This window comes from Nicotiana sylvestris, chromosome 1, assembly GCF_000393655.2.
Source record: "Nicotiana sylvestris chromosome 1, ASM39365v2, whole genome shotgun sequence".
Lineage (NCBI taxonomy): Eukaryota > Viridiplantae > Streptophyta > Magnoliopsida > Solanales > Solanaceae > Nicotiana > Nicotiana sylvestris.
The window spans coordinates 182,786,297-182,856,745 of NC_091057.1; the positions used below are offsets into that span (position 1 = coordinate 182,786,297).

At 37.4% G+C, this 70,449-nt stretch overlaps 8 protein-coding genes across 8 annotated transcripts; 6 read left to right on the forward strand and 2 right to left on the reverse strand.

Moving 5' to 3' along the window:
• The first annotated feature begins 1,526 nt into the window (after positions 1-1,526).
• Positions 1,527-6,812, forward strand: LOC104216645 (secreted protein CSS1). The gene is made up of 5 exons (XM_009766754.2): positions 1,527-1,734; positions 2,783-3,212; positions 5,150-5,178; positions 5,275-6,217; positions 6,391-6,812. Exons 2-4 carry the CDS (start codon positions 2,885-2,887, stop codon positions 6,193-6,195), a joined length of 1,278 nt encoding a protein of 425 aa, XP_009765056.1. The 5' UTR covers positions 1,527-1,734; positions 2,783-2,884; the 3' UTR covers positions 6,196-6,217; positions 6,391-6,812.
• Positions 6,813-7,808: 996 nt separating this feature from the next.
• On the forward strand, positions 7,809-9,151 carry LOC104216643 (late embryogenesis abundant protein). The gene is made up of 2 exons (XM_009766750.2): positions 7,809-8,172; positions 8,621-9,151. Exons 1-2 carry the CDS (start codon positions 7,882-7,884, stop codon positions 8,870-8,872), a joined length of 543 nt encoding a protein of 180 aa, XP_009765052.1. The 5' UTR covers positions 7,809-7,881; the 3' UTR covers positions 8,873-9,151.
• A 13,670-nt stretch (positions 9,152-22,821) lies between these two features.
• Positions 22,822-23,725, forward strand: LOC104216660 (uncharacterized). The gene is made up of 2 exons (XM_070157409.1): positions 22,822-22,839; positions 22,958-23,725. Exons 1-2 carry the CDS (start codon positions 22,822-22,824, stop codon positions 23,723-23,725), a joined length of 786 nt encoding a protein of 261 aa, XP_070013510.1.
• Positions 23,726-26,602: 2,877 nt separating this feature from the next.
• On the forward strand, positions 26,603-30,885 carry LOC104216633 (bifunctional phosphatase IMPL2, chloroplastic). The gene is made up of 9 exons (XM_009766739.2): positions 26,603-27,134; positions 27,234-27,312; positions 28,326-28,420; positions 28,503-28,552; positions 29,424-29,548; positions 29,707-29,773; positions 29,968-30,057; positions 30,341-30,452; positions 30,571-30,885. Exons 1-9 carry the CDS (start codon positions 26,780-26,782, stop codon positions 30,639-30,641), a joined length of 1,044 nt encoding a protein of 347 aa, XP_009765041.1. The 5' UTR covers positions 26,603-26,779; the 3' UTR covers positions 30,642-30,885.
• A 99-nt stretch (positions 30,886-30,984) lies between these two features.
• On the reverse strand, positions 30,985-36,104 carry LOC104216627 (26S proteasome regulatory subunit S10B homolog B). Its single transcript, XM_009766725.2, has 10 exons — positions 35,847-36,104; positions 33,846-33,965; positions 33,551-33,687; positions 33,284-33,445; positions 33,110-33,196; positions 32,940-33,026; positions 32,700-32,837; positions 32,099-32,290; positions 31,918-32,016; positions 30,985-31,407 (listed from the first exon to the last, which is right to left on the reverse strand). The coding sequence occupies exons 1-10, from the start codon at positions 35,944-35,946 to the stop codon at positions 31,333-31,335; spliced, it is 1,197 nt and encodes a 398-aa protein (XP_009765027.1). The 5' UTR covers positions 35,947-36,104; the 3' UTR covers positions 30,985-31,332.
• Positions 36,105-39,158: 3,054 nt separating this feature from the next.
• On the forward strand, positions 39,159-40,268 carry LOC138877780 (uncharacterized). Its single transcript, XM_070157420.1, has 2 exons — positions 39,159-39,457; positions 39,653-40,268. The coding sequence occupies exons 1-2, from the start codon at positions 39,159-39,161 to the stop codon at positions 40,266-40,268; spliced, it is 915 nt and encodes a 304-aa protein (XP_070013521.1).
• Positions 40,269-40,931: 663 nt separating this feature from the next.
• On the forward strand, positions 40,932-44,093 carry LOC104216617 (probable receptor-like protein kinase At4g39110). Its single transcript, XM_009766716.2, has one exon. The coding sequence runs from the start codon at positions 41,097-41,099 to the stop codon at positions 43,743-43,745; it is 2,649 nt and encodes an 882-aa protein (XP_009765018.1). The 5' UTR covers positions 40,932-41,096; the 3' UTR covers positions 43,746-44,093.
• A 333-nt stretch (positions 44,094-44,426) lies between these two features.
• Positions 44,427-54,295, reverse strand: LOC104216607 (SUMO-activating enzyme subunit 2). Its single transcript, XM_009766704.2, has 11 exons — positions 54,078-54,295; positions 53,877-53,966; positions 51,651-51,734; positions 51,345-51,563; positions 49,936-50,037; positions 49,170-49,628; positions 48,833-49,062; positions 47,292-47,385; positions 47,005-47,187; positions 46,815-46,912; positions 44,427-45,060 (listed from the first exon to the last, which is right to left on the reverse strand). The coding sequence occupies exons 1-11, from the start codon at positions 54,108-54,110 to the stop codon at positions 44,697-44,699; spliced, it is 1,956 nt and encodes a 651-aa protein (XP_009765006.1). The 5' UTR covers positions 54,111-54,295; the 3' UTR covers positions 44,427-44,696.
• Positions 54,296-70,449: the final 16,154 nt, after the last annotated feature.

A 70,449-nucleotide genomic window follows, 5' to 3' on the forward strand; every position in this document is an offset into this window, starting at 1 on the left:
TATCAACTTCGCCAATTCAAGCCTAAATCTACTACGAACCTCTAAATTCATTCTGATCACGCTCATAAGTCACAAATCACCTCCCGAAACTAACCGAAACACTGGAACTCACATCCGAGCCCTCTAACACATAAGTCAACATCCGGTTTGCTTTTCCAACTTAAACTTCCTTAAAAGAGACTAAGTGTCTCAAACCTGACCAAAATCATTCTGGATTCGATTCGACCAACCCGATACGACATAACACGGATAAACAAAGCATAAAGTAGCATAAATGGGGAAAACAGAGCGGTAACTCATGAGACGATTGGCCGGGTCGTCACAGATAGGCCAAAGAAGTCTTGAGGAGAGGTGATCAGGCGGGACATGACGCAACTTGAGCTAATCGAGGATGTGACCCTTGATAGAAGAGTGTGGAGGTTAAAGATTAGGGTAGAAGATTAGTAGATAATCGTACATTTTCCTTTGTCTTCACTAGGTCGATAGTATTAGTGTTAGTATGGTCCTTTTATCCTTAGTTTGTTATTACCGCATTTCTTGTTTTGTTATTACTTGCGGTACCTCTTTTATATTCTCTATTGCTATCTTCGATTTAGTTTTTTAATTATATCGTTTTGCTATTACTTGCTATCGGGGCATCTTCCATCTTCTTTAGTCGAGGGTCTATCAGAAACAGTTTCTCTGTCCTCCAGGATAGGTGTAAAGTTGCGTATATCCTACCCTCCCCAGACCCAACTTATGGGATTACAATGGGTTGTTGTTATTGTTGTTGTTGTTCTAGTATTTTTGATTTATATATTATTTGCTTGAAACAAAATTAATTGGAGTAACATGATCAGTAAAAAATTACTATATACTAATAGACTGGAACTTACTTAATATAATAATAATTATTGTTGTTGCACACGACATTGGTACATAATATGTAGATTATTTGATGTCATTAGTTTAAAAAATATTTATGCGATAAAAACATGGAGTAAATTTTTTAAAAAACTAATGATAGTAAGCTTGTGTCCTAAAAATTCTAGATTCCATTAATTAAGGAGACAATCTTACAATTAGTTGCAATTTATTGATAAATATGCTACTCACATGACAAAGTTAAGGAATCAATCCCAAAATTAATTTTCTCAAATTTATGATACTTTCTTCTGACTCGAAAAGCATGGAATGCGTACTACGCACTCCGCGTACGACATAAGAAATCACTTTAAAGTCTTAAAGCTCTCCCTTTTCACAGTCCCTTCTGACAAATTTTCAAAACAAAGAATAACAAAACCATAATGGTACAACAACTTAAATGCGATGTACAACTACAATCAACACCACTTACCATAACATTTGTTTTACAGTTGTTTTCGCCAGTCGGAAAATTAAAGTGTTTATAAAAAAGGGTAACTTTAACAAACATAACAAACAAAAGCAGAGCCACTGAGACGTCTCAATTTAACGCCGTGAAAACAAACGTTGATTCTTCACGGCAGGAAGTGATATAATGGACGGAATTGCAAAACTAGCCATCTAAAACGACCTCACTCCTCATTTTCTCTCTCTCTCTCTCTCTCTCCTCTGCAACTCAACAGAAGAAGAATCAGAACCTTTTCTCACTCTTCACCTTTTTTTCTCTTTCTCTACATATCTCTCACACCTTGCCCTCATTCCCACCTAAAAACTCACTTCACTGTTCCTCGCTTCTCCGTGTTTGACGGCCGCCGGACGGTGAAACAGTAGGTAAAATCACGTCGTTTTTTTTTGTAAAGAGCAATTTAATATTTATGATGACGGCGTTGTATTATTTATAGATATATTCAATTATTTGTTTATTTAATTATTTAAATTGTAGAAATCGAGTCTATATGATATATGGAAATTCTGAGGGTTTTATGGATAATTTGTGTTTTTAATTTTTTTTTTTGTTATTACTGCTTTTTTTGGCTTTCATTTCGGATCTCTGTGACCTCTGTAGTCTTTGGTACTTACTTTTAGGTTTTTTGCGACTGGTTTTGATTCCAGTAATACTTTCCCCGATAAAGTAGCAAATGAAATCGACTTTAGCTTTTCTGTTAGTCTTATTTCTTAGGTTTTGTTTCCTTTTTAAATTTTTCTCTCTGGTGAAATAAATCTTCAAGGGGTTATATGGATCCTGGGAGCTGTATTTATTGCATATGGTACTTTTTTTGTGCAATTTTATTATTGATAAGTGTATCCGAGAGTACTCACAGTTTTATCAGATTTGGTAAATGTTGTAATGCAAATGTTTCAGAATTGCTGTCTGATTTTGAGCAAGAAATTGAACATCCTTATTCCAAAACTGTAAATTATTGCTACAGAACATGCAATTTTTTTTCCATAAAGCATTTTATCTCCTAAGGAGTGTACCCAGATTCACAGCATTTGCAGTGCGCGTCGGGTACTGTATAGATCACAATTATTGTGTTGGAAGGGAAACATATTTGGGTGAGTGATCTATGTAGGATTGTTGCTGACCAGAGTGATTTATCGGAGTTCGGAGGGTAAGGTCTTGAATTTTAGTCTTTAAAATGCCACCAGATAGTTATAGGATTCTTCTGTTGTGAGGGCGAAGAGTAGGAGCTTGAATTGTCTTGAAATTGTCAAGGTAATATAAAATGTATTGAAGCAGCGTGTCTGGAATCATTTTCTTTGTTCTTTGTTTCCATTGTTATGCAATGAGGACATAATGCGCAATTACAAGTTGTGCATGTCAATAATTTGTGTTGATAGTTTTTTTTTTTTGACTTCATTTTTTTAATTGTTGCAGAAAATTAATATCTCCAATTTCCATCGTCTAGTGAACGTGCTGGTATTATTATTGATGTGACTTTAGCTGCCTATGAATTTCACATTTTGTATCTAAGAAAGCATGGGTTCAGCTTGTTGTGTTGCTGCTAGAGATCGAGCGGTTATAAATGGATCAACCAGTGAAAGTTTGCAGAGGAATGTCCGATACTCGCCTTCCTGGAGCTTTCGTTGGGATAACCGGGGACGTGTTGCTGGGGAGGAGACATCAGTCAATTGGTCTTCTGATGGAGTTGTTGGAAATGATAGATCAGAGTTTAAATCTGGAACAACACTAGAAACTCTATATGCATCTGAAGAGGGTAGTCCATTGGATAGTTTCCGATCACTTGCGTTACAGAAGTCACCAGATTCTGATTGCAACACGGTGAACTCAACGCCTCCTCTATCTGGTAAACGTCAACATGGCTCTCTCTTCACTTAGCCTGATTGTAGGTGCTAATACCTGATTCTTCTAAAAAATAAAGAGAAAGGGATGTGAACGTACTGACTGTATATTGAAGAGCTTGCTTTCCGTTTTTCCTTTCTTTGTGAATTACACGCTTTCTCTCCTGAAGTGCATGAAATTGGACTTTTGATTCCATGTCTGCATTATGAGATTGGTGTTTGGGAGGAAATTTTTGTCATATGTTGTAGTGTGGAACCATAAGTATATATATTTCATCAGTCTTTTAGTTAAGCAAATAAATAAGTCAGTTGAAAGTTACAACCTTGAGTTCTCTAGTGAAAAATGATCATTTAGGGTGATATGTTCTGGTGGATCGGATGATAAGATAATCCTAGACCTGATTTTTGCATTCCATAAGGAGAGAGCTGAAGTGAATAGATGTGGTAGAGGTCTACTTTTGTGGGAAGTTTTGAAAGAAATTTTAAAATGATTTTCTTGTTTTATGTTGTTTTTGGGTTGTATGAGATGCTATTAAGGGAGGTCAGTGGTGTCTGAGATATCCAAACCTAATATTTGATGGTCATAGAGAGAGATGAGCTGGTTTTCATCATGACAAAATTGGGGATCTCATTCATCCTGCAAAAAAAGAATTATTAACTTGTCACTAGCTTAAATGATATAGATGAATGTTCCTTGGGCCTTATTTTTCTGTTAGTGCAAATATAAATAATTGGTTTTAAAAGTTTCAGTTTAGTTTTCATCAAGTTGGGGTTCAAATACTCGGTCGATAGAAGCTTTTGATCTCCCAAGCCTTCTTTTTTTAATGCAAATCGAGCCATGATACATCGTGTCACTGACTTTGATCTCCAAGCATTCTTGTATTCTATGTATGAATGAGTTTATTTGAATGTGTAATCGAGTAGGCACTAATGATATGTGATGAGTACTTTTTCTCTTCTTCCCGCCTCTTTTATCTCAAAAGCTAGATTATCCACTAAATGGTTGCGTTTGGATATACATTTTTTCTGCTCTTGTATGACCATGCTCTGCAGCTTTTAGGAAGAAATAGTGTTGAATATTTTTATTTTCCATTTTAGCTTGCAATTTTTTTTTATATGGTTAACTCCAATGTGCTCTTGCCTAGGAGTCGACAGTTTCCCTTCCCCCGTTGCTCCTTTGAACTCCAAAGCTCTTGGTTGGAGTTGAGAATTATCCAAAGCAGACGTGTAGTTTCCATTTTTGAACTTTTTTTATTTGCGAAATGATATGCCTATAATTCTTCTTAGACCTTTTTTCTATGATTAAATGATGTTCCTCCGGCCCTAGGTCATACCCAGAAATGTAGCCTGATATGTAATGATTAGGCTTCTGAATTGGCTTGCATTTTCCTAGTTAACAGTCTGTGGTCTTAATTCGTGTTCAATTGCAATAGTCAGTAATTTTGCCTGGTCAGTTAGTGAGTACCACATAAATCCATTATTCTTTATCATGTCTAGGCAGTTAGTTGAAAATACCTGGTTATAAGACATTATTGACTTATTCAAACATTATTAGCAGATTCCCTTGATTTCATTTAATCATGTTTGAAGCTAGAAGCCGATAATCATGCTCAATTCGACATAAATTTACTCAGTAATATATATTATGGCCTATTTAACATGTCTTAAGGTAGATGTCACTTTTTGTACCCCCAACATCTCTTAATCTGATTGTGACCAGAGGATGATCAATTGTTCTGATGTTTGGTGATTTTAATTTGTCAATTCTGTCGGAAATGGAACAGCATTTGCATTATTCTTCGGGACCCGTAAAATTCTAGATATTAGAATAGGATATTCTGTTTCGTGGCCTTTGGGTTCTATATGACATGAAAGAAAAACTGATGCACTGTTAATGCTGTTTGTACTTTGTAAAATAACAGTAGTTTTCTTGCCTTTGCAGATCAATCCGCTGTGAGAAATTCCACAGAGGTAAGAACAGAGCAGTTATAAGTTTTGCTGGAGTTACTTTCCAGGCATGTTTTGTTAGTTTTTGACCTTTCTGATTTCATTTCTTTTGGTAATTAGGTCAAAGAATCAATTGAGTCATCAGCAGTTCCATACCCCTCTCCTGCTCCATCAGCTCCCTCTGTTTCATCATTATCTACATCTCCTTTATCATCAAGAAGTCAGCTGCTTCCTGCGAGCTCTACTCCTTTGCCTCACTATTCTTCTGGCCACCAGCTTGGACGACAAGTTTCTGATAGTCATACACCAGGGATAAAGTCACCTACTTTCTCAATTTCTGAAGAATCATCATCCTTGGTGCTCCCTGGTTGGAGTAATGAATCAACAAGAGCCTCTAATGGTGGATCATCAGATGGATGGTCTGTTCCTGCCTTCTCTGATCTTACAAATCCTCGTAGAGAAAGGTGGTCATTTGATAGTGAATCCATGAGTTTCCATCGTGATAAGGTAAGCAGAGCTAGTGGTCGAAGTTCCAGTTCACCTTCTGTAGATCTCCAAACCTGTGGCATTTGTACGAAGCTGCTAACAGAGAGAACTTCATGGGCCTCAAATGAACTTGCTGTTGTTTCTGTTCTAATTTGCGGCCACGTTTTTCATGCTGAGTGCTTGGAGAGTATGACACCTGAAATCAACAAGTATGACCCAGCTTGTCCTGTTTGTACTTTTGGGGAGAAGCAGGCATTGAAGATGTCCGAAAAAGCAATGAAAGCTCAGATGGACTTGAAAGCTCGAAAGAGATTCAGGAATCGGATTGTTGACAGTGATTTTAGTGGCAATCTTGCACTGTTTGATCGACAGAAAAGTAGTGAACACGGCGGAAGGTGTCTCAAGATGAGCTCAAGTTCCAGCATGAAGAGCTCTTCGGGAAAGCCCTTCTTGCTGCGTCATTTTTCGTTTGGTTCCAAGGGGACAAAACCCTATACCGATAGCCTTTCCACACGGAAAAAGGGTTTTTTCTGGACAAGATCTAGCAAGGAGTAAAGCTTCTTGGTGGATGATAATGGTAACAATATAAAGTGTCTTCACAAACAAATTTATCTAGGAATATCATAATGTTCTCTTGCCTATTATATTCTCCCTTGTTCTGATAGATTTAGATCACAAATATCCTTCACTAGTAAAGTATCTAAATCTCGTTTTCTGACTAGTGAATTGCATTGTTTCCAAAATCTGCAGAAGCCGCGGGTCAGCTCTCTCACCTTGGAAGGATAGTAGAGAGCCATAAAAGCGTCAGGATCTTGCTGGCGGATATGGATTCCCAGAATTTAGGTTAGCTTTTGAAGTATACAAATGTAAGAAATTGGGAATACAATACAAGTTGATTAATGATCCATTCATTATATAGGAAAAGAAAACAAAAAAGTGCATAGTATCCGTTGGTAGTTTTTTCTTGGTGTACATTGAAGTTTGTTTTGTTCCATGTTAAGGGGGCATGAAATTATCCCGAAGACTGACTGGTCTAAATGCTTCTAATCTGCAGCAGGTATCTAGATTATATGTATGCCTGCCTAAAGATGTAATGATTTTTTAGCCCTTGTACGTGGGATATTCTGTCTGGCCATCTCTTTATCTTTAATATTGTGCTCAAGATTCAGTTACAGACTTACAGTCGCACCTTTCACAATCCTCATTTACGAAAGGGTAGTTACTGTTACCGTAAAGTTACTGCATTTGTTTCTTCATGGCATCAGCAGCATAGAACCCTGATTTTTGTAGGGTTCCACCACTACGCTAGTAAAGTCGACAATACAATAACATATCCAGTGTGCGTCGACAATACAATAACATATCCAGTATTACCTCACACTGTGCGGTCCGAGTATCGGACCGTCGAAAATAGTGAAATTTATTTGCAGTTAACTAGAAAAGGATCAAACACAAGGTACCTGAAATAATAATGGTACATAAAGCTTTCGAAAGACAAATATCATATATGCGCAACGCGAAATGTAATAGAGCCGGTTAACTCGTGTATCACGGCTACACGTACCACAACCTAAATTTAGAGAAAAAAGTGTTAGATTTAATAAATAAAACAAAAATGCAACGACTTACAGTAGTTCATCAATAAATATTTGTACAACAAAAGTTGAAGAAATTTATAGTATCATCAAAAATTACTTAAGCCTGCAACTATTTTTGTCTATAACAAAAGATGATGATTTAGAAGCGTTAGTGACCTGCAATAATAAATTAAATTACATAAAACTGCCAAAATTAACCATAGGAAGGTATGTGACCTGCAAAACTTTATTTAGATAGTTTTTATAGCATATCTCATATAACAACGTCATGTACTAATATACATTTTATGTCTAGTAGTTGTAACAGATAGAGAACCGTATTGTCCTCTAGCGGTCTAATTGAGCAGAATCAAGATGATGCTTTCGAAACGACTCAATCTAAATTCTATTGTCGTTTTACACCAAAGACGTGTCCTAAAACTCCTACGTGGCAGCACCAAGCAGCTTACGCGATGCTATTTCCTGCATACGTGTAACCATCTAGTTAAACGCACTCATGCAGAAACAGCTGCTGCTCCACCGTTTTTTACACTATGTTTTCCTTTTAAAATCAGCAGTTAGCTTTTCTAAACAAGAAAGAAGTACTGATATCCGTTTTATTCCATCTCCCTTTCAATTATCTTTGAATATATATCGTGAGAATATGGCAGACTTACGTGATGAGCATGGAAATCCAATTCAGCTGACAGACCAATATGGACACCCGGTTCAGCTGACCGATGAGCATGGTAACCCCATGCACCTTACTGGGGTTGCCACTACTGCCGGCTCTGGTGTTGCTCCGACGACTGTTGGTGGAATACTGCACCAGAAGCCAGAGTCAGAGCAACAACAGCAGCTGCGAAAAGAACAGCAACAACAAGAGGAGAAACAACAACAGGAGGAGAAAGAGCAGGAGGAGCTCCACCGGTCCGGCAGTTCAAGCTCTAGCTCTGTATGATTTCTTATATTTCTCATCTCAAACATGACTTCTCATCCTATTTTTTCCTTTATACCTTCTGTCTTAAAATTCTATATAGACCTTGATGAAATTCCGTCTTCTTATACTGTGAAAAGAATTTTTATACTATGACTAATGCAAATTAACTTGTGTTAATTAACTAGTTATTATTCTAAGCGTAGGTCAGTTTTACCTTATGATATCGTAAGAATATTTGTTTGAAGCCATTAGTCCATTACTGATAAACATATACGTACTATATTTTTCACGTATTACAATTTTATTTTAGTTGCTTCTTTTTTTCTTCGGCTTTTCGGAGTACCATGTCCAGTTTAAAAGCTCCCCTTGATAGTCTACAGTCCGATCTCTCCCTTGCTTTTTGAGTACTAATTTATTGGTATGGCCTAACAGTACTATTCAATATAATATTTAACGAGTGCAGTCAGAGGATGACGGACAAGGTGGGAGGAGGCCGAAGAAGAAAGGTCTGAAAGAGAAGATAAAGGAGAAATTAACCATTGGGAAGCACAAGGAGTCGAAGGAGGAAGAACAATACAAACACAGTACGGGAACGACAACAACAACGAGTGCGATGTCTACTAGTACTGCACCAGAGCACCATGAGCATGAGAAGAAGAGTATGATGGAGAAGATAAAGGAGAAGTTGCCTGGTCACCATAATCATAATCATTAGATCCAATAAAAGTAGTTAAGTGGAATTATGAAAATAAGAATGTTGTATTTGTGTGGGAATTAAGTTATCCTTTTATCTTATATGCATGGTAGTGGGTTTTCGCTTATGGGTATATACTGTAGCAGTTTATAGCATATGCTTGCTTGGTTGATCGTAGAACAGGTGGTGGTGTAAGTTTAAGAACAAAAACTGAAAGTATGTTCTTTTCTAGGTATTTTAAGGGTCTTGTCTTTGTTGCTTTCAATTCTTCTATGACTGTCAATGTTAGCTGCGTTTTGTTGTCTCCAGTTTGGTGCTGTTTGTATAATCGAGCAATTGTCTGCAGCCCTAAATTGACGCAGAGAAACACTCTTCAGTAGTGGATAATGGTTCTATCCTATTTAGACCTTGTATTAGTATTTGCTTTCATTATATATTTGACTTTTGTAGAATATGAAGTGATGTACTGTGTCTAAGAATATATATAAGACCAACCGTCCCAGAATCAACATTCTCTCTCTTTATATACTCCCTCCGTTTTAATTTATGTGAACCCATTTGACTGAGCACGGAGTAAGAAGAGAGAATACTTTGGATCTTGGGGTGTAAAATGAGGCACATATATTTTGTGTGGCTATGAATTAATTGTGTAAAGGTAATTTTTTTTCAAATAAGGAAGGGGTTATTCTTTTTGGCACAGACTAAAAAGGAAATAGGTTCACATAAATTGAAGCGAAGCGGAGGGAGTATATATATATAAGAATTGGATATTTTCACCTCATTTTGTAAAATTAGGAATGTGTTGTGCATGTCTTCCCAGGAAGTGTTTCCTGGGACGTGTAAAAACAATGTTCTAGATAGTTAGAAATTGGAAGTCAAAACCTCCCTTTTTTTTCATTTGGTTTAATAGGTCAATGGTTATAATTTAGGGGATTGGTACCAATTCAGTAGCAATTGATGAAGTCAGAAACGAGAGCTAGAATTTCAAGAGAAGTTACTTTTTCCATCCCATTTTAATTCTTGTCTATGTTTATCTGGTTAAAATATTTTCCTTTTAGAGTTGATTTAATTACTCTTTGAAGTCAAATTAAATTAGATTAGTTTAATATTTAAAATATTAAAATTTTAATATTTAAAAATAGTACTACACAAATTGCAGTCTTTTCCATCTTAATAAAGATGAAAATATATATTTTAAAATATTAGTTAAGAATTTTAAGAAGTGAAATATGACAAATAAAGGTATGTGATTTTTTTCTATCTATTTAAGCATATGAATTTTGTTTTTTGTACTTACGAAAAGATACATGGTATATGTTACAAATGGGGTTTTTACATTCCTATGTCATATAGTAAACTATATTACCCTAAATGTTCATGTTTAGTAAATTATTTTATCTATACAAGTTTTATTTACAAAATATATACATTCCACCTTAAAAGGCTCCCAATTCATTATTAGTGCTTTCAGTTAAGGGATTTAGTTACACTCTTTTTCTCTTCTTTTTTTCCTCATCTTCTTTTTTCTTATGTTTTCACTCATATGTCACAATTCGGTGGATCTTTCCTTCTCTAATTTTCTGATGTTACGGGAAATAGGGCTTTTCTGACGGAGAAATCGTAAAAAATCGTTATAGCCATTGCCACATGATGACCCAAAAGGTCATCACTTGTTTTAAAACGAAATTTTATGCTTCCGTGGACTTGAAAGCCTCATTTATCATCACCTCGATTTGCATGCGCAGTCCGGACGCGTAGCCAGAAAGCTTAAATATGAAAATCTATGAAAAATGATAAAATTTGGCTATAAAATGAGTTAATTTGACTTCGGTCAACGTTTTGGGTAAACGGACCCGGACCAGTGATTTGACGGTCCCGGAGGGTCCATAGGAAAATATGGGACTTAGGCGTATGCCCAGAATCGAATTTCGAGGTCCCAAGTCCGAGAAATGAATTTTTAAAGGAAATTGTTTTCTGAAATTGTTTAAGGAAATTTGAAATGAAATTTGATTAGAACATGATGATATGGGGCCCGTATTTTGGTTCTGGCGCCCGATACAGGTCTTATATATGATTTAAGATATTTCTGTAAAATTTGGTAAAAAACGGAGTTATTTGACGTGATTCAGACCTAGATTGCTAAAGTTGATATTTTACGAAGTTTGAGGAAAATCTTTGATTTTGAGGTTTAATTCGTTGTTATTGAGGTTATTTTGGCGATTTGATCGCACAGATAAGTTCGTATGATGTTGTTGAGTTATACGTATATTTGGTTAGGTGCCCCGAGGGCTCGGGTGTGTTTCGGGAAGTTTTGGACTTAAGAAAAATTACAGATACAACTGATCTGGTGTACTGATGTGTTCTTCTTTGCGTTCGCGGGAGAACCCACGCGAACGCGATGCATTAATGTTTACTGAAGGAATTTCCTTCTACGCGAACGCGTAGCAAAGGTCGCGAACGCGAGGCAGTGGGGGGTTATCCCTTCGCGAACACGATCCTGGCCACGCGAACGCGAAGGCCAAGTGGGCCTGGGCAGGGGGTGGGGTAGTTGTCTTACGCGAAGGCGAACCGTTAGATGCGAACGCGAGGGCTCGAGTGGCTAAAGCTCCGCGAACTCGAGCCTTATGTCGCGAACGCGAAGGTCTTCAGGCCTGACTCATCATGAACGCGATGAGTCTCTCGCGAACGTGAAGGGTAATTTTGCCCAGTTATTTAGAAGTCTAAAAAACAGAACACTTACAGGATTTTTGCAAAATTTCACAAACCTCTTCTTCTCCAAAGCTCTTAGGCGATTTTTGAAGCATTTCTTCAACATAATCTCTTGGGTAAGTAATCTTTAACTTGTTTTCTTCCATTTTTATCAACACCCACTAGATTTCTAGGCCTAAAACATGTGATTAAGGGTAGAAAATTAGGGATTTGGGTAGAATTAAGGCTTTTGATTATTTATGATTTAGACCTCGTTTTGGGGTCGAATTTGAAAACAAATTACATATTCGAGCTCGTAGGTGAATGGGTGATCGGGTTTTGGTCTGAACCTCGTGTTTTGATCAAGCGGGCCCGGGATCGATTTTTGGATTTTTGGGAAGAATGATTAGAAAGCTATAATTAAGCATTGGAATTGGATTATTTAGCATTTATTGATGTTATTAAGTCGATTATGTATAGATTCGATTGGGTTGGAGCCAAATTTGAAAGGAAAAGCGGTGTTTGAGGCTTGAGTTGGTCGTGGAAGATCGACGTAAGTGTCTGGTCTAACCTTAGCTTGAGGAATTAGGAGTTGAGTCCTATTTGCTAATTGCTTCTTGTTGAGTACGACGTATAGGCATGGTGACGAGTATCTATACGTTGGTGTCGAGCATGACCGTGAGTCTTAAATTGATACTTGTTGTATTCTTAAATGATACTATGGATGTTTTAGTGGATGAATTCTTGACATTTAGCAAAAACTTAATTATTCTTGTGGAATTTACTTATGATTGAGTAATGGTGATAACTGAGATGAGTAGGAGTTGAGTTAAGATTGGTTATAGCTGATCCTCCCTTGCTGGGACGTAGACATTTGTACTGTTGAGTTCCCTTGCCGGGATAATGTAGTTTATTGTTGATCCCTTGCCGGAACCCTATTATGATTATTGTTGACTGTATATTTGTAACGGGTTGCGCACCGCAATATTATTATTATATTATATTGGATCGGGTTGCACGCCGCAACAGTTATATATGTGGATTGGGTTGCACGCCGCAACAGTGTTAAATGATAAGGGATCGGGTTGCGCACCGCAACAGTAGTGTTGTTGTATTGTTGTAAATATTGTACTTCCTTCCAGATTTCTATTTAGTTTTTGCTAAATTTGATACGTTCCCCGAAGCATGTCCCCCCCTCTTTTAAACTGCATATTTCCTGTTTATTTTTTCGATGTATATTATATAACTGCACAGGTTTATCTGGAGTCTGGTCCTAGCCTCGTCACTACCTCACCGGGGTTAGGCCAGGCACTTACCAGCACATGGGGTCGGCTGTGCTGATACTACACTCTACACTCTGTGCAGTTACCAGAGAAGTGCTTGGTCAGCAGCAATAGGCGAGCCAGCCTTCAGTCCACCGAGATTCTGAGGTAGTCCTGCAGGTGTCCGCAGACCCCGACGTCTCCTCTATCTTTTATTATGTTCTGTATCACTTGTATCCAAGACATATGGTGTTTTTTTCTTTCAAATATTTGTATGTAGTAATCATAGTTAGTCCGTGAATGTTGTGATTGTTGATACCCAATTTTTTCCTATGTATTTTTATATACAAAATACTTTCAAAATAGCATATACATATAAGCATGCCCAAGAGTTTTGGTCTTTTTTTTCTAATTTTTAAAGATTTTAAAATCAATTTATTTTAGCAGTACAAAATCCATAATTATTCCCAAAATCATCAATTTTGGTGAATAATTTATTTTATTCCCATATTTATACCAAAAAATAGTTAAGATGATTTTTGCATATTTTTATAAATTTATTTAGTATTTTTTAAAACTAAATTGCATATAATTGCAATTATAGTCTACTTTAAGATAAATAGCATTTTATAATTGTAAAATTTGTTCCAGTATTTTTAAATTGATATTTATATATTATTTGTTGGCTCAGTACTTTTAATTTACTTTAAAGTCATTATTACTATTTCTTATAAATAAAAAGGAAAAACTGGCTATTTAACATTTAGCCCCATTTTATTTCAATTTTAGCCCTTAAATTGACCCAATCCTAACCCCAACCGGACCAGCCTAGTTCCAATTTTAACCCAACCCTTGACCCGTTTTCAGACCCGCCCAGTCTCCCCTTTAATCCTGGCCGTTGATCATTTTGATCAATGGCAAATGATCAACGGTCGTGATTCGTTCTTTCCTTTTTTAATTCCCATACCCCTAACCCTAACTCATTTGTATTAAATACACCGCCTTTGAACTCTTTTCATCTCCCAAATCCTCTCTAGCCCTCCCCGAAATCCTAATGAATTCCCACATACTTCTGTCATGTTTCCACCGGAATCCATGGCATTCCTGGCCATGGATGGCCTGTGCTCACTCTCTCTCACCATTAAACCTAAGCCACTCGAGGTTTGAAGGCCGATTTCAATGGCTTCCTTTAGATCTATCTCATATTTGTAAGATCTATGGCCTCTCCGGCCATTTTCCGGCGTATTCGAGCTATATGAGTCTCTTCGACTCAGGATCCGACTTTCCTCAAGACCTTCTCATTCTATGGTCTTCTCTGCTGTTTTTAAGCCGTCTAAGGTTCTATACTTACTAATTTTTTCTTAGATCTGTGCCATGCCTAGTCTTTACTTGACGTCTTAAGATTTTCCCCCCAAAATTTCCTTTTCAATATCGTTCAAATTCGATTTTTAGGGTTTCTGGAAAGTTTCTTTAAATGTTTTCTGACTCCTTTGTTCTCTCTTTATATGTGTTTATGCTCGTATGTTTATTTCTTATTATTCTCGAGTTTGCTCTCTTTTATTTCTTTTCTGATTATGAAAGACCTTTCTGTTCTTTTTGTCACTCTCTTGCTCATATGTTAACTCGGTTTGTTGTTCCTCATTCTTTGCTATATGTGTTTAAGTTTGAGCTCTTTGATTTTGTTTCCCCTTACTAAATTTTGTTGATGTTCCTGATAAGCATGTTTTTACCTGCTTTGTTTAAAACTCGTAGCCTCTCTTTCTTCTGAATTCATTTGTGTATGTTTGCCTCTCACAAGCCTTTGAAAGGGACTTCTAAGCCTCTCTCAATGACTTTGATTTCTCACCTCTGATTCTATTTGAAACCCTAAAGATTTGAGAATTTTCTTTGATAAGTGGCACTAGAGTTCCACTTTGGGACCCTAGGTTTGCAGACTCGCAATGAGCCTGTAATCCAACTTGAATCCTTTTGTTTGTGACTCTGAAACTTTCAGTAACTCTTTTCTAGGGTAAACAGTTTTTTTTTTGATTTAGGTACTTTATATATGAGAAAAACTCCTCTTTCAAAAGGTTTTCACAACCAAGTGATTGATTCCGAAATCCCTTTTAATAAGGTTAATGATTCCTTAATGATTTCTTTCGATTGAACCTCCTTTACCCTACTGGCTATTTATTTTGATCTTTTTGTGTAGAAATTCTATGCTTGTGATGTTTTCCTTAAATACATGGTCTCGTGTATTCCTTCTGTAATTCTGTACCAATGTTTGAATTATTTCTATACTTATATGATTCTTTCCTTTATTACCTTGATTCCCTATGATTACAATTGGATCCGAGATCCTCTTAATTGATTTTCGAACTGATGCCCTATTTTTACTTTATAAATACACTATTATTCCAACTTTCCTTAATTACACACTATGTATTTGACCTTGTTTATGCACTATGTGGTTTCTCTGCCCTAACCCAGCCCTATTGAACTAATTTCTTTCCTTATTCTGTCTTGACTAACCGTTTGAACTAGACTCCCTAATTAAAGGATTTCAGTTGTCTTAATTGACACTAATTGATTGTTATTTCCATGTTTGTGCATCCTTTGCCTATGTATTACTTGTTTTCAAAACTATATAGAGACCTAGTCTTCCCTCTTTACACACACTGAAATACACACGAACAAAAACACTTCTGATTACTTACTGTCTTGCAATACTGTTTGAATTCAATACTTGGATTTGCTTGAGATCTTTTGGAACTACTTTGTTTGCAACTTGGCTCTCTCAAGGCTACTGCTTTCTTACTTATTTTCCTTTGAAACTGGTATGTCTTTTATTTAATTTTCTGCCTCACCCCTATGTGTTCACTCTACAGTTTTAGACTTTTTGTTTACTTTACTGCTCATGTTCGGTAATTTGTGCTAAATATTTTTCTTCCTTGCTTCTGTTTCTGTTATGAATCCCTACCCATATTCCCTTCTATACGCCTGAGTTAAGGTCTTGGCCTGACAGTATCCTAATTACTGCCTAGGTCATAACCTGATCCACAATGGATCCTAACACTCAATGTGTGGCTAGCAGGTTGGTCAGGGGTGTGCCAGCATTCCAATTACTGGGCATGACCACTAGCCTGCCATGTCTCTCCCTGACTCCTTTCCCCCTGTGCACTTACACTTATTCTTAGACTCTTAAGTTCTGCCCCTCTCTTATGAGCCTTGCTTTGGGACCTTGAGTTCCCTCTGAACTTGGACATCTGAGGGCTGGCATTTCCACACTGCACTATGTTCTTAATTCCGCAATATTTTGGGGTGTAAGCCTTGCCCAAAGTCCCTTTGAGACTCTTGGGAACTTTGACACACTCCAAATATGAGAAAGTTTTTTGGAAATCTGATGGTGGAAGTTGTTTTATCTCATATAGTTGAATTTCGAGTCTGAATTAGGTTATTTATATGTATCTGGAACTTCTTATGTAATTTTACTTATCTTTCTGATTCACTCGGGTCTGTAATGATTTGTAATAACTATGGGGTGTATAGTAAAAATGGGGGAGGGTCTCTCATGTTATGAATATGGGGTAGATATCATGCTTTAAGTTCTATTTCTGCAATCACAACATGTTTCGTTTATATATCTGTATTTAGAAATTCTGCCTATAAGATTGTTTCATTATTCATTTAGAAATTCTGCCTATAAGATTGTTTCATCTGCATTTGGAAAACATGCTTATAAGTCCTGCATTTCTGCATTTTAGAAAACATGCTTATAAGTTCTGCATCTTAGAGATTATGCCTATAGGTTCTGCATATAGAAAACATTCCTATAGGTTTTTCTGCACTTTCGCATATACCCGCCGTTAGGCAAACAATCTTAGGCTTAATAATAACCAATCCATTCTAGATATCATGGCAATAGGGTTCTTGCATTTATGTAACTTTTTTAAAAAAAAAAATCAATGACACTTAGAAATCATGACTATAGGAATAAATCAACTGAACCAGTCCCGTTTTGAATCTAAAACCAGTCTTAAAGTCTGCAGATCCTTTTTTATAAAACTAGTAAACTTTTTCCTTAAAATCAATATAGCTCTATTAGATGTCATGCCTATTGGCCTCACTTAGGCAAACTATTAGGTGATTAATTAACTGCATCAGTCTTTGATAACTGCATCTAGACAAGGCTAATTTGAACTCCTCATCTGAGAAATATGTGATGAATCAGCCTTCCCTAACGCTTTAAATTCAGACCATAACCAGTACTTGTAAGTCATGCTAAATAATTTGCTGCTTTGAATAAGGAGACCTACTTGAGCCTTAACTGCTATTTGTTCCCCCTTTAACTGCTATTTGTTATTGCTTGTCGCCTAGATTTTTATCCTTTTGAAAACTATGGAACAGCCTCAACTCCCTCCCCTTTAGAATTAGTAGTCTGAATGCCTCCGGGGCTAATAGGATCGGGACGGTTAATAGCATGCAATAAGCAACGATACCATTCTGTGCCTTAATACCTTAACGGGTTGGGAAGGGTAGATATGGATATGATGATCGGTGTGCTAATACTACGTGTAACCCCTCTTTTGAGGAGTGATTACCGGGTATTGCATTGACGTGATCCATATTAATCATAAACCTAGGACCTCCCTCCCTTTACCTGTCCTTATCTGCTTTCTCTAGAATTGCTTAAATCTTTCATAAATTTCTGCCCTTTTTACTGTTCCTCAAAAGTTTTCAATTTATTTGCAATATTATGTGAAAATATCCTTCTATTGAGGCCCTTAATTGTTTATTTGATTATGTGAATTCACAATTATAACATGGCCGGGAACCACACTAGTGGATCTTGAGGGGTGCCTAACACCTTCCCCTTGAGATAATTTCTAGTCCTTACCCAAACTCTGGTTCTTCAAACTCAAACCCTTCTTAGTGTCCTAATGCACTTAATCATTAGGTGGCAACTCTTCAAATTCCAAAACCCAATTCCAAAAGGGAACGAGTTGTCCTCCCAAATGTCACAAGCCCGATTTCGCGAGAAAAAAGGGGGCGCGACAGTGACACTGATTTCTGGGTAGAGACATATGTTGGATTTTGTATTATTTTAGTTTTATATTTGCCTAAGTCTTCCGCTAATCTCACATTCCGCTGTTATTTAATGTTTATCACTTGTTAAATGCAAGTTGTTAAAAAGATTAAAACAAATGAGTTAAACTCTGAATTTCGTGGCTTGCCTAGCTTCTATGAGTAGGCGCCATTATGACTCCCGAGGGTAGGAAATCCGAGTCGTAATACCACAAGTATTAACAAAAATCATGTGAATTCGAACTCATGGGCAAAAAGACATAAGAAACAAGGAATCTGGAACGAGAACAATCTGGAAGATTTTTGCTTGTCATTTTTCTTGTTTTTATCTCTAAACATGAAAAAATTTCAGCCAAAATTTAATGCGGATAATTTTTTTTGTTAATGAATCAAAAGCAAATCTACCTTTGTAAACTTGTACACGTACATTGTTGTTAGTCACAAATTGAATCAAATAAGAAGATTTCGACGGCTAGCATAAAACGTAGTACAAATATGGTTAAATAAGTGAATACTATAGATAGAATGAATACCTATTCCTTATTACACAAATACAATTTTTATACAATTTTATAAAATATATCTTTTATATATTTTGTATCTGATTTATACATAGTAAAAACAAATTTCATGCAACTAATTATATATTATACAACTTATCTACAATTTTCACACATTATTTCTACCCATTTAAATACAACTACAATAACATACAACTTAAATACAAATTTTATACAAAATTTATACAATATGTCTTTCGTATATTTTGTATCTGATTTATACATAGTAAAAACAAATTTCATACAACTAATTATATATTATACAACTTATCTACAACTTATGTACAATTTTCATACATTATTTCAACTCAATTATATACAACTACAAGTATATCACCACTTAAATATAATTTTTATACAATATGTCTTTTGTATATTTTGTATCTGATTTATACATAGTAAAAATAAATTTCATACAATTAATTGTATATTATACAATTTATCTACAACCTTCACACATTATTTCTACCCAGTTAAATACAACTACAATAACATAAAACTTAAATACAAACTTTATACAATATATCTTTTGTATATTTTGTATCTGATTTATACATAGTAAAAATAAATTTCATACAACTAATTATATATTATACAACTTATCTACAATTTTTGTACATTATTTCTACTCAATTATATACAACTACAATATAATACCACTTAAATACAATTTTTATACAATGTTGTTCAACATTCATACAATAGTTAAATGAATTAAAGAAAAATAAATAAACAACTGAATACAATTTTTCTACAATTTCTGCAATATAATGTATGTCATGTCTTCTTCTTCTTTTTCTTCTTCTTCGAGTTTCAATCTGAAATTCAGCCAAATCCAAGTCTAATCTTCACCAAAACCCCTCAAAATTGAGATATAAACTCCAAATCATATTCCCAATTATTTGCAACAACACCCAATCCTAATAAATAATGATTTTTAAAAACCAAATTCGAATTCAAAGTTTCAAAGCTTCAAAGCTTTTTAATGCCTGTCAATGGTGGAATTGCTGCTCTCTTTTCCTTTGCTTTATATTATTGAAATTTGGGATTGAGAGATAGAGAGAGACGTAGAGAGAATTCTCAATTCCTTGCAACAACATCCAATCCAAACAAACAATGTCTTTTTAATAGTTGTCAATGGTGGAGGGGTTACAGATTTTCACTGGTTTTAGAAGAAGAAATTGGGTGATTGAAGAGGAAATCGTGGGGTATGGTTTGATACTGGGTGAGGAGGTGGGATTTGGAGAGAGAAAATGGGGGGAGTGGGAATATACGGTAGAGTTAAATTAGGAGACTAATTAATACCATTAAACCCCCTAAAATGTACATAAATAGTAATTAGGTATATAAAAGGTAATTATATTAAAAGTTAAGCATTGAGGGTAATACAGTTTACTATATGACATAGGAATGTAAAAATCCCTTAAAAATAATTTTGCGTGCAAATTGATTCGAGAAATTTGCTACATTCGCTTTATTGGGTTTCTAGTGCAGACTAGAGCCGTCAAAATGGGCTTAGCCTGTGAGGCCAGCCCAACCCAGCCTGCTAGTTGGGTAGGGTAGGGCTAGAATTTCTTGAGCCTATTTAAAATTGAGGCTTATAATTTACAACCCAACCCTCAACCCTAGATTGCTCATTTACCCTTCCATATCAACTAGAATTTACATTTTTAATATGAATGTAATATGATAAATTAGTTTTTCTTTTGCTTAATTAATAACGAACTTGAAAAGTTTTAGTTGGCCAATAATAATTAATTTTCAAAAGAAAATATTACTTTAAGTGGCCAATGATCAGTTTGGATTACTTTAATATACTATTAATATTTAAATTGCTCTTTAGTATAGAAAAAGATCATTTTTGAATAACCAAAAAAAAAACAATTGACCACTAGCAAATTTCAGGAATTTTAAAAAATTTATTGTCTATAATGATGAAATCAACAAATGATATTAATCCTAAATTAAAAAATCTCAGCATTTAAACTTATTGAAGCAATCCCTGAATCCGAAAAAAATGAAGAAAAGCATTAAGAAGATATTCTATGTAACTTTAAAAAAGAAGAGTTAGAGATATAGAGAATTTGCATTTCAATTACGAGATTCCTCGTTAAATATCAAGTCTTTTTTTACGCTCTAAGCAAACAGAAGTTATTTACATGATTAATCGACTATGTCACGAAAAAAATATTTAAGGATTTAAAGAAATTCTTTTTTCTTAAAAAAAATTGAAAGGTCGGCACGCCCTAGCCCGTGGCCCTCTTAGGGTCGGGTTGGGCTGGCCATTTTAAGGCCTATTCATGTGGCGGGCCGGGCCGGCCTAGCCCTCCAAATTTAAAAGCCCGTGAGGCTTGGGCTGGGCTGACCGGTTTTGACAGCTGATTGGTATTGACAAAGGGTATGTAGTAGGTTGGCTAGTATACGTAGGTCTATTTTGTCCATAAATCTTTTTTTAAAGAATGTATTTGTCCATGAAATTTTGCAAGTTTTTTTGGAATTTTTTGAATATGAATTTTTTAAAAATCAAAAATTAGTTTTGACCACTTTTTCAAAATGTTCCGTTTTTTTTCTCCTCACTCACAAAACTGTAACAACTTTTCATGTGAGATGCATGTCCAAATATAATTTCAAATTCCGAATACCATTTTTCAACTTAACTCCAAATATTATTTTTGTCAAAAATTACAATTTTTATGTCCAAACGCATACGTAATTTAAATGTTTTAAAAGACACATGGAATGTAATTTTCGGGATCCTACTTAATATTAATATAAGTATTTTCCTTTTCTCTCAAAAAAAAATAAAAATATACATGAACACTGACGAGTTATTAACATCAATGAAAGAATTTATACTTATGCGACAAACTTGAAGAATTTAGTTAAGAAACTAGTAAATTTATCCGTGCTTCACGCTGAGAAATAATAGTAAATTTACGAAATGACCTTCTTGCAAAAATCTTTAGATAGAAAAGAATTTGCAAATAGAAAAGATGAATTACTTCTTCTATATATGTCTCTAAAAATTGTATATATATATATTTCTAAAATATTATATGATGTTTACCATTTTTTGAAAAAAAAAAATAAATTAAAAAGATATGTGATATACAAAGAAAAAAGTACTAAATAAATAAATCTGGTAAAACATATAAGTTCAAACAAAAGAGTAATATTTATGATTTTTTATTGAGCTTGAAAAAATAAAAAATTTCATGTATGACAATAGAGTATGTTTTACTTTAAATAGTAAATATATCTTTAATTATTCTTATGACAATAGGGTATGTTTTACTTTAAATAGTAAATATATCTTTAATTATTCTTTTACAATCTAATCCAAACAGATTTATACATCCAAAAATATTTTGGAAAAGATAAATTTTTCAGAAAGACTGAAGAAAAAGTAAAAGCAAATCATGACCTGTATATTTATACTAATAAAAAGGTGGAACTTAACAACATAGAAAGCCTAAGGCAAACTCTCTGTTTGTTGATTGTTGATCCTTTAGATGATACTGTAAAACTTTTTTCTTCTAAACATTACATTCAATTAAGATAAATAAAAATAAAATAAAAAGAGAAAATAAAATGAGAAGTGTTTAAACTAAAAATAGTAAAATATGAGAAAAGTGACATTTCAAGTTGTATCTCTCCATTGACTTCCTTTGTTTATTTGGCTGGCCTATTTATTTTTTTGGCTATTTGTTTTCCATTTTCCATGTTTCCTTTTACTATCCCCCTCCTCTCCTTTTATATTATTCCTTAATTAATTTCCCTCTTAATTCTCCTATTCAGTAAAAGCTATTAAATTTTCTATGTCCTCTTTTATTAATTTGAAAGGGTATGTGACTAATTTTACCCTTACTTATGTTTAAGTTATAATCTATTTTCATTAAATATTTACTCGTTGTCGTCATTAATAACATAATTCTACTAAGGATAAATAGAGAAATATATAATTTGAGACAGTTAGTTACCACGAGATAATTTGACACGAATTGAGTAATTGTTTTCGATATATTTGCCGTTGGTAGTTTCTCTTTTACTTTTTTTTTTTTCCTTTCTATTGTTTTTTTTTTCTCACGCTTCGCCAAGGTTAATCCAAAAAATGAAAAACTTTGAATTCTCATTTGTTTTTTGTTATTCATCATACCCTGCAACAGTTGTTAAACATTAAATTTAAGCGGAACTTAAATAAGAAAAGAGTTGTAAAAAAAGATACCTTGATAGTGTTTTCTATCACTCTAAAATTAGAATTCACCGTTTTAATTTCTTTATATCTTCTTATTTAGTAGAGGATTCATCATTTTTTATTCAACTCTATCTAAATTTGTATCATTAGAATTAAAGAACAAATATTAAATTCTAAACCGATATGAAAAATTCATTAAAAATGAGGGAAAACATATTAGTACGTAAAACGACAACAAAAAGCAGCGAAGGAAACTTTTCAAGGATAAAAAAGATTGAAATATAATAGTATGTGAATAGTTCAAAAAGAGTATTAATCAGTTTTTCATTTACTCCAGGAGACAAGGTGGGCAGGGTCGAGAGCGAGGGACGTAGATGGGTATAAACTTTGGAACTCTGGAACCCAGAAGGGTAGGAATGGAGTGGGTATATTGATGGATAGGGAACTTAGAGAGTATGTTGTTGAGGTTAGACGAGTGAATGATAGATTGATGAGTATTAAGTTGGTGGTTGCTCAGTGCATCGTAAACGTCGTTAGTGCCTATGCGCCTCATATGGGCCTCGATGAGGAGGTTAAACGACGCTTTTGGGAGGGGTTGGATGAGATTATTCATCAGGTACCACCTAATGAGAAGTTATTCATAGAAGGGGATTTCAATGGCCATATTGGGTCGGACGCAGGTGTGTATGACGAAGTGCATGGAGGCTTTGGTTTTGGGGAGAGGAATGAAGGAGGAACCTCGTTACTGGACTTCGCTAAGGCTTTTGGGTTGGTGGTTGCTAACTCTTGTTTTCCAAAGAGGGAGGGGCGTTTGGTTACTTTTCAAAATGCAGTGGCGAAGATTCAAATTGACTATCTCCTCCTCAGGAGGCGCGACAGAGGCTTGTGCAAGGATTGCAAGGTGATTCCAGGTGAGATACTTGTGACGCGACATAGGCTCTTGGTGATGGACGTTGGTATTATGGTGAAGAGGAGGAAAATGTCGGGTCGAGGAACACCGAGAATCAGGTGGGGAGCCTTAACTAAGGACAAAGCTCAAGAGTTGGAAGGGCGGTTGTCGGTTATGGGAGCTTGGAGGAGCAGTGGTGACGCGAACTCTATGTGATCAACGACATCAAACTATATAAGAGAGGCTGCGAGAGAGGTGTTAGGGGTCTCAACAGGAGTCACTGGTAGGCACAAAGGAGAATGGTGGTGGAATGAAGTGGTACAAGGTAAAGTGGAAGCCAAAAAGGAGGCGTACCGGGCGTTAGGGGGAGCATAGGCGAGGGGGAGAGGCGAGCGTGCATGGAGAGGTATAAGGTAGCTAGGAAGGAAGTGAAGATGGCGGTCACGGAGGCTAAGACTGCGGCTTATAGTCGTATGTACGAGGAACTAGGGGAAAAATGAGGGGAGAATAAGTTATTTAGGCTGGCCAAGCTGAGAGAGAGGAAAGATCGAGATTTAGACCGAGTGAGATGCATCAAGGATGACGGTGGGAGAGTATTGATGGACGATCCCAGATTAAGAGGAGATGGCAGACTTACTTTCAGGATCTTCTTAATGAAGTAGGGGATCGGGATATTGTGTTCGGTGAATTGGAGCATTCCGAGAGTCACGCTGACTCTGGGTACTGCAGGCGCATCAAGGTTGAGGAGGTCGTGGGAGCTATGAGTAAGATGAGTAGGGGCAAAGCGACCGGGCCTGACGAAATTCCGGTGGAATTTTAGAAGTGTGTGGGGAAAACAGGTATGGAGTGGTTGACTAGGTTGTTGAATGTTATTTTTAAGTTAAAGAGGATGCCAGATGAGTGGATGTGGAGTACGGTGGTCCCACTGTATAAGAACAAAGGTGATATCTAGAGCTGTAACAATTATAGGGGTATCAAATTACTAAGTCATACTATGAAAGTATAGGAAAGGGTAGTTGAAGCAAGGTTGAGGATGACGGTATCCGTCTCCGACAACCAATTTGGTTTCATGCCGGGTTGTTCTACTACAGAAACTATACACCTTGTTAGGATGTTGGTTGAACAGTACAGAGATAAGAAGAAAGATCTGCACATGGTGTTTATTGACCTAGAAAAAGCGTATGACAAGGTTCCTAGAGAAGTTCTCTAGAGAAGCTTGAAGGCAAAAGGCGTGTCGGTTCCCTATATTATGGCGATTAAGGACATGTATAATGGTGCAAAGACTCGGGTTAGGACAGTGGGAGGCGACTGAGGATTTTCCGGTTGTTATGGGGTTACACCAAGGTTCTGCGCTCAGTACGTTCCTATTCGCCCTGGTGATGGATGCGTTAACACATCACATTCAAGGGGATGTGCCATGGTGCATGCTATTCGCTGATGACATAGTTCTAATTGATGAGACGCGAACTGGTGTTAACGAGAAGCTGGAGGTCTGGAGACAAGTTTTTAAATCTAAGGGTTTCAAGCTTAGCAGGACAAAGACGGAATACCTGGAGTGTAAATTTAGCGCTGAGCAGAGGGAAGTGGGCGTGGATGTGAGGCTTGAATCGCAGGTCATCCAGAGTAGAGACAGCTTCAAGTACCTTGGGTCGGTTATCCATGGGGGATGGGAGATCGACGAGGATGTTACGCACCGTATCGGGGTAGGATGGATGAAGTGGAGGTTAACATCTGGAGTATTGTGTGACAAAAGAGTGCCACTAACACTCAAAGGTAAGTTCTATAAAGTGGTGGTTAGGCCGACCATGATGTATGGGGCTGAGTGTTGGCCGGTTAAGAAATCACATATTCAGAGGATGAAGGTAACAGAAATGAGGATGTTGAGGTGGATGTGTGGGCATAGTAGGATGGATAAGATTAGGAATGATGATATTCGAGAGAAGGTGTGCGTGGCTCCCATTGATGACAAGATGCGGGAAGCAAGACTCAGGTGGTTCGGGCACGTTCAGAGGAGAAGCCCAGATGCTCCAGTAAGGAGGTGTGAACGGCTGGTTGTAGAGGGCTCGAAAAGAGGTAGAGGGCGGCCTAAGAAGTATTAGGGGGAGGTGATTAGGCAGGATATGGCGATGCTTCAGATTTCCAAGGACATGGCACTTGATAGGAATATGTGGAGGTCGAGTATTAAGGTTGTAGGTTAGGAGATAGCTGAGTATTGCCTTATGTCATAACTTTGGGGGACTAGTTTAGTAAGGATACTATTTTGCTTTTGCTTGGTATCATGCCTCTTGATTTCATGTTGTTCTTATTTTTCATATATATATATATATATATATATTTCATATTGTTCTGTGGTGTTACTAATATTGTTTTCTTTTGTTCTTTTGTCATTTTGTCTTATTGAGCCGAGGGTCTTTCGGAAACAGCATCTCTACTCCTTCGGGGTAGGGGTAAGGTCTGCGTACACACTACCCTCCTCAAACTCTACTAGTTGGATTACACTGGGTTGTTGTTGTTACTTAGCATGTACCGACATCAAAATCATCATCGCATTAAGTCGGGAAAATGGGCGGAAAAGGCCCTAGTCTCTTCTTTCAATATAATATGGCATTAGAAACCAAAAAGAAAGGGAAAAGGGTCAAAATAAACTAAGAATTAGACGAAAGAGTTCTACTTTATATTTACCTTACGGATGAATAACTAATGCGGCTTTTGGTGTCGTAATTAATGTGAACCTTTTAGTTTGTGGCTTTTGAATTTTTAAGCACAAACAGTAATCGTGATCCTAAAGTGATATCATTTCGGCACAATAAATTAATACGTCTGTTACATTATTTAATCAAACTTAATAAAGGTAGAATACAACTAATCCTTTAATTAGAAAATAAAGAAAAAAATAGAGTAAAACTCAAAAAGAAAAGGAGATAAAAGATAAATATGAAGGCCTGCCACATCACCTTGTCTATGTCTCTATATATATATATATATATATGTATATAGATTGGTATATTACGGAACCAGCTCTAAACTTTCAAGCAGAATGGTTATTAAAGAAATACGGTATATTTTAACAGTTGGGCCGCACTGTTGTATCTTGTAATTGCGGAGATAAATGACTCCACATCGGACGGTGGAAAACACATCAGCTTCCATACTTCCCCTTACCAATACGCCGCTTTACGCCATCTGTGCTGTTGCTCCTTCTCACTCCCAACTCCCACCGATCTTTCTCTCGTGAAGCACTTCCTTTTCCCGCCCTATTAAAACTCCTCAATGCAACTCCAAATGATCTCTCAATCTCACTTCCTTTCTCTAAATCCCCGCACCTCTATACCTCTTTCCTCATCAATCTCCGTCGTTAATAGCCGGAGAATCGTCTCCGATTCACTTGCTTTTCCACATTCCGGTACCAATTCGTTCGCAATCTCACGCGGAGTCAAACTATCGTTGCCTACGATGACTTCGAATTGTGTGCTCGCTAATAACGCACATATCGCTGATTTAGGAATTGAGGACTCTGAGCTCGACAAATTTGCTGCTGTAGGTAACAAAATGGCCGATGCTGCTGGTGAAGTTATCCGCAAATACTTCCGGAAAAGCTTCGATATTCTCGATAAAGAAGATTCGAGTGAGTCTTGTTGATTTTAATTTACGTGGATAAATTGCTTGCGAATGTTAACAATCCGGAGAATTTTTTTCAAATGTTTGTGGAAATTTATTGTTAAAGGTCCGGTGACGATTGCTGATCAAGCGGCAGAGGAATCTATGGTGAAGATAATTCAAGAGAATTTCCCTTCCCATGCAATGTGAGTTACTAGTTTTTGCTCTCACTAGTTTACTTATTGCTCGCTTTAATATCGCTATCCTTGTATACACTAACTAACAATGTAAAAATTCTTACCAGTGATTTTTATCATGTCATTTACTATTTTTTATCTGATTAATAATTAATGTCTATCAAAAATATTACATGTAAATAGTGACCTAATCGTGTAGATATTTTCTATGATGTCCATGCATAGAAGTTAGTCTCTCCATTTTTAACTTCTAATTGATCGATGAGTAGGCTTCCCCTTTCGGTTCACAGAATGTGATTTTTTGACAGCATTCGAGAGGAGTATTCCCTATTCCAATATGTGTGCATGTTAAAATTTTAAACTGAATGGCCTATGGATGGACCGACCATTTTCAGCTTGGCATTCCTGTTGCTTTTAGCTCAGAATGGCTTATCTTAGTATGACGGTTAGCATATGATATTTGTCAACATAACCTCACACTCGCCATAGGGAAAGAAAGGCACTATCTCGTTGTGGTTATGTACTCGCTGGAAAACTTATTTTGTGACATGCCATATCTCATTCTATCGAGAGCCGAAAGATAAATCTTCTAGAAAAAACCGCAGGCAGTACAGTTAAAATGGATCTTATTTGCTGAAAAGCTCCCGTGCTTTGAACTTTGATAAGACAGTAATAGAATACAAGTGAATTTTCCACAAATTTTAACTGGTAGCCCAGTCTATCTGCTTGTGTAGGATCGTCCTCGTGGTAGCTGAATACCATTCACACTTTTAATTCGATGGGCACAAGTCAATGCAATTATTATATTTTTTGTTCTTGATATTCTGTATTGTGTCATCACCAGTGTGTTGGAATAAAAATGGAAGGCTGTCTTTCAATGCCATTGAAGCCTTAAACATTGATCAAGAGTTACAATGATGCTTTTCCTGATATCTATATTGGAGACCTTTTGTCTCTGTTTCATGTATTACACAATCTGTGTACGCTTGCTGAAAATCTGTGTTTGAACTGCTTGGTGATAGTTATGGAGAGGAGAAGGGATGGAGGTGTAAGGACGAAATTGCAGAGTATGTTTGGGTTTTAGATCCAATAGATGGGACGAAGAGTTTCATTACAGGTACCTGCTTGTCTTTCCCATATCAACTCTGTTTAACTTGTAGTTCAAATATTCATGAATCAGTATACTTTTTGCTCACCAGGGAAACCCTTGTTTGGCACTCTTATTGCTCTGTTGTACAAAGGTAAACCGGTATGAATCGCCAGCCAGTTGATTTTATTTTTATCATTAATAAGCCTTGTTTGCTATTAGATCAATGAAAGCTTGCTTATTAGTCCTGTCAACTATCAATTTTTCTCCAAAACTTCATTCTTGTCGAGACAGTGTTTGCTAGTTGGAAATCCAAGGGTTATTTTACACTAAAACAGTGTCTGTTGGCATACTTTTGATTTTCTAACTGTAGCTAAGAAAATTTTCTCTTGGCAGAAGACATCGGGTATAACTTATTAAAAAGGAAACGGAGATAGATACTCGTGAACTTATAAACCAAAAATAACAGCAAAAAGGGAAATTTGAGGTTCTCATGTAGACTCTGCCTAAATGTCTACAAGAGATTTTCTATACCAAATACAATTGAATATCCATATTGAGAACATGCTTAATCGCCTCTTTATTTCATTTCTCTCACAACAGTGAAGTCCTAGATCACTTGGTTCATGCATGGTTCCTGTATGCATTACTCATTTGGTTCTATACCTGTATATGTTTTCCCTCTTCTTGAAGGGCGAAAGGTCTGATGCCTGAGTTGGAATATTGATGTCTGTTTAAGAAATTAGCAATATAACGTAGGTGCTTTTGCCTTTTTGATTTCTTAATAGGTGTGAACATAATATTATATCTATGCTTTCTTTCCTTAGTGCCATATGGGATCACTTGTGTTAGTAATATTGTGATCGACTCTGGAACCACCTCATTTAACTTTCTCATGGTGTAATGAGAGTTCCAGCCTAGGATACTATCTTTAATCTCCTTATATTATGCTCCCGTAGACTGTTAGACACATGCAGATAAACTATGTTTTCAAAAGTTTGTCTATGTGATCTCTTCATTCATGCCTTTCCAGATTCTTGGTATTATTGACCAGCCTGTACTGAAAGAGAGGTGGACTGGTTTAAGTGGGCGGCGCACTAGCATGAATGGGCAAGAAATCTCTACTCGCAGTTGTTCAAGTCTTTCAAAGGCCTACCTGTACGTTGCTCCTTGGAACCTTTTCAGTTTTCTCTATAAAAGATAGAACATTGTTATTCACCTTCAAGTACTTGTATTCTGTGTATCTGTTCAATTTCTCAGGGTTATCAAAATTGTGCTACATCTAGTTCTCATTTTCATTCTTTCTTCAAGTTCAGGTACACTACTAGCCCACATTTGTTCGAAGGCGACGCTGAGCTTGCCTTTGCTCGTGTTAGAAGCAAGGTATGTAATTCTATGGCCAAAAAATCATTGGATAGAGTTCTAGCTAATGTGCAATCAAGATAGCAAAAACTAGGGAATGAGTGCAATGAGAAGATCTGAGTAGGGAGGAAACTGAAGAGGAAGAGAGAATGAATAAGTTTCACTCTCTTTCCTCCACTATGAATTCTTATCTCTTCCCTCTATATTTGTTACAGGTGAAAGTTCCACTGTACGGATGTGATTGCTATGCTTATGCCCTATTGGCGTCTGGATTTGTGGATCTTGTAATAGAGTCTGGTCTTAAGGTCCGCTACTCACTCCTTGCTCTATTACCTAGACTAACAAAGATACGATTTTTACTTCACCAAACGTGCATATTGAGGTTTTTCCCTTCCTTATAGAGGACAGCTAGCGTCTCTTTGGTTATCTCCAATATTACTAACTGATTGAAACTTCGGTATATACCCTGCCTGATAATATTGGTGCAGGGGTGAAAATTTCGCTGTTTTACTTCCCTCAGCCAGTGACATTAAATTGGTTTTTTGGTTTTCACAATCTCTATGCTGATTTAAAAACAAAAAATTTCAGCCATACGACATCCTATCACTTATACCAGTAATAGAAGGTGCCGGAGGAATTATAACCGACTGGAAAGGACAACAACTTACTTGGGAAGCTTCTGCTGGTTCACCAGCCCCAAGTAATTCTTTTCACTGTTCTCATTAAAAAATGTCATTTCACATACACAACCTAACCTTGGATATCTGAAAATATGTCCCAAGTCGATATGTGAATTAAATTCGGTGTCCAATTGGCAGGTTTCAATGTAGTGGCAGCAGGTGATAAACAAGTTCACCAGCAAGCTGTGGATGCATTGCAGTGGCAGTAGACGCAGCTATATTTCAATTTATATGTAGTTTGAAGTTGAAGTTGTTCATGGAGGAGATTAAGAACAAGGCCAAAGGGATCTCATTGCATAGGCTTTACTCCCTTGGGCGTACGTGAATGCTATTAAATATTTTCAACCTAGACTCTAGGATAATTTAAATTGTTAAAACTGTATTATGGTAGTCCACTGTTGTAACCTCACGCCGTTAATTGGTTCATCTGGCTAATTGACTACTTGGCTTTTACTGTTCTCTGTCACGTTATTTGATGGCAAGAAATCTTATACAATTTCGAGATCGATTTGAATTGAAGAAATTACAAGAGAACATAAAACTACACTCAGCTGAGAAAAGAATTCGATTGGATCCCTCTGCTGTATTGAGTACCACAACCTTTATACCACCTGAGGATCAACTAAACGTTTGTTTTTCTTTTTGGGTCCAAGGCAAATCATAATTCAGCACATAGAAACGCAATACAGCAAATAAACATCTATCGTGTATCTTCTATTCTGCCATCCTTCAACAGATGTGACAGAAATAAAATCAGTAAAGGCAGGCTGCTTTTAGGGAAAGAGGTGGCTGCTTCACATAATCTAAAATACAGAATAAACAAATCTCAAATGGCACAAGCACAGTAAAGCGCAGATCGCGTTCGGTTGTGTCATTGGTCCGAGGCCCTTGCACCCATGCTTATTCCTTACCAAAATCAGCACTGTAGTGAGCACTTGATTCAAGTTTCTTTGCTTCATTCAGTTTCCTTACCGCCTACAGGAAAATGAAGATAGAATAGGAAAAAAGAATTTCGGAACAACAAAAGAGAAAAACTAATAAAGTAGAAGCAATGCCGCATCTCTTCTGGAACAAAGTTTCAACGATGAAAAATAGGATGAAAAATAGGGAGAAAGAATTTAAGAATACAGATACTACTAACGAAGTAGAAACACGAGGTCATCTCTTCCAAAACAAACCTATGTCCCTGAGTGAAAGGATTCTAGGCATGCCTTCATTAACAATAAGAATTAAGCAATGCTATCTAGAGTAGTTGTACAAAATCTAAAACCAGAGGTGCTTCACATGATAAGACGCATGCAGATTTACCATGAGTCACTACATTACTCTTTTAACAACCAGTAACACTCTTACCAAAAGAGAAAAAAAAAACCACCAACACTTCGGTGGCATGAAGAACTCTATATGGTGAACTCAGAATAGTCAGACAGTGAAATTAAAAATTACCAGTTTACTAAGAGAAATTTTGGAAAAGAAGACAAATACCTTCATGAAATCCTCATGGATGACATAATCACGCTCTGCACGAATCGCAGACATACCGGCTTCAGTGCAAACATTCCGCAGATCAGCCCCATTAAAACCCTGAGGATAAAAACAATGCTGTCAGAATTTTGATGTGACAGAAGCGATATAATGATGTTTCTTGTTAACATCATTAGCCCACCTCAGCAAGCTTGACAACAGCCTCATAATCAATTTCACCATGTTTGGCTATCCCAGCAGCATGGATCTTGAGGACTTCCATTCTTGATTGTTCATTAGGCAAGGGTATTTCTATCTTTCTATCTAACCGACCAGGGCGAAGAAGAGCTGGGTCCAAAACATCAGGTCTATTCGTTGCCATAATCATTTTTACCTGAAAACCGAATAAAGATTAAAACGACTCAGGCAAACAAACAATATCCCAGCCCCTTTTATGCATTCTGCTCCTCTACGAACATGCTCAAAATAACTATTGAATTCCAAGTTTAAAATTACAAATTCAAAGAGATTAGACTAATCAAAGTAAACAAAATCCGAACTTGGATGTCACTTTTCCTCCTATTAAGGAGGAAGACCTATGGATAGGTTATTTAAACGGTGAAGCAATTTATGCACAGATTCTAAGAATAGACTATGATAAGCAACTTTAACATTCCTTCCTCATATTTAATCAAACTTGAAGAATTCAAAGAGACTATGTATGAAGGATGCAAATCATAGATCGTGGACTATGGAACAAATTCCAACATATATAGAAGCAAACATCTAAGATCAACCTCTACCTTTCCAAGCTGGTCGAATCCATCCAACTGATTAAGCAATTCCATGAGCGTTCTTTGAATTTCACGGTCTGCACTTGTCCCCTCGCTAAAACGACGTCCACCAATTGCATCAATCTCATCCATGAAAATGATGCAGGGCTACAATAAAGACAATGATTTTCAGATTTTATGCCACCTCCAGGAATCACCAATTTTATGATTTTCAGAAATTTTATGTAGTGAATGCAATTGAAAACTTACTTGGTGATCACGAGCATAATTAAACATTTCCCGGATCAATCTTGCACTCTCACCTATGTACTTATCAATAATGGCACTTGACACAACCTGCAGGAATCACCATTTATAAAAGTCCACACTATCAGATGCTATTAGACAGGAGGATATATCTAAAACTCTAGTAATCCAACCTTTAAGAAATTGGCATCTATGTTGCTAGCAATTGCCCTGGCTAACAATGTCTTGCCCGTTCCAGGCGGCCCATAGAGAAGAACACCCTGAGACATATTAAAAGCAAGATCAATCTTTGTCATGCCGACAAACTTAGAAGAATGTGTAACACAAGATTACATTGAACAATTTACCTTTGGAGGCTTAATCCCAACACGAAGGAAAAGCTCGGGGTTCATTAGAGGTAACTCTATGGATTCTCTCAGCTCCCTGATCTGATCTGACAGTCCACCCACAGCAGAGTAACTTATGTTACCAGGATCTTCATGAAGCATGTTGTGTACTACAGGATCAACCTGCCATAAATTTCTCACCATGAGGAAATTGGGGATGGACAAATGTAATAATTTTAAACATAAACCCAAACACTTAGTGCTTGCAAGCAAACAATAACTACTGACTTCACGGGGGAGTGCTCGCATAATTGTAAGTGTCGTCATATCGAGAACCACTCTTGTGCCCGAAGTCAATTTTTCCTTGTCCACTTTACTGCGACAGCCAACCACATACCGTGGGCCACTGCTAGCTTTAACTATCACTGAGACAGTAATGGAAAGTACTGGTTAGCCCCATAAATTTCTTCCAGTTCCTTAGCAACTTCTTTCATGTCAAAAGAAAAGGAAAGATACCACAACTTTGTGGTCAATAGTGCATTCCTAGGAGTAAAGTAATATTAGTCAAGATAAAGGCACTTACAACGCTCATTATCTAGAGGTCGGAGCACTTCTCCAATGATCTGCCCAACACTCTGAAGAGACTTTAAATCATCTTCTGTTTTAGCATATTCCTTTTTGGTAGCCCGCAAGTTTTCTCTCACTGAAGAGAGCAACTTTACAATTAGTAGAAGCAATACAATAACAAAAGATCAAAACATTCTGAATACTATGAGGTAGGGTAAGGTCTGCATACACACTACCCTCCCCAGGCCCCACTTGTGGGATTGTACTGGGTATGTTGTTGTTGTTGTATCAGCTTATAGAAAAGGCAAGTTAATAGACGGAACAAATATCAAGGAATAATCATGAAAGTACAGAAAAAAATATATTGCCTCATGATCACTTATAAAAAAATATGCTCTAAATTTTTCACTCTCACTCTCTCAAAACCAATGCGAACTTAACTGAGAAAAGAATAACATGGAAGCAAAGGATTCATACAGGAGATACCAACTAGGTGGGATTAAAGCTTAGATGTTACAAATATTAGACACAATATTTCCCAAGATTCTTTTAGCATAATTAGACTTATATGTTAGTGTAGAGATAAGTGTGATTTTTAAGAACTTCTAGGTCAAGAGAAACTTAGTTTTCCTTAAAAGCTAAGTATTTAACTATACTATAACAATATGTCTCAACATAACGGATTAGATATAGAGGATTCATACAGTTGAACCAACTAGCTTGGGATAGAGAGTTGGATTTAATTGGCAAACCTCTATTAAGAATTATTTGTTAATATGCCCTATGGAAAAGACTGGATGTTATATGTTGTATCAGCCTCTCATCTTTATTCTATAGTAAGAAACTGTCCAAAAGATTTCCAACCTAAGATTGGATATTCAGCAAGTAAGAACTTGTCCTTTTTTCTCAATAAAGTACTAGCACTTGTACTTTGTGGTGATAGAGAATCATTTTAGTGAATGAACAAATCTAACAAATGAAAAGACCAAAAGAAATGGCATGATCTAGCAAACAACAACAACAACCCAGTAAAATCCCACAGGATCTAGGAAACAGTTTCACGCAAAATAATCCTGCTTATTATGAGAACAGGAAGCCATTGTCCAACGAGCAAGAATTGTTGATAAGTTAGACAAGATATGTAGCAATAACATCTGTAAGATTGAATCTATAAGAAACATTCTCCACTAGGTTACATTATATTATAAGCCACTATGTTTTACCCCAAACCTTGAAGATTCATACAAATGTTTTACATTCCAAAATCATTATAATTACATACATGAATTTTTTACATTCCAAAATCATATATGTGTGTGTGTCCACATGTGCAAAAAAGGACTGAAAATTTTAAGTCAAGATACAATAATACATCAAGCACTTATAGGTAAGGAATGATGAGAAATGATTTAGAATTTCAGAGGTCAGAAACTGTAAAAAGAAAGTGACTTTTACACGTAGTTTAATGGACTTGTTCACTTGCATTGACTTTCCTATTTGATGTTTCAATCTTTTAATCTTTAAAAGTTCTTCCTAAAATTAAAATACAAACTCAATCACTCCTATGCTAATCATCTGTCTAATCACCTAAGCAAGTGAAAAGCATAAGTGTTGGCTGACATATACACATTTGAATTGTTGGAAGTGCAACACAGAACCCTATAAATCCTTATATCATCCAAGGACACCCGATGAGTTCTCTAATCTTCTTCTTCTTTCCGCGTAATGCTTAATTTCAACATAAAGCTATCACATTTTAATGCAAATTGGCATGCATCTCACACAAGTATCAGGCAGGTTCAAACATATAAGAATTTAAACCCTCACATTAACAATTGCTGCTTCGTCTTTCAGCATAGAACATACAGTATCTAATCGCATAGAAGAACAAAAGTTATATGCATCGAACTGAAGAATTATTAACTAATCCACCTCATTTAGGAGTAAATAATAGTATTAATTGATGATATTGAACATCAATTATTAGAGCACTAGGGTTTAAGATTGAGAATGTGACCTGTCCGAACACGAGCATCAAGCTCCTTGTGCTGAAGGAGCTTCTTCCGATAGTCGGCGAGTGCCGTACGGCGTCTGACGGCTTCTTCTTCGGTCGACATATCGGAATTTGCTCTAAGATCTGTGCAAACTGCTTTCTGATATCGGTAGTGAACAATCTCTCAACTTGAGGAACAAGCAATCTATAGATCCCTTGTTCAGAAAGTACAATACTTTGAGCACACCGTTGCTTGAAAATATATAATCTGCAATTAATTATTATTCCGACGTATTGTAGGGGAAGATGTACAGAGCCAACTTGTTGGGCTCAGGGAAGTCATCTTTATTCAAGCCCAATTAAGTATCTGAGCCCAATAACTAAAATCAAAAGAAGGGCAATAATAAATTATACTCCCTCCGTTTCAATTTATGTTAACCCATTTGACTCGTCACGGAGTTTAAGAAAAGAGAGAAGACTTTTAATCTTATGGTGTAAAATGAGGCACATATATTTTGTGTGGCTATAAATCATTGTGTAAAGGTAAATTGTTTCCAAATAAGGAAAGAGGTCATTCTTTTTTTGGCACAGACTAAAAAGGAAATAGATTCACATAAATTGAAACGGAGGGAGTATATACTATATATAAATTATACACATAATATACAAACATATACTTTTTTGGCAATTATTTTTTAGAGCGGATATACTATGTAATTTTTTCTTAAAATAACCCACCAAGCATTCACAATAAAATACGAAAAATGACACTATATAGCCGCTGTAAAAATCCGGAGATCTTTACAAAAAATGGATCCGCTGTAACAATATATATATATATATATATATATATATATATATATATATATATATATATATATATATATATACACACACACACATACATTCTATATGTTATATACAAATTATACAAGTTTTACACACTTTTTCGACTATCAGGTATAAATAGTTTCTGACACGGGCTAAAAGTAATAATACCCCAACAAAATACATTAGTTGCTTCAATTTAACGGGGATCTTCTCACAAATAGCCGGCCTAATTCACTGTCTACTTTTTCTATCTGATATACACAAAATATGCACTGATTATATATATATATATATATATATATATATATATTATACACTTATTATACATTTGCATGTATTTTTAGTTTAAGCAGTTGGATGTGCAGCTAATGAGGTTAATTATTTTCAAAACAAAAAAAATAAGTCCAAAAATCTAGTTAGACCTCAAACACAATTATTTCGATAGCAATAAATTATGTTTCATATAATTAATAAAACAGTAAAGAGGGCTTAAGAGAATAATGTTTGTTATGACGTTCCTATAGATCGTTAAGATTGGAGTTCATAACACCAAATTTGAACTATGATCACTCCATTTTATCCCTTAAAACAAAGAAAAAGATGAAGTTAAACACTTAAAAACATTTTTTGAAAATATTAGTCGATCAAAAATTACTAACAAGAGTATTTCTCAAATAATTTTACTTCACATAATCTACTACTCTCACAAAGCACACATTTTTAAAAGCAGCTTGGCCAAAAATCCTTAGTTTAAATTATCGTTTTTTTTTTTTTTGGTCATTGATTGCAAATTGCAATTAACAAGTGACGGCCTCTTTCATATTTTGTTTTTCGTTAATTTAGATAGTGAAAATAGCACGGGTTAGTTAGTTTTCGGATTGATAATTAAAAAATAATCAACGTTTACAAAGTTATTGAAAAATATCCACTATTTTGCTGCAACACGGTAAGTTCTAGCATAATATACTGGAGATTGGTGCACATATGTATGAACTTCCACCATACAGGGCGGCCATTAAAGCAAAGGCTTTAGGCCCCCAAATTTTGAAGGCCCCAAATTTTCTTTTTGTTTTCTATTCGTATTTGTATTGAGCCCCCGACTAATCTAGATTCGTATCGCATAAGGCCTAGTAAAAGAAAGAACACGTTTTAACATAATTTATTTCAACCACATGACTCAAATCCAATATAAGGTAAGTTGGATCATATACATCTCACAACAATCTTTAGAGATAGGGTCTAAATATATTAGGTATGTTAAAATTAAAAAAAATAAAATATTTTATAAAAAGTCAATATAACTTTTAATTTAGTATTGATGTAACCGTTTAAGCAAAAATTAGAGAAAAAGAATCACTCCCCCTAAACCGTCGTCACGAATATAAAACTTTTCATTATTTAAATTTGACGATTGACATCATTAGTGAGGTACCAATATTATTATTATCCTTTTATATTTCTCACTAAAAACATGGAATAAACTTTCAGAATCCATTTTTTTGATATCTTCAATAGTCCAAGTCTTATTTTTATCTTTCTCATCAGAAAACAGGTACTACATTCTTATATTCTCTTCTTGATTTCTACAAAAAAGCTTAAGTTCTCTATAAGTTATATTGTTCTCTGTAGGAAAAAAAAGAGTTTTATTTTTCTATAAAAAATAAGAGTTGGAGAGTACCGTTTTATAAAACTATATTGCGCATTTTTTTTCCCCCCCCCCCCCCTCAGATTTCAAGCATTTCAACAAATATATTAGAACATCAAAAATTATTTTGATATCAAGTTATAAACTTCTTGAATCTGGTTTAATTATCTAAGATCAACAATATCTTAGGAGAGATTAAATTATTTATAAAAGAAACTATTAACAACTTTACATCTTAAAAGAGATAGAAAAATAGACTTCCATTAAAAATATGAATTTTTTTTCCTTCTGATAGGCCCCGGATTAAAAATTGGCTTTAGGCCACCAATCTTCTTGGGCCGCCCCTGCCACCATATTATGTTGGAACTCCGCCACACGGAAAGTTCCAGCATAATATATTGGAGATTGGAGCACATGTGTATAAACTTCCAGCATATTATGTTGGACCAGTATATTATGCAAGATATCTAGTATATTATGTTGGAAGTTCACATGTAAAGCATTAAAACTCTGTTATATTATACTGGAATATTATTTTTAAGACGAAGGGGTGATGCATAAGATGTGAAGGGCAGAGCGACGGGGCCAGACGAAATCCCAGTAGAATTCTGGAAGAGCGCGGGGCGAGCGGGTTTGGAGTGGCTCACTGGGATGTTTAATATTATTTTTAAGACGAAGAAGATGCCCGAAGAATGAAGGTGGAGTACGATGGTTCCGCTTTACAAGAACAAGGGTGATATCCAAAATTGCAACAATTATAGGGGTATCAAGCTGTTGAGTCACACTATGAAGGTTTGGAGAGGGTGGTGAAGGCCAGGGTGAGGAAGTGCGTGTCTATTTCCGAGAATCCGTTTGGATTCATGCCGGGGCGTTCGACTACGGAAGCAATTCATTTGGTAAGGAGATTAGTGGATCGGTACAGGGAGAGGAAGAAAGACTTGCATATGGTGTTTATTGACCTTGAGAAAGCATACGATAAAGTCCCGAGGGAGGTCCTGTGGAGGTGTTTGGAGGTTAGCGGCGTTTCGGTAGCATACATTAGGGGGATTAAGGATATGTATGATGATGCTAAGACTCGGGTGAGGATTGTGGGTGGTGACTCGGAGCATTTCCCTGTGGTGATGGGGTTGCACCAGGGATCAGCTCTTAGCCCATTTTTGTTTGCCTTGGCGATGGATGTACTGTTGTGACACATCCAAGGGGATGTGCCTTGGTGCATGCTATTTTTCGATGATATAGTATTGATTGACGAGACTCAATGCGGAGTTAACGTGAAGTTGGAGGTTTGGAGACAAACCTTGGAGTCGAAAGGTTTCAAACTAAGTAGAACTAAGACATAATACTTGGAGTGAAGATTCAGTGACGGGACCCATGAAGCAGACGTAGAGGTAAAGCTTGATGCTCAAGTTATCCCCAAGAGAGCGAGTTTTAAGTATCTCGGGTCTAGTATCCAGGGTAACGGGGAGAATGACAAAGATGTCGCACATCGCATCGCAGCGGGATGGATGAAGTGGAGGTTCGCTTCCGGTGTTTTATGTGATAAGAATGTGCCGCCAAGACTTAAGGGTAAGTTTTATGGAATGATGGTTCGACCGACTATGTTATATGGGGCTGAGTGTTGGCCAGTCAAGAACTCCCACGTGCAGAAGATGAAAGTAGCAGAGATGAGTATGTTGAGATGGATGTGTGGGTGTACCATGAGAGATAAGATTAAGAATGAAGTTATCCGGGACAGAATGGGAGTAACCCCCGTAGAGGACAAGATGTGGGAGTTGAGGCTAAGATGGTTCGGACATGTTAAGAGGAGAAACATTGATGCTCCTGTCACTAGGTGTGAGAGGTTGGCCATGGAGAGTTTGAGAAGAGGTCGAAGTAGGCCTAAGAAGTACTGGGGAGAGGTGACTAGACATGACATGGCGCTGCTTCAGTTCACTGAGGACGTGACCCTTGATAGGAGGGCGTGGAGGTAGAAGGTTAGTGGGTAGTTTTTAGTTGTTCACCGATAGTCTTAGTAGCATGCATGTCCCTTCATATTCTTAGATTTTTATTATGTTATGTGGTTTTGTTCATCTCAGGTATTATATTCCATGTTCCTATTATTTGGTACAACTTATCCTTTATCTCTCTCTTTTTTCTTTTCTCTTCCTTCTTTCTTCCTTCCTTGCTTTTCTCTTCTTCCTACCTTTCCTGAGCCGAGGGTCTATTGGAACAGCCTCTCTACCTGCATTAGGCAGGGATAAGGTCTGCGTATAGACTATCCTCCTCAGACTCCACTTATTGGGATCATATTCGGTTTGTTGTTTTTGTTGTTGTCGTTGTTTTAATTCAGATTTATCTCTAAGAAGTAGTTAAGTTTCGAATACTTTTGATAACCGTTACTTGTCCCTTTTTTTTCTTCTCTTTATTTCGTAATAACAAAAGACTAAAGAGAACTTAAGCCAATGATATTGAAAATGGTCATAAGAATTTGTGAACAGAGAGTTGTAACTTCTTTATACGCTAACGAAGAGCAGGGAGAAAATACCGGTAGATTAATCATTTCAACCACTAAAACATTGTAAAGCTAGAGAAACTAAGGGCGCCAACGCTAACAGAAATTCGAAAAACCAAACCAAAAATCTCCCACACCCTACAACAATGGCGATAATATTGGCAAAAATAGACTGAATTCAAATCTCTCATTCTTCATTTCCACCATTTCCTCTCTTTCCCTTTTTCTCTTTCATATCCTTCAATTCATAGAATTAAACAAATTTTCTCAAATTTCATCCCCAAATCCTCATCAAGAGGGGCTGGAGATGAAAAAAATGCCTAGAGGATCACCACCTCCACCACATTTTATCTCATTCTTATCGTCGTCAATCATGGCCAATATCCTCGTGGCGTTTATTTGCCTCATTATTCTTAGCCCCTCGAGTATAATGCCCGTTTCAGCACAATCAGATACTGCATCTGCAAAATCTTTTCCAGCATTTACACCATCAGATAATTACCTTGTTGATTGTGGATCCACTTCTCCTACTACTCTTCCAGGAAATCGCGCGTTTCAACCAGATCAAAATACAGCTAAATATTTAGCCTATAGTGGACGTGACATTCAGGCTTCTGCACCAGAGAACAATAATAATGTACCTTCACCTATATATCTCAACGCGAAGATTTTCAATAGTGAAGCTACGTACACATTTCATGTGACAAATCCAGGATTGCATTGGATCCGTCTTCATTTTTTTCCTTTACAAAATAACGAATTTAATCTCCAAACTGCTAAATTCTCTGTTTCAACAGATAAATTAGTCCTTCTCCGCGACTTTCAAATGGAAAAAAACGAAGCAATTATGAAAGAGTTTCTTGTAAATGTCACAACAGAACGTTACGCTATTAAATTTTCGCCTTCTGAAGGGTCCATTGCATTTATCAATGCAATTGAGTTTGTTACTGCTCCAAGCCAAGTACTTGACTACTCTGTCCCTTTACTTTTCCCCGTTTCGCAAAAATTTGATCTCTCCAACAGTAATTTTGAAACTACCTATAGGCTTAATATGGGTGGTTCATTTCTTGATGCTACAAAGGATACTTTAGGGAGAAATTGGTTACCTGATTCACCGTTCCGTAATAATGCCACAGGACAAGTTGTTTCTGTTCAACCATCTGCTATTCAATATCCTACACCGGGAGGTTCGCCTTTGATTGCTCCTCCTACAGTTTACAGTACTGCAGTAAAAATGGCAGATTCAGAAACTACTATTCCCAATTTCAACATATCATGGATGATGGATATTGATACCGCGTATTCATACCTCATTCGCCTTCATTTCTGCGATATCATTAGCAAAGCGCTCAATGAGCTGTATTTCAATGTGTACATTAATGATAAGATGGCAATTTCCGGGCTAGACTTGTCATCTTTGACTAATAATCATTTGTCTACAGCTTTTTACAAAGATTTTGTAGTAGATTCCTCTTCATCATCCAATCCGCTCAGTGTAAAGGTTTCTCCAGTGAACGATGTCCAAGGTTACAGGAACGCGATCTTGAATGGTCTTGAGGTTTTTAGGATGAATAATTCTTTGGGTAGTTTTGATGGAGAATATGGTGTTAATGGTAAGAAGAGTAGTGGGCCAAGCAAAACAGTGGCTTATGTTGGTTTTGCAATGATGTTTGGAGCCTTTGTAGGATTAGGTGCTATTGTTTTCAAGTGGCAAAAAAGGCCTCAAGATTGGCAAAAGAGGAACAGTTTCTCCTCTTGGTTGCTTCCACTACACGCCGGAGATACAAGTTTTATGGCAAGCAAGGCTTCATTGTCGCGCAAGAGCCAATTTTTCTCTTCAACAATGGGATTAGGACGGTATTTCTCTTTTGCTGAATTATCAGACGCCACAAATAATTGGGATTCGAATGCCATAATTGGCGTTGGTGGTTTTGGAAATGTGTATTATGGAGAAATTGACGATGGTACCAAAGTTGCTGTTAAGAGAGGCAATCCACAATCTGAACAAGGCATCAATGAGTTTCAGACCGAGATTCAGATGTTGTCCAAGCTCAGACATCGCCATCTGGTGTCGTTGATTGGTTATTGTGATGAAAACACGGAGATGATATTGGTTTATGAGTTCATGCAAAATGGTCCATTCAGAGATCATTTATATGGAAAGAACTTACCTTCTTTGTCCTGGAAGCAAAGGCTAGAAATTTGCATTGGCTCCGCTCGTGGGCTTCATTACCTCCACACGGGTGCATCTACAGCGATAATTCACAGAGATGTCAAAACCACTAACATTCTTCTCGATGAGAACTTAGTCGCGAAGATGGCTGATTTTGGACTATCGAAGGATTGCCTTTCCACGGAGAGTCACGTTAGCACAGCTGTGAAGGGAAGTTTCGGGTACCTTGATCCTGAGTACTTCCGCAAGCAGCAACTAACGGACAAGTCAGATGTATACTCGTTCGGGGTAGTACTTCTAGAAGCCTTATGCGCTCGTCCTGCAATTAATCCAGCACTTCCAAGAGAGCAAGTGAATTTGGCTGAATGGGCATTGCAATGGAAGAGAAAAGGATTGTTGGACAAGATTGTTGATCCTAATCTTGTGGGACAAATTAATCCAGAGTCAATGAAGAAATTTGCTGAAGCAGCAGAAAAGTGTTTGGCTGAATGTGGTGCTGATAGGCCAAGTATGGGTGATGTGCTGTGGAACTTGGAATATGCTTTGCAGCTGCAAGAAGCCTCATTACAAGGAAAAACTGAGGAAGAAAATAAAGCATCTGCTTCTCCGGCCTCTCCTGCTATAGTTGCCCCTACTCCTGCCCCGGCCTCTGCACCTTCCACTCCTGATAACCGACCAATTTCTTCACCCGAGCAGACAAGAAATCCTGCTGAACTTCAAACAATTGACGATCATTCAGGAACTGCAATGTTTGCTCAATTTGCTGAACTTAATGGCCGATGAATGCCACAATCACTTTGACAGAGATTATAATAGAAAAATCTCAATTGGTGTATCTCAGCTGAAATATATATGTATATATAGTTGGAGCCAGCTCTTTTACTGCGACTTCTCTGAATGAGTCACAATAGCTGGCGGACATGTTTTTGATTGTTTTGCATTCCAAACATGAAATGCTGGGTGTAGATGGAAAAAAGTTTGTGAATTGAATAATAATGTACTATTGTATAGTATTATTTACTTCATAGTTTCTCTTACATCCTTTACTGTTGTGCTTTTTTGCATTCTAGATGGGGTTAATGCTCATTGAATGTAATTATATACGCTGACTGGTTCTTGAGTAATTTGAGTCACATTTTGCTAGTTCATCATTTCAAATACAATTTTTTCCGTCGCTTGAAAAATTCTCATACTATTTTCAGTTTGCTATTCAAGGTCAAACCAGACTAACCAGTACCTTCTGGGCTTAAGGGTATGTTGCAGATTGCATACAATATGAACAAAATTTGGTATTAATCCATGTCAAGCCTCTGATGATCTGTAACTGTCTTGAGGCCATCAAATGGGGTTTACTATCCTTCCTTTTTATGACGACTTAAAAATAGTATGTACAAACCGATGGATACATGAACCAAAAAGAGAAAAAGAAAATGCAGTCGTTATAACAACTAAACACAGGAGACACAATAGTAAATGACCCGATTTGAAAGTGCCTGGTAAAATAGTGAGAATTACATTCTTAGACGGTCATATCTGTTAAAGTCAGAATCAAGACTGCTCCAAATGACAACATTAGAAATGGAGTTACTGGGGGCATCATGCCAGTATCAAAACTTCACGAAGTTTGCACCTAAAGATCAACAACTCATCAGTTAGGATGTGGCAAAAAGAATCACTGTTTCCCTATATCGTACAAAGTTAGAAGCACAGCTAGAATTAAGATCATGGAAATTATTATTGCACCCTCTTTTTCTTGCTGATGTCTGAATTTCCATCAATCATGATAGTATCAGTATGAGTATCATCCTCTTCCACATGGCTTTTAGTCTGCATTTCACCAGTGACACGGGATACCTCTGAATCGGCAGTGTTTGAAATGTCAGACAACTTTCTTTTATTCCCAGCAGAAAGAATTTCAGGGTCTTTGAGAATAATTTCTAACTCATCATCATCCTCCGGCTCCGGCTGAACTGCCTGAGATGCATTGGATGAGCTGGGGCCATTGTCAGATGTTTTGGTTTTCTTTTCTGCTGCAAGAGCTGGTGTCCATCCTGAAAGAACCATTTCATCGGGTTCTTTCTCCTCATCAAACTCTTCTCTGCAAATATAAAATCATATAACAGTTCAAATTAGTTTGAGACTGCAGAGCAAGAAGAGAAGAAAAAGTAAATAATCTTCAGGATTGAGGCCAATGGACAAAATAAACAGCATAAGCAAGTACTTATATACAGAATGCCCTCAAAATAGCAATGTACTCCCAAATACACTAAGACAAGTCCTCCAAAAGGAATACAAAAAGGAAAGGGATCAAACCACCAGGCACACAAAAAAATTTAATGCTTCAAGTCTCATACTATGGATAGGATGAGCTTCAAAAGCAAAAGGAAGGGAAAAACATCAAAGAAGAAAATATAACAATTACATCAAAGCAACAGACAACCACACGACTTGGAACAATAGCCATAGCACAAGTTGGTGAAGAAACATCTAGTCTACGTGTACATATAATGTCTCGAACCAAGCCCAGCAGAGACTACCACATTATGCAGCATGAGAATATCTAATTGAAGAACTCATTGCCGATAGATTCCGGTTGTCTGAATTTTCATTTCCTTATGTCAGGAAGAATTATATTCTTCATGGCAATAACGGGAAATCCCTAGACAGGGAAAACCAAGAACACAAACAACTCTTTAAATCAGCTACAAACATATCAATCAAATTAATCAAGCCAAGATGGAGATTCCAGCTTCCTTTCTAATATGCGAAGCTCATAGTGGAGGAGTCGATCATAATCTAGTGGTTAGTGGCACGTGCACGTATTTCATTTTAAGAAAATGAATTTTAAGTGTCCAAGGTCCATTACAGAATGGTCAACCTGACCCTGGGGATCCTGGAGAGGTCATTTGAGAGTATCTCAATAGAACATCTAACTTCTTTCCCATTGTAATTCATAGTTTAATTGGACAATTAAACATACTGCCTTAATTTTATTCAATTAGATAAGAGGATTCGTTAACAAAATATTGGTGATGCCCATTTACAAGTCTACTAAAAGAGACTTACAGTATCAACATCCTATTTGAAAATTTGGGTCAATCATATTCTTCGAAGAACCTTTGTCAATACAAAAGTGGGCCCCAGAACATAAAAGTGCAAACACAGTTTTAGGTACAAACTGAAACAACTCGAAAAGGAAGCGAGGCGGTTAATTTGTGAGAAGGGAGTGGTTACCTTGACTCCCAGCTATAGCGAGAGAACAAAAGTAATAGACAAACACCTTACAGATATAAGATTAGAAAATTTTCAGGAGAACACTCTGAGATTTTGAAAGTTCTCTTGCTACGCACTTGGACCAAAAAGTAATCAGTCCCCCACAAGCCAGGAGCAGCTCTTTAACAATTAAAAGATCGAATAAAGACTTTGCATCAAGTTCGCCCATTAACTGTATCATATTCCAAAGGCTAGTCCAGGCCAGGTTTAATAAGCATGATTCATTTAACAACACCAACTTGCTCTTCTTCTTTATTTCTTTCTTTCTATGCATCAATCCAAACCATAATCTTAATCCGGCAGAATTAGAAAATTACAAGTCAAGCAGTACAACGAATAAGCACTAAAACAGATTCAAGGGAGCATGCAATTAAGGTTGCGATGTAAGATATGAATGAATCAAAAGGAAAAAGAATGAAGAATCATTAAACTTGAATGAACTATCATGTCAAGTTCCACCAACAACTTAACTTCTGAAATATCATCAGCTAACTCTCTATTGCTAAATACCAAATAACATTACGTAAAAGTAAAATTCCATGTAAAGGTAAATCCAACGATAGTGAGAACAAGGAGGACCTGTGCTTAATATTGATGCTACATTTCAGCTCTTGCTGAAGATCCTCAACTGTGAGAATTGTGCCACCAGTAACCGGAGAGGGAAGCTCAGACAGCACCTAAGGGTGTTATAATCACCGAGACAAGTAACTTATCAGCCGATAACTATAGAGCTTCGTCATATACATACACAGACATGACAATACCGTACCTTGTCAAGGTTTGCTGCATAATTGGCAACCTCATCTTCCTCAAGATCATCACCCACCTCATAAAGAAGTGCCACCCCATGCATGATCAATGGGAGGCTCATGCCAAGTTTTGCTTTAACGACCTTCTCAACAAAATCCCTCAACTTCGAACGATGAGTATTGATCTCAAGTGTTAAAGGTGTCTGCTCATATATTTGCATCAAATGAGAAATTAGTAGCTGAAACAAAATTTCGTAAAGCAGGGCAGGCGGAAAGACAATCTATTATACTTTACAGTAGATCATACCTCAGAACAAACATAACAAGACTTGTTTGGCTCAAAGGGCTCCACTGGCATGAGAAGCATCTTTCTTGAGGAATGCTCAAGGCAATAAGTCATCCTGCAAGGGAGTGCACATGCTATTATAAACAGTACCTAGCAAAAAGACATGGTCATTGTTCTATTCGTCGTACTTCTATGCAGCATAAGTTCTCGTCACCGAGTTCTTGATAGATTTGGTCAAATAGGAGTTTGTCCTTATATTGTTAGCTAATAACAAAAAATAAAAGAAAGGGTAGATAAAAGCCTCCTGAAACTTTTTCCTCAAGTCTTTTGATTGTTTTCCTTCTTGGATTTTACAAGGCCCTGGCAGCTTTCTTATTCTTTTTACTTTTTACACGGAACAACAGGATGACATGCATTGCACAATGCTTCAAGAGGTAGGATGCCTTATTTTGATTTTCTACTATTTGCTAAAAGCTGCTAAAATATTCTTTATTTTCTATAGTGAATAATCAGTATGCAATCAATTAACTAATCCTCAATCCCTAATTAGTAGGGTTCCACTATATGAATCCTCTATATCCACTTTGCTCTATTTGGCTAATGCATTCCAATACTATATAATTTGTCTTCAATAATTCAAATTAGGGGTTTTCTAAAACTATAGATTCTCTCATCCACAATCATCCCTACACTGGCACTGGTGATAATCAATAACATTTCACCCAACAAATTGCATTCATGTACTTAAATTGATAATTTCTAGTACTTTATGCAGTGTTCTCGGAAAACCCTTTAAATTTAGAAACAAAACTCCACAACTATTTCGTAGATCAGTTACCTTATTTGTTTACTTTTCTATCAATTCTGCATCAAAGAGACCAAAACATATGATTCCGATAAGAATAATAAATTTGTTAATCAGAATTAAATTTAGCAATGATTTTTGACATAGTAAAAATTATGGTTTCAGACCTTCAGAGATACTTTTACAATGATCCTCTTTTAACAGCTTAAAACTTTTGAATTAGGCAACACACTTTCATGTGGTAAGAACAGGCAGAAGTCCTAAGTTCAAGTCTCTCCACCCATCAACAAAAATATTTCCAAACCGAGCAGAAACATCAGGCCCTCACATGAGCAGCCACGCTGCAGACCTAAATTAGATAATAAAATATCCCCTCTTAGCAGTTTAAACTTTTAGATGAGGTGGTCACTCTCTTCAACAATCGTAATTACTACTTATAATAACTACTGAATTTGTTGCTTCCCCAAATGATTAATCGCTAGCTGATTACAGTTGTTTTTCACTTGATCCATATCAGATGATGAAATCCGCACTTCAACAATTTTGACCAAAATTCATTTTCAAAAAAAAAAAATGCAGCGGGAAGTGGGAAAGAGGAGAACTGGAAGCATGTGTAAATCGCTTCAAAGAAGCCTGTAGAGATCAGTCACAGCCGGCAGGAGTATCTGATATCTTGGCCATTCTAGTTGATCTCCAAAATAATAATTATCTGCTTCCAAGTGAAGAAAAGCGCAGTAAATAGTGGAATCAGTCCTACCTGTAGCTTTTTACATCATTTTGCAACACCTTCATTGCTTCAAGCACAATCAACCCTGCAATGATGGCATTTGTCGTTGCAACGGCATGCACGATATTGCCAGCAATACCTTTAGCTTCAAAAAGGCTATGTAATGGAATCCCAAAAGAAGCGGCACGAATATTTGCAGCAGAAGTCACAAACTCTACAGCCAACTGGTCATCCTTATCAAAACCCAACTGGCCAATTTCCTGCGACAGTGGTAAAGACAGAAATAATTAGAACATAGATTAAATGAAATAGAAATCTAAACTATGTAAAAGAGAACAGAATCAGAAGGTGGGGATGGTATCAAAACCTTCTCTCTTTTCAAGAAAAAGAGTTTTAATGCCTCGAGAAATACTTCAGAATTTTCCTTTAGGCTCCACAAATCCTGAGGATTTTTAAGGCCCAGATATGCCATTGCAGACACTGAAGTGGGGTCACAAGTTTTTGAAGCTTTATCCTTGTTTCCATTCTGTTCAACTGGTTGTGGTGGCAATACATCTTTGGTGTATAGAGGCCTAGGCCTGTTACGGTTCTTCCACGTCTCTTCATTACGTAATGCTACTTCGATGTTGTAACCAAAAACATGATCATATATTCTCCTCCCATACTGCTCAATATCTTCATCAGCTCTACGCTCGAAAACATCTTCCGCATGTTCTGACGAGCTTGAAGCATCAGTAGAACGAACATTAAGGTCATTGTCTTGATTCTTGTCTCCAAAAAGCTTTGTAAATAGCAGGTCTTTTGCCCATACGATGCAGTGAACAAACTGGAATCAGAAAACAATGTCAAAACAAAATGTTTAAGGCAAGTCATTGCAAGTATTATTGTGATGAATACCCATATAAGCCTCTAATATCATAGAAAAAGTAGCTGATAGAGACCAAGTGCCACATTAGTGGCAAGAAACAGAAGCACCTAACAATAATCTCACTGTAATATGTGCAATATGCTGAGAAAATAGCTCTTTCATCATGTATCAGTACCGGAATGACATTTAACTAAATACAGATATACAGATTTACATGGCTCAGCTCAAATTTATATTAACAAAAAGATTAAGCACTCATCAGTACCTTTGATGGAGTGCTTGTGATTGTACAGACAGGGTAAGTTTTTGGAGCTGGTTTAGGCTGACATTCATAACATTCTGTTTTACCCTTCACATGCACGGTGACCTGCCAACAACAAATGAGTAGACCAGAAGAATTTCAGAACTAGTAAGAGTCAAAGGAAATTCAGTCTTTTCTTTTTATAAGGTAAAAGTCGATTTTCATTCGACAAGCATCCAGAGGATGCAAATGTGTTTAAAAAACAGATAGCTCCTGTATAATGCTTTTCAACTCCTATCTAAAACCCAAGGAGCTTACAAAATCCAAAAACAAAAGAGCAATATTTACATTACAATGGTGACACCAAGCAAAAAGATTCAATAAACATCTAGCCTTCAAGGCATGAATTGGAGTTGAGACTCCATGAAAGCACCTTTGATTAGGAAATTCAGTCAGTTGATAAATAGACATAGCAGACCACATGGTAATACACTTTGGGACCAGAACCATAAACAAGAGCAGCCACATAGGAACCTCAGACCTTCAACAACACATAGAAAGCTACAGGATTATGTAGTTCTTCTATGACTTAGAGGGTGTAAAAAACAGATTGACCTTTTGGCTAGAAAGTCTGAATCAAACAACTCCAGAGAAAAGCAGAAAAACATCATTATTGCTCCATCCTTCAAAAGAATGAGGTAAATAAGAAATTGATCACATGCAATAAAGATGATGATAATGATTGCAGGAATTCTTTTGAACAAGACATAATCTGATCCAATTTGGCCAACTCCACCCAACTAACAATTATTTCCAATTTTCCAAGCAGTCTTGAACAGAATAAAAAGTTACTGGATATAACAGCTGTAACGATGATCAACATGTATACTTCATAACAACAACAACAACAACAACAACAACAACGGCCCAGTATAATCCCACAAGTGGGGAACATGTATACTTCATAAATTTCAGTAAAATAGTTAAGAACCTTTTCTTAATATATCTTACTATGAACTGAATTTTTTTCCCTTCAAATTTAGCAATCTGCTTCATAACTCTCACATGGTACATTTGACATCAAAATATTGGAATTGTTTTGTTATCAAGTAAAATAGTGGAATTATAATAGCTTCTTTCACTTGAAGAGGGAAATAGAAGTATAAAATAGCGAGTAGCTGTTTTCAATTGGTAGCTAAACAACCACAACACTTTTCGCCTCGAGAATGCCACATGCAAGACAATATGATAGACTATTCCCTTTATGTTTGTTTTTTTAATTACGTAACTTCCATTATAATATATTACACTGGTTGCATCCAAGTTTGAATGTTGCTAAGAAATCTAAAATGTACAGACTAGCAAATATAAGACAGAGACAGAAGTTAAAATGAAATTTAGTATAAAAAACAGAAAAAAAGAGTAGATTTTACCTGGCCGAGGAAACCTGTAGTCCCACTTTCAACTAATGGGACACCAGATGCCAAACAAAGGCGGTTCACATGTCGCCTAGCATCTAGATTGTCAAGGCCATTAAGCACAACATTGAATTGCTTGAAAAAATCCACATTGAAGTCTGGATCTTTGACATTTGCATGGTATGGTGTAATTCTAATATGAGGCCTAAATTTTAGGACAGCCTCTCTAGCAACCTGGAGAAAATTTTGAGTACATTACTTAGGAACCAAATCTGTCTGAAAATGGAATCCAGAAAAAAGAAATTGATGTGATTTACTTACTTTAGCCTTAGATTGTCCAACATGTTTCTGTCGAAACAAGAATTGTCTATTTAAGTTACTGACTTCGATTGTATCCATGTCAATCTGGAAATAGACAAAATGAAACATGAAACCAGGTTAGAAACTAAATGGAGACAGTGCAAACAAAAGTGAGTCCAAATAACATGACGCAGAACCCTCACCCCACCCCACCCTCACAGATTTCAGAAGCCCCCTCACCCTTCTGCAAACTCCATATGTACATCCGAATAGACTGAGAGCAAATGGAACAAATAAAGATGATCAATGGAGTTCACCCCTAAAAAAACAAAGCACACCCCTACAACCCCCCCCCCCCTCCAGCCCAAAATGCAGGGGTTCTAGTTTTTCAATAAAATCCTGCAATCAGCCTTCCAACCTACAGAGCAACAAAGTGGAATCTCACTCAAGTAGGCTCTGATCCTAGTAAATTCCAATACACGAGCCAGCGCTCATCTATCAATGGAAAACATGTAGAGAAAACATAAAGACTAGCTCTTTCCTATTTGCAGAACAAAGAAAAATCACATCGCATGCATATATCTAACAGTTATTATAGCTCCGGTAATTTAAGTTGCTCGGACTCGGGTGCGGGGATTCGGCTAATAAAAAATAAAGCTATAAAAATATTGTAAAATTTTGAGAGATATTCTGTGAAAAACTTATATGAATATTGTACAATTCAATCTTTCATTCTCCAAGATGGACATTATCCTTTCATTGTTCTAAATCTGTTTTATTTTTTATTTGAGAAATCAAAAATCTCATTTTTTCTCCCAAATTTATCGATGGACTCCGGTCAAGGTGTCCGAAGTCAGTTGAGCACATCCAGGACGTATCCCGTCCGCGTATCCGCACGGGGATGGCACCAAAATCGAAGAGTCCGCGCAACTTAGCCGGTAATCCAACACAAACTGTGGCCAGAGATATTCAAGCTATGATATGTAGATTCCTGTTCTCTCTGCCAGTTGCCTATTTGTAAGGTCAATCACCTTCCTTGCTAATATTACCGTGAAAGAATACCTTTAGAGTTTAGAGTCAGAGAACCAAGGTTTTAGCTGTTCTATAGCATCGGACTTCTCAGGAACAGCTATGTCATTCGATGAGCTGACTCAAATTGTTGCCCGCTTCTTTTGTCATATCAATTTGCTCATAAAGCATGAACACTGAGCTCGTCAATAATCCAAAAATGAGACATAAATCTCTCTATTTACAGTAGCAACGGAATTGCTTATCTGGACAAAAGCTAAACCGTAAAGTGTGTCATCAAAGGCAAAAAACTCTAAGGTCCATTGGAGCTTTACGTGTAACACGCAAATAAAGTGTGGGCTTTAATGAAGACAGGCGGAATTGGAAAATAAATTATCCATGTAGTTCAAGGCTAACATCTATAAGCATGAATAACAAATATATGAACAAAGAAATTGAAAAACGATAAAGTGAAATAACAATTGTTTAGTGTCGCCTCTTAAGGATAAGATCATGGGCAAGAAAAAGTATGCCTTAGAACCTTGATGACGACACTAAAGTGTCCGCTAAGCGAGGCGAAACGTTCAACATGTTTTGAGCCTCGCTTCAGGACTTAAGCGTGCTTTAAGCGCGCCTTTGACGACACTAAACTTTCAAAAGCATATCTCTTCATCCTCTCGAACCATGACAATTATAACCAATAAAATATGCTTTAGAGAACCATGGGGAGGATCCCAGTGGATTTGAAGTTCTAACTAGCTCAAGGAGCAAAATGCCAAATGCTGCAACTTCTCTCTTGAAGCAGGCTCTTGAAGCAGTCGCTCCAGTTCTCTTAATAAATACCAATTCTAATGAATTTTTCATACATATATATAAGGTTGGAGGCCAAAGTTGTAGGCTATGTAGAGAGAACACAACACTTTTCCTCGTATCAACTTTTTATGCACAACCCACCATTGAATAACTGGCAAAAATCGTAATATGTTTTAATGAAGGTGGTGCCTAGGCCATTTTGCGTGCACCTCTGCTATTGTACCAAGTAACTCTGCCCACCAACCCTTAAGCAGAGGAAAGAAATCACGTAGTGTTAAAATCCTAATAGTTACAAGGCAACAAAACTTACTCACTAAACCCTAGAAAAAAGCCCTAATATTTCTAGACCCAAAAGCTAATCATAAACTACTTAACAACAGTAAATATCAAAAAGGCAAACCCAAGATGGGGCTAAATCTTACTTACAATATGAATGTCTTCAAACCCAGAAAGAGCAAGGGTTTTAAGCAGCTCACAACCAATACCACCAGCACCAACCATTAGCACTTTAGCACCCTAAAACACACAAAAAACACATAATATTGCACTCAACTTACAGGACCCACAGAGTGAATAGAAAAAAAATAATAACCAAAACATCAACGATAACTCAAATTTTACGCTTACTTTAATTGCAGCCAACTGTTCCTCAGAAGCCATTGAAAATAGAAAGAAATACAAGTGATTTGTGAAAACAGTGTAATGAGTTGACTACATAAATCTTTTGAAATAGAAAAGGGAGAAGAGGGGAATGGGGTTCGTATTTGTGAGGAATCGGAAGCGAGAACAGTGAGGAGGAATCTTGACAGACAGACTTTTGGCGGAGGGGTTCGAGGAAAGGGCGCCAAAAGAAAAAAAAATGATGTTAATTTCGGAGTAGATGAACCTCTGGTTCGTGCTGCTCGCTTGACTCAACCCTATAGCACTCGGCATAACCTATGTACTTTAATTTTATTTATTTTTTTCTCAACTAATGGTATGAATTTGGTTCTACTTTCATTTTCAGAAAAAGTTTTAAATTATGTATTTGAACTACTTGTACATGTTTTATTACTGTTAATCTTTGCAAATAATAAAGTATGTGTGTAACTACTGTAGTTTTTAGTTTGTTTACGTTGTTAGCAGGTTTCTTGATAGACGATTTAAAGCTTATTACATAAGTTTTATTTAAATCTTACAGTAAAATCGTACATTAAAGAGCTAAAGATTATTTCTCCATTCTTTTCCATCAATAATTCTGAGACTAGAGATGTGCAAGTATCTCTTATTAGATTATCCTTGTATAATGTGTTCAATTGGTGTAGTTCTAATTTTAATTATGTCAAAGCTTTTGTTGATAAATGATATGAAGTGTAATATTTAGGTTAATTCAAGGCTTCGGTGTGTCTTACATTATGAAAGTATTGATTCTTTTTCCAATATTCATCCAATAACTCTAGGATATATGAATGTATTTCCGCTTATGAAACAAGTTTTATCTCTCGTTCTATTTTGATTTGTGAAATGAAAAAGGCAATAAAATATTTCTTTTATCATGCAACTCTTAACTCGCTTATCATGTATAGTTATAACCTAACTACATAATTAACTCTATTTTTTCAATTGGCGGTATTTAGACGTCCAACAATCACTAAGATTCTAATTTTAGTGCATTTTGTAATATACATTAGTGATTGAATTTCAAATTGTTAAGATTATAATTTTAGTGCATTTTGTAATGTGATTGAATTTCAAATTGTACAACTGAAAATAAAAAGGCAAGATAAATATATATGGACAAACAAAAATAATATTGTCATCCCATAATATTCTAAATTGGAATGAACTTGGTCGGGTTTGCAATTGAAGCGATAAAGTGGCCTAACTGCGCTTTTCGAACTGCATACAGATGGCAAAGGACTTTGTCAACACACTCGACTAATTAAGTTAATACCTTTGTAATTAATCTTTAATCGTGCACAAAATGACACATTTTGTAATCACACACTTGCATTCTTGCAATCCTTTTTTGGCTCACAACCCATTTAAGACCATAATTTAATTGTGCTTCAACAAATTTTGAGTTAAATTAAAAAAAGAATATTTGAAAAGGAAGTTATAAAAGGGTCGGTAAAAGCATATTTTTGTACTTAAAGTTATATACTTTTTAAAATTTCTAACTCAAATATTGTTCAAACGCATGCACCTATGACCAAGCGAGCACGAGGCTTTAGACAAGCTTTGCCATGCATGTTGTATTTGATGGACTTTGTATAAAAGAATATTAATAAATAATCATAACCGTCAACCCAACGTATTTGTACTCGCAATAAATAATTGGTCCCCTTAAATTTAAGTGTAACAACTCGACCGGTTGTTCTGTTTTATAGAACCTCGTTCTCTTAAATAAGACACTTCGTACATGCTTATGACTTGCGGGAATGATTAGTTCGGGATTTGGAAGAGTTTGGGTTGAAATCGAAATACTTGGTTGCTTAAGTTCGCCTTAAAAGGCTAAGTTTGACTTCGGTTAAAGTTTTAAGTAAATGACCTCGGAATCGGGATTTGACGATTCCAATAGGTTCTTATGATGATTTCGGACTTGCGCGTATGTTCGGATCGAATTTTGGATAATCCGATAGCGTTTCGGTGCCTAACAGTGAAAGTTGGCTCTTTGAAAGTTTTAAAGTTTTTTAAATTTGGTTTGGAGTAGATTTTGGTGTTATCGAAGTCCAATTGAGATTCCAAGATCGGGAATAGTTTCGTAATGTCATTTAAGACTTGCACGCAAAATTTGGTATCATTCCGAGTAGTTTAAGTACGTTTCGGTGCGTTGGAAGTAAATTGAAGAACTTGAAGTTCATATTTTTGGATTCAATTGGTTTGGGGTGTGATTCTTAGTTTTGATATTATTTTGTGTGTTTCGAGAGTTCAAGCGAGTCCGTTTATAATTTCAAACTTGTTGGTACGTTCGGGCGGGCCTCGGGGGTGCTGGGTGTTAATCGGCCGAGGCTCGGACCAAGTTTGGACTTGGGAGCATCAGCTGAAGCTTTCAGCTTCTGGTGTAATCGCACCTGTGGAGGGCCAGTCGCAGGTGCGAGCTCGCAGAAGCGAGCAAGGACCCGCAAGAGCAGCCCAAGAAGGGCAGCCCAGGAACCGCGGTGCGCCCCATGCTCCGCAGAAGCGGGATCCCGTCCGCAGAAGCGGAGCCAGCCAGCCTTAGGAACTTCCACGAAAGCGGACTTCGGTCTGCAAAAGCGATGCCGCATGTGCGGAATCGCCGGAGGCAGTGTGGTCCTTTTAAAATGGGACTTAGGCATTTTTGCTTATTTCTTACACTTCTTGGGGGAGATTTTGGAGCTGGTTAAGGAGGGATTGTCATCAACTAATTGAGGTAAGTAATTCATACCGAATGTGAGATAAATACATGGTTTATGGGTAGATTATAACTTATAAATTAGTGAAAATTATGGGTTTAGGTGAAAACCTAGGGTTTGATAAAAATAGGATTTAACCACGAAATTTGTCATGGAATTTAGTGAAAATCATATATTTGAGTTCATGAGGTTATGGGTAACAACTTTCTTAGAAAATTTCAGGAATCCGGGCACGTGGGCCCGGGGTGAATTTTAGGGATTCTTCAAATAGGGTTGGAAAATCCCTTTGATAGTTAGGATGTGAACTTTTGAACATGTATTGACTATTTTATATAACATTTGACTAGTTTCGAGTCGTTTGGCACCAAGTTGAGGGTTTAAAGCACAACTTTGAACCGGAAAGTAGGCTTTTAGACGAGGTAAGTCTCTTTTCTAACCTTGAAGCATGGAATTAACACATAGATGAATTGATTAATGCTGCTCCTATTTGTGGGGGCTACGTATGCACGAGGTGACGAGAGTCCGTACGTAGCTACTAATTATGCCATTATCTGGGTAGTCTAGGACTCATACCACGCTATACTTACCATGTTTGCACCCTACTTGTTACCTTAATTGCTTAAGTCATATTGGAACTTGATAAAGGAATTGTAAAAGGTCAAATTTCACTTACTTGAAGTTGTGGACGGGTCACTTGGTTGTTATTGAGAATTGGTATTCCTTTGAATATTAGCCTCTTAATAAATTTTGAATTGATTGTTATAAAGTATTTTCTCTTCTCGCGGTGCGGGCTGAATGCCTCGGTAGCTGATAGATGCATATATGATTCGTGTTGTTCGACCCTCGGCAGTACACAGTTTATATATTTGTATGTTGGATCGGACCGTACAACCTCGGCATAATTCGTGCGTAATAAATTCTTGGAACCCAAATATAATTGATATTACTTCACTGGCCCGAGAGATTAATTGTTAAATGATGGAAATTAATTTGGGTTTTACTATTAGTGAACGAATTGTTTATTATTTCCTATTAATGAGTTTCAGCTATATTTATGCAATCCATGCTTAATTGTAATTTTGGCATTTTATTGTTCGCCCATAGTAAGTGTCAAAATCGACTTCTCGTCACTACTTCTTCGAGGTTAGACTGGATACTTACTGGGTACATGTTGTTTATGTACTCATGCTACACTTCTGCACTAAATGTGCAGGATCTGAGGCAGGTGCATCTGGATCTCAGTCCGGCACACATCCTTGACTACTACGAGACTTTGCAGTGAGCTGCCTTCTGAGCCCATTATACAACAGTCAAAGTCTTTCTTTTGCCTGTATTTTGTATCTATTTCACTTCAGACAGTAGTGTAGTATTCTTTTGTATATTCTACTAGTAGCTCATATATTTGTGACACCGGGTCTTGGAGGTTTGTGCTAGCAGACACTTGATGGTTTTTGGGTTATTTTCTTATCTCATTTGCTTTCCAAAATTTGATCTCTCATTTTTTTTTTGTTAAATTCTTACTTCTTATTTATGCACAACTAAAAATCAACCATTTAAATTTTTACAATAAAGGATCACAGAGTTAGTTCCTGTAGGCTTGCCTAGCGGTAACGTTCGGCGCCATCACGACCTATAGGAGAAATTGGACTGTGACAACATGGTATCAAAGTACTAGGTTTACGTAGGTCTCACAAGTTATGAGCATGTGTAATAGAGTCTTGCAGATCGGTATAGAGACGTTCGTACTTATCTTCGAGAGGCTATAGGATGTTAGGAAACTACTCTTTCTTCATCTCTTATCGTGCAATTGATGTTATACTAAGTGTCTTTATCTTATTCTCTCATAGATGGTGAGAACGCGCACAGCGGATGTTCCAGACCAGGGATGAGCTGCTCCCCCTGTTGCTAGAGGCCGAAAGAGGGCACCCGCCCGAGGTAGGGGACGAGGACGTCCCAGAGTTGCCCCAGCTATAACACCAGCGGATCTAGTAGAGGGTCTCATTATTGAGGAGCAGGGCGAGGTGCCTGTAGCAAAGCCAACCCCGGTAGATTTCATGTCAGCATCGGGCTTTCTGGAGGTTATGGGTTGTATGTTTCATGGATTCTATGACCCATACTGGTTTATTTCTACCAGACCCAGCCACATCTCAGGCGGTAGGGGAAGCACAAACCCCTACTACTCAGGCTCCTGGGCATGCAACTGTTGTATATCAAACCTCGAGTGCACTACCCGTGGGTAGGGCCCAGCCAGTAGCAACAACAGTACCTGAGCCTAGACCAGTTGCGGCTGGCGAGCCGCAGAACCTATTGGATAGATGGACTAGGCTACCCCCTTTCTGTCTAAGGGGGTGAGCTACATGAGGATCCCAGGACTTCATTGATCGGTGTAGGGACAAACTGCACAACATGAGGATATTGGAGTCTACGGGGTGGATTTCACTACTTTTCAGCTAGAGGGCAGGGCCCGTAGATGGTGGAAGTCACATTTTCTCGCCAGACCAGTAAGTTCTTCTCCCATGACTTGGGATAATTTTACACGCCTTTTCTTGGATAAGTATATTCCACCCTCCAGTGGGAAGAGTTGCGGTTTCAGTTTGAACAGCTCCAGCAGGGTTAGATGTCAGTGACCGGTTATGAGGCGAGAATCTTTGAGTTGTCTCGCCATGCACTTATGATACTTCTTACTAACGTGAAAAGAGTAAGGAGGTTTGTTGCGGGGTTGCACTCAGTTATTCAGGCCACTATGGCCCGGGAGGTTGAGATCGGGACTTCTTATCAGCTAGTAGTGGAGATAGCTCAGAGGATTGAGGGTTACTATCAAAGAGGTAGAGAGTAGATGCAGCGGGACAAGTGGGTCCATTATTTTGGAAAGTTTAGAGGTGCCCCGGCTGGGGGTAGAGGTCAGTTTGAGAGAGGTCATCCTAGCAGGCCCATATATCCAACAACATCGCCTCCTCGGGGTGATCCAGTTCGACCCTATTTCAGAACCATGCCAGAGAGTTCTTACCGCCCACCAGCTATCCAGGGTTCTTCCACTAGGTATTCAGGCCATCAGGGTCAGGCTTTAGGTCAGTAGATTACCGTACCAATGGGTTGTTTCGAGTGCGGGAATCTTAGTCATGTATGGAGGTTTGTCCCATGCTTCGGGGCAAGACAGTGTAGCATGGTAAGCAACCCATGATTACAGCACCAGTAGCCGCACCAGCTGTTCGGCCGCCCAAAAGTGGAGGGGTTGTCCTAAAGGTGAAGGCCAAGAAGGTGGCGCTCCATCTAGATTCTATGCTTTCCCGGCCAGACCAGATGCAATGACCTCAGATGTCGTGATCACAAGTATTATTTATGTCTACGGTAGGGATACTTCGGTATTATTTGATCCAGGGTCTGCCTATTCATATGCGTCATCTCTGTTTTCTCATTTCCTAGATGTTCCTCAAGAGGTTTTGAGTACTCATGTTTATGTGTCCATTCTTGTAGGCGATTCTGTTATTGTGGATCGAATCTATCAGTCATGTGTTGTCACATTCTGCGGTTACTAGACTAAAGCGGATCTTCTGTTGCTTGATATGATCGATTTTGAGGTTATCCTGGGCATGGACTGGTTATCTCCAAATCATGCCATGCCAAGATTATTACCTTGGCGATGCTAGAGTTGCCTAGATTGGAGTGGAAGAGTTCGCATGTCAATGCATCTAGTCAGGTTATCTCTTTTCTGAAGGCTCGACATATGGTCAAGAAGGGTTGTTTGGCTTATCTAGCTTATGTTTGGGATACTACCGCAGAGACCCCAGCGATTGATTCAGTACCCGTAGTCTGGAAGCTCTCTGATGTGTTTCGTTCTAATCTTCTAGGCATGCCACCAGATCGTGATATTAATTTCTGTATTGGCTTGGATCTAGGTACCCATCCTATATCTATCCCACGATACTGTATGGCTCCAAAAGATCTAAAGGAATTGAAGGAACATCTTGAGGAGATGTTAGCAAAGGGGTTCATCAGACCAAGTGAGTCACCTTGGAGTGCACCAGTGTTATTTGTGAAGAAGAAAGATGGGACTATGTGGATGTGCAGTGATTACCGTCAGTTGAACAAAGTTACCATTAAGAACAAGTACCTATTGCCGTGCATTGATTATTTGTTTGACCAATTACAGGGTGTTGGGGTGTTATCTAAGATCCACTTGAGATCGGGGTACCATCAATTGAAGATTCGGGACTCGGATGTTCCGAAGACTGCTCTTCGGACTAGATATGGCCATTATGGGTTTCTAGTGATGTCCTTCGTCTTGACTAACACCCCAACGTCGTTTATGGATTTGATGAATCGGGTGTTCAAGCCATATATTGATTCGTTTGTCATTGTCTTCATTGATGACATTTTGATTTACTTGCGTAGCATGGAGGAGCACGAGCAGCATTTGAGAGTGGTGTTTCAGATTGCGAGAACAGAAACTATATGCTAAGTTCTCCAAGTGTGAGTTTTGGCTAGATTCTGTAGCATTCTTGGCCATGTTGTATCAGGCGAGGGTATTAAGGTATATCCCAAGAAGATTAAGGTAGTTCATAGTTGGCCTCGTCTTACTACGACGACTGAGATCAGGAGCTTCTTGGGGTTGCCAGGTTATTATCGTCAGTTTGTGAAAGGATTCTCATCTATTGCAGCATATTTGACTAGATTGACCCAGAAGGGTGCTCCGTTCTGTTGGTCCGATGATTGTGAGGCGAGCTTCCAGAAGCTCGAGACATCTCTGACTATGGCACCAGTTCTAGTATTGTCTTCCGGTTCAGGGATGTATATTGTGTATTGCGATGCTTCACGTGTTGGTTTGGGTGGTGTATTGATGCAAGATGGACGAATTATTGCATATGCTTCACGTCAGTTGAAGCCCCATAAGAAGAATTACCATGTACATGATTTGGAGTTGCCCGCGATTGTCCATGCTCTTAAAATCTTGAGGTATTATCTTTATGGGGTATCTTGTGAGGTTGACACTAATCATTGCAGCTTGCAACATTTGTTCAAATAAAGGGATCTCAATTTGTGACACCGTAGATGGCTTGAGTTACTAAAGAAATATTATATTACTATTCTTTATCATCCGGGCAAGGCGAATGTAGTTGCGGATGCTTTGAGCAGAAAGGCAGAGAGTATGGGTAGCTTGAGAATTCATTTCAATAGGAGAGGCCACTAACTTTGGACATTCAGTCCTTGGCTAACAGACTAGTGAGGTTGGACATTTCAGAGCCTATCCGAGTTCTTGCATGCGTCGTTGCCCAATCTTCACTATTAGAGCGCATTCTGCGACTCCAGGGTCGTCTATGTGTTCCAAATGTCGATGGCTTGAGGGAGAGGATTCTAGAGGAGGCACATGGTTCTCGGTATTCCATTTATCCAGGTGCTTTGAAGATGTATCATGACCTGAGGCAGCATTATTGGTGGCGGCAAATGAAGAAAGACATAATTGAGTATGTCGTTACGTGCCTGAATTGCCAGCAAGTTAAGTATGAGTACCAGAGGCCAGGTGGACTACCCAGCAGATGATTATACCAGAGTAGAAATAGGAGTGCATTACTATGGACTTCGTAGTTGGGTTGCCGCGGACCTTGCGAAAGTTTGATGCAGTTTGGGTCATTGTCGACAGGTTGACCAAGTCGGCACACTTCATTTCGGTTGTGACTACGTATACTTCAGAGAGGTTGGCCCAGATTTATATTCAGGAGATAGTTCGGTTACATGGTGTGCCTGTTTCCATCATATCAGATAGAGTCCCTCAGTTCACTTCGCATTTCTGAAGAGCGGTACAGAGTGAGTTGGGGACCCGCATAAAGCTCAACACAACATTTCATCCATAGACCGACGGGCAGTCAGAGCTGACAGTTCAGATCTTGGAGGACATGCTCAGAGCATGTGTGATTGACTTTGGAGGGCAGTGGGATCGATTCTTGCCTTTGGGAGAGTTTTCTTACAACAAAAGTTATTAGTCCAGCACCGAGATGACTCCATTTGAGGCTTTATATGGTCGGTGATGTTGTTCTCCTATCGGGTGGTTTGAGCCCGGCAAGGCTAAGTTATATGGTACTAATTTGGTGAACGATGCCTTGAAAAAGGTAAAGTTGATTCAGAAGCGACTTCACAAAGCACAATCCAAACAGACGAGTTACGCGAATCAGAAGGCACGCACATGTCATTTATGGTGGGCGAGAAAGTTCTCTTGAAAGTCTCGCCGATGAAGGGGATCATGAGATTCGAGAAGAAGAGAAAGTTGAACCTAAGGTTTATAGGCCGATTTGAGGTGTTGAGACTGTGAGCACGTGATTTTTGCCCGAACAATAATATTCCTACAAAGGTCACAAATGGATCTTTCTTTTGAGTGTTTATTATTTTAGGAATTTATAGTAAGTGTTTGCATTTAATTACATTTTAGTTCATATTTAATATTAAAAAAATCATGGTAAATACTTTAAAAAGGGTCAAATTTCATGCATTGCATTTTTAAAAAAAATTCAAAATATTGGTTATTATTACATTTTTTTAGCTCTTATTTCAAAATTAGTAATTTCTTTGCATTAGCTTTAAGTTAATTAGTTATGTTTATGTTTTAAATAATTAATTAGTGTGATTTTACAAATTAGATTTTAATCTAGGATTTTTAGTTAAATTTATTGGTTTAAAAAAAATGATAACAAGAAGGGAGAAGCCTTGAAATGGGACCAAAACCAATTTATAAGCCCAATTCTAGCCCCAAAGGCCCTTAGCCCAACACCTCCTCTCTTTCACTTAAATCCCCAAAATCTGTGAGCCCAATTTAATCCACAACCCGCCAGCCCACATCTCTGACCCGCCCCATTCCCCAAACATATAACCTCTATTATAACATTTTTCCCAAACGAAACCCTAAACCTAGAGACCCCAAAGCGGCACCCAGCCCATATCCCCGATTCTACTCGCCCAAATCCGTCCAACTCGGTTAAGTTTCAGAACGAGTTCCACCCCGAACACCTTGCACATGGTCTTCGCCTCTCTCTCGAACGTGGCATAACCGTCTCTGACAAAATATTTTCAGCATTTAGCCATTTTCACACGCTTTTGAAGTCTTGGGACGAATCTCGGTTAAATGGGAGTTGTTGGATGCGAGAAATCACATCCACGCCTTCCATTTGTCCGGTTTTTGTTCTTTGTGAGATTTTTCATGGTTTTTTTCGGATTCAGAGGGAATATTTGGAGATTTCTTGGAGAGGAGGGCAGAAGCTTCGAAAATATCTGAGGATCTATATAAGGTGAGGATATTTCTTTGAAGGGGGTCTTTTTTTGGGGGGGTTGGGAGGGGGTTGTTTTGTTTTTCCAGAAATTAGAGAGGATTTTTAGAGAGAAAATTTGAGGAGATTTATGGTTCTTTGAGTTCTTTTCTTAAAGTTCTTCAAGTTTAAGATTGCATTTTTCAGAAAACAAGACAAAAAAATAGTAGTCTGAGTTTGATTTGTTTGAGCTTTACTTCATTTCGAAAAGAAAAAAATCAGAAAATTACAACAAAAAAAGGAAAAAAAAATTCCAGTATTTTTTTTTATCTTTGGTTCTCAAGAATGGAGTTGGATTAAAGTTTGAGTTGGAGTTTTGTATTTGGGTTCAGGATCCCGGCCTCCGTTGCTGAATTCATAGCTATTTTCTGAGCATTTTTTTATTGTATCCGCACTCCTCACTTGTGGAATATTAAAATCGATTGCAGTTCTATACTCTCAGGTGCATCTCTCTTTTATTTTTGTTTAAATTTGTTTTGTCGTGAAATAAAACAAGTTTTTTTTGTTTTGTTTATGACCTATACGACTAAAATCTGTTAGTTAACTTGTCATCAATCTAAAATTTGATGAAGCTTGTGTGATGTCTTAAGCGTTTCTTGGGTGATAATAACCTGATGCGTAGGCTTATAAACGTTTTTTTTAAAAAAAATCAGTTGGTTCTTAATATCCGAGATGCGTGAATTATGTGAAAGAAAAATGGTATTTGCTGTGTTTGGGTTGGGATCTATACTCTAGTATAGGAAATTGGTTTATAATCACTATAGATATATCCATGTATTAAGTTCTAGATTTAGAATAGATGCTTTTTTTAGTTGGTTGTTTACTGTTATTTTCTTGGTAGTTGCTACAGTAGCATCATATTAGATTTCGTTTGGGAATTTTCAACATATTTTAAGGATAACCAAATGCTGGAGTTGTAACCCATTTTGATGTTGGTCTGCTTTTGTGCCATCTCTTTGTTCCTTTTGGCTTAATTGTTTTGTGCACAATCTCTTGATATTTTCAGTATTTCACCTTTTTGTTGGTTTTAAATCGATGTGCTTTAATGGATCCTTGAAGTCGTTTCTTTATTTTATCCTTATTCTGCAATTATACTATAACTATCCGCTACTAGTAGGATAACAATAGAGATAAAGACTGAGTGTAGAGTTTTTTTTTATCTATGCAAAAGCAGTATGAAATCATGTGAATATGCTTTCTCTTTCTATGACTTGTGGAGTGCATAACAGATTGTAATATTTAATGGACAATTCATATTTTTGGCCTTCCATTTTTCTGTCATCATATCCCATAGAATCGAACATGTTAATTGCCGGAATATAGGGACTGTTACCTTGTCGAATCTGCTGCTCATGTGTTGTTCTGCATTTTCTTAGTTTCCACCAAATGATTTTCTATTTTGGCTACAATAAAAGAAACATTTTTGAAAGGATCGTTGGCTTTGCTACTGAGGTATATGTGATAATTTGGTTTTGTTGAAGTTCAGTGCTTATGTTCTTTCCCACTTTTCTGCCTTGTGTCTTAATGATTATTTTATATTTTAATTCTTGCCGCTAAAAGATATGTTTTCTGAGTTCTATTGGCCTAGCTTCGTTAGCATGTTTAAATGATTTACTTCCACCGATGTGTTTTATGCCCTTTTTTTGGATAATATATGAACCTTGCAAATTCCAATTTTAGGAAAGCGAGTCATGAACATTCGTAGTTTGCTTTAGACACGTAATATCACGATTACGGATACAGTTCCCGTGACGTAATTGTGATACTTAATTTCGAATTAAGTTTTAAATATGAACATCCTTAGCTAAATGCTTTTCCCTTTAATAAAATTAAGGTGTGTCGTTCCAAATAAAATTGCAAAATTGCATGGCCCTCGCTTAATTAGTATTTTTATCCTTAGAAATCGAGGTGCGCCATTTAGTGAATTTCCATGGCCCTCCAAAGTTGAGAAATGCGTAGTTGCTTTAGGCGCGTTATTTAATAATTTACCTTCTTAAACTCGGGTGCGCATTTATGTGACCCAAATCCAAATCTCAACAACGTTAGATAAAATATGTCGAGAGCCGCGGGTGCATTTATGTGACGTGGTTTGAGACGTATTTTAAACGACATTGCAATTTTCCTTAGAAATAATTAAAGCGGCTAATAAGTTAAAATGGCACCATAGGCTAAAACATATATTAAAATCAGATAATATGCCAAATATAACAGTTGAGCGACCATGCTAGAACCACGAAATTCGAAAATGCCTAACACCTTCTCCCGAGTTAACAGAATTCCTTACCCGGATTTCTGTGTTCGCAGACTGTAATACATAGTCAATCTTTCCTCGATTTGGGATTTGAAACCGGTGACTTGGGACACCATAAATCATCCCAAGTGGCAACTCTGAATTTTAAATAAAATAATCTCGTTTCGATTGTCATTTAAAATTGGAAAAAACTCCCTTATACCCTTCAGGGGTGTAGGTAAAAAGGAGGTGTGACAGCTCTGGCGACTCTGCTGGGGATCGAACCCAGAATCTCTGGTTCAGGGTTCAGAATTCGAGCTTAGATAAATTGTTATATTTGTCTTTATCTGATTTTATTTCATGTTTGGGCCTAATATGCTAAAAGTTGCTTTTTACCGCTTTGATATTATCTGAACTATATATATAAACTGCTACGAAACCCCTATCTTCTCTCTCCTGAGGAGTGCACGTTGGTCGTGACTTCTTTTTGTTAGTGTCATATCCCAAATAGGATGAGTTTTGGACAAGTTGCAAAGCCGGATGATCTTTTGATTACCAGTACGCAGCCCCCCCGGCTCGAGTTGTCCGCTCGGGTAAGCCAGGTCTAGAACAAATAAACCCAGGTTTTTAAACCTAGTATGACAATACCTCATGCTGGATCCCTAGTAGGACGTTTGTTTGCATCATGTGCATTTTGACTTTGGAGACTCAACACAGAGGTTAGGTCTGTCTAGGACAGGTGTACCAAAAATGAAAAAGACCATCCTGATGTATCTTACTTGCTACTTGTGCATTTATTTGCTTCGGATTTGCATGCTGACCGACTTTTGAATAAAAGGAGAGAGTTTGAAAAATAAATAGCGGTGTAAGGGCTAAGGGAGGTAATTACCTGTTTTGAAAACCAATGTCCCAAAATATACTGAAACTCTGCCGAGATTTTGAAAAAAAAAACAAAAGAGATTTTTTTTATTGTTTTCAAGGAAAAAGAAAAAGTTGTTTTTTGTCAAAATTGCCCGAACTACGCTAGTTTGATTCTCATAGGGTGTGGGATACGTAGGCAACCCTCATCGGGCCCAACTTCCCTTTCGCAAAAATAGTCCAAAAGAACAAAAAATTTACCTTTATTTGAAAATAATTAGGGTGACGTCATTCTTGTCAAAATAGTCGAATGTCCCTAAAAGGGCGCCGGAAGGCTGCTTTTGCAAGAACAACCGCCTGTGGTCATTTTTCAAGGTTTTCGTCGGTTAGCCAACACATCTTTAAAATCTTCATCTTCGAGGTGCTGAAAGACCGTATTTGCAAAACCGGATTTTATTTTTAATTTGAAAAAAGAAGAAGAAAAGTGTGTCAACTTTGTCTTTGAATCAAATGAGTCTTGATTTTTTACTTAATCACCCTAATAAATGTGTAGAATGAGCACGAGACAAAGTTTGCCAATAACAGTTAGGAACAAGATCCCTTTGGAGTTGCATATGTGGTAGGAGGATCTGGGAAAATCGGAGTAAGATAAGGTTAGTCTACATTTGGGAGGTCTCACCGGGTTGTTAAAGATCAGACCTAGAGGAGATATCATAAAGGCTTTGGTTACGTTTTAGAACCCGGCCCATAACATATTTCACTTCTCGGATTTTGAACTAACCCCAACCTTGGAAGAGATAGCAGGTTACATGGAAAGTACTGAAGGGCTGAGGCATAAGTATCTGATCGCTCCAAGAGCCGTTAACTCTCACAAATTCATGGATTTGCTAAAGATAAGCAAGGGAGTCCCGTACTCCGAGTTAGAGGGTGGTTTTTCCACACTACGTTTTATATACCATAGGTACGGGCATGTGGGAGGGTTCAACGATCCGGAAAGTGGGGTTTGTAGCAAAGGGAACCGAACAAAATGGGATGAGCATAGGCGTTTTGCCTTCATGGTAGCTGTTGTAGGCCTTGTGGTGTTTCCCCGAAAAGACGGGAATATCGATTTGCGGGTGGCTGGAGTCATCAAGGTCCTGATTACCAACACCAAGAGCACTCTTGTCCCTATGATAGTGTCAGAGATATACCGAGCTCTCACAGCTTGTAAAGCTGGGGCATATTTCTTTGATGGATGCAATTTGCTATTACAGATGTGGATGATCGAGCACTTGTGTCATCGCCCTCAGTATATTAGTTACGGATCCACAAAGAAAAGTTGCATTGAAGAGTTTGACACAAGGATTTCAGGGTTCAAGCTGCCGGAGGGATTTGGAGGTCGGGTATCCCACCTTCATTCCATCACTGCGGGACAAATAGAATGGACACTGGGTTGACTTTCTGTTGAAGAAATTGTATATATGCCCGCCATTGGTCCTTACTTCCTCCTAATGGGTCTGCGAGGTATTCAGCCATACGCTCCTTACCGGGTTATGAGACAGTTGGGAAGGTGTCAGGTGATGCACCCAGATGAAGATCTTAGTGTTTATGCGGTTGAGGTTAGTTTTGACGGCCAATTTCATGAAGAAACAGCTCGTTCTATTTGGAACGAATGCCAGTATTTGACGGTGAACACTCGAGTGTGTGACCTATCTATAAGCAAAGTCTCACCCGCCTATCTTGCCTGGTATAGAAAGAAGAACACTGCAAGGGCCGAACCAGAAAGACCAGCCAAAAAGCCTCACATTCAGGAATTCGTTGAGGCGTCGCAAGAACAGTGGGCTTAGTTGGCCAAGGAGAATGAGTACAGGGCCACAATCGGAAAGTTGGAAATACAAGTCAAAGAACTTCGATTCAAGAATAGCTTGCAAGCCGCGGCGGACGAAGGTGAAAAGAAAAAGCTAGCCAAAAAAAACGAGGCCCTTCGAGCCCAAATTCAGAAAATGAAAATAGCGGCAGAAAACCCCGCCCGAAGTGCCAAAGATGAAAAACTTATAAATAACCTGAGGCAGAAAGTGGGCGAATACAGTTTTGATCTCAACAAAGCAGAAAATGAACTAGCCAGGGCTCGAAAGCAATTGGCTAAGAATGCGGATGAACGAGCGTGCCTGATTAAGCAATTGAAAGAAAAGTACGACAATGAGGTTGCAAGGTTACAAAAGAAGGTCATTACCGCGGAGAACAAAATGATCAAACATGCGAAAGATTTCAAGGCTGAAAGAGAACATTATTATACAGCATTGGCACAATTAGAAATATATTTGCAACAACTTCAGGAGCAGAATCATGTGGCCGTGCAATCTTTGGAAGCCAGGGCCCAGCAGATCGGGCGTTTGTTGCAAGAAAAAGGTGTTATAAGAGAGAGAATTAGAACCATCGCCGATTATATTGTTGTGAAGTGACAAGCCTGTAAGGATATGACTCGCACCACCTTCTTCGCGACAGTGATGACATTTGATAAACAGATAATGAGTGACTTGGATAGACTTCAAAGGGATCTTGCATATAGGCCCGCGGCGAGACCGAATGATGTCCCGCGAGCACCAGGAGCATTAATGTATTTATGATTTTCATTTGAGTTTGTATTTCCTTTTTCGCTAGAGTCTGTCAGTTGTTTTGAGTCTGTATTTTCTTTCTGTTGGAGTCTGTCAGTTGTTTTCGAGTCTGTATTTTCTTTTGTTGGATTATGATAGTTTATTTTTGGAGTCTGTATTGCGTCTTTTCATTAGAGTCTGTTAGTCGCTTTTGGAATCTGTTAGTTTTGAGTCTTTGTAATCAAAACATTTGCTTTTTATGAAAATTAAAAATCTCAAAATATTTTGTTATTTATTTCTCCAGAACTACGCTCGGTCTGATTCATGCGGAGTCATGATACGTAGGCAATCTACATAGGATTCGACCATAACCCAAAATAAAGAAAAGAGTGATAAGTAAAAAGATGAAAAAAAGAAAAGGAGAGAAAAAATAAGTGCGAAAAGAAAAGGAAGAGAGAAAAAGAAACCGTGAGAAGGAAACAATGACAAAACAAGAGAGGAAAATGAGAGAGTAAAAAGGAAATCGAGCAAAGGAAGGAAAAGAAAGAAAAAGATAAAAAAAAGAGACAAGAAAAAGAGAAGAGAAAATGAGAGAGAAAAGAGAAGTTGCAAATAAAAATAAAGAAAAGTCGGAATGACGCAAGCAACCGATCAAATGCATAATAGAAACGGCTAACTGCTTAGGTGCAT

What these genes read in the sequence shown, in the direction of transcription:
- LOC104216627 (XM_009766725.2), bottom strand. Translation starts at nt 35,946, where the DNA reads ATGTCGACCGAAGAAGAAGCCGTCAGACGCCGTACGGCACTCGCCGAC. An exon ending in TAGATGCCAATTTCTTAAAG is followed by an intron (nt 33,027 to 33,109) that starts GTTGGATTACTA and finishes TGATTCCTGCAG; the next exon opens with GTTGTGTCAAGTGCCATTAT. An exon ending in GATTCGACCAGCTTGGAAAG is followed by an intron (nt 32,291 to 32,699) that starts GTAGAGGTTGAT and finishes TTCGGTTTTCAG; the next exon opens with GTAAAAATGATTATGGCAAC.
- LOC104216607 (XM_009766704.2), bottom strand. Translation starts at nt 54,110, where the DNA reads ATGGCTTCTGAGGAACAGTTGGCTGCAATTAAA. An exon ending in TTTTCTTGAAAAGAGAGAAG is followed by an intron (nt 49,063 to 49,169) that starts GTTTTGATACCA and finishes CCACTGTCGCAG; the next exon opens with GAAATTGGCCAGTTGGGTTT. An exon ending in AATGATGTAAAAAGCTACAG is followed by an intron (nt 47,386 to 48,832) that starts GTAGGACTGATT and finishes ACTCCCTTGCAG; the next exon opens with GATGACTTATTGCCTTGAGC.
- LOC138877780 (XM_070157420.1), top strand. Translation starts at nt 39,159, where the DNA reads ATGCCGGGGCGTTCGACTACGGAAGCAATTCATTTGGTAAGGAGATTA. An exon ending in TCAGCTCTTAGCCCATTTTT is followed by an intron (nt 39,458 to 39,652) that starts GTTTGCCTTGGC and finishes CTTGGAGTGAAG; the next exon opens with ATTCAGTGACGGGACCCATG.
- LOC104216617 (XM_009766716.2), top strand. Translation starts at nt 41,097, where the DNA reads ATGAAAAAAATGCCTAGAGGATCACCACCTCCACCACATTTTATCTCA.
- LOC104216645 (XM_009766754.2), top strand. Translation starts at nt 2,885, where the DNA reads ATGGGTTCAGCTTGTTGTGTTGCTGCTAGAGATCGAGCGGTTATAAAT. An exon ending in CTCAACGCCTCCTCTATCTG is followed by an intron (nt 3,213 to 5,149) that starts GTAAACGTCAAC and finishes TTGCCTTTGCAG; the next exon opens with ATCAATCCGCTGTGAGAAAT. An exon ending in CTGTGAGAAATTCCACAGAG is followed by an intron (nt 5,179 to 5,274) that starts GTAAGAACAGAG and finishes TTTGGTAATTAG; the next exon opens with GTCAAAGAATCAATTGAGTC.
- LOC104216633 (XM_009766739.2), top strand. Translation starts at nt 26,780, where the DNA reads ATGCAACTCCAAATGATCTCTCAATCTCACTTCCTTTCTCTAAATCCC. An exon ending in GACGAAGAGTTTCATTACAG is followed by an intron (nt 28,421 to 28,502) that starts GTACCTGCTTGT and finishes TTTGCTCACCAG; the next exon opens with GGAAACCCTTGTTTGGCACT. An exon ending in TAATAGAGTCTGGTCTTAAG is followed by an intron (nt 30,058 to 30,340) that starts GTCCGCTACTCA and finishes AAAAAATTTCAG; the next exon opens with CCATACGACATCCTATCACT.
- LOC104216643 (XM_009766750.2), top strand. Translation starts at nt 7,882, where the DNA reads ATGGCAGACTTACGTGATGAGCATGGAAATCCAATTCAGCTGACAGAC. An exon ending in GCAGTTCAAGCTCTAGCTCT is followed by an intron (nt 8,173 to 8,620) that starts GTATGATTTCTT and finishes TAACGAGTGCAG; the next exon opens with TCAGAGGATGACGGACAAGG.